The 72,089-nt window shown below is 36.0% G+C and overlaps 2 protein-coding genes across 9 annotated transcripts; one reads left to right on the forward strand and one right to left on the reverse strand.

Annotated features, from left to right (window-relative positions):
• Nucleotides 1-1,430: 1,430 nt before the first annotated feature.
• Nucleotides 1,431-42,515, reverse strand: LOC115228487 (SURP and G-patch domain-containing protein 1). 8 transcript variants are annotated; one of them, XM_029799090.2, is made up of 15 exons: nt 42,282-42,515; nt 32,611-32,894; nt 31,513-31,691; nt 27,119-27,514; nt 22,307-22,424; nt 19,524-19,624; nt 16,060-16,165; nt 15,681-15,802; nt 13,905-14,102; nt 13,558-13,646; nt 6,921-7,095; nt 5,673-5,770; nt 4,242-4,396; nt 2,653-2,782; nt 1,431-2,168 (listed from the first exon to the last, which is right to left on the reverse strand). In XM_029799090.2, exons 2-15 carry the CDS (start codon nt 32,877-32,879, stop codon nt 2,142-2,144), a joined length of 2,163 nt encoding a protein of 720 aa, XP_029654950.1. In that variant the 5' UTR covers nt 32,880-32,894; nt 42,282-42,515; the 3' UTR covers nt 1,431-2,141. The 8 variants fall into 8 exon arrangements, with proteins under 8 accessions (XP_029654950.1, XP_029654944.1, XP_029654937.1 ...); XM_029799084.2 differs by having other exon boundaries at nt 16,060-16,168; XM_029799077.2 differs by having other exon boundaries at nt 13,905-14,093; nt 16,060-16,186.
• Nucleotides 42,516-54,388: 11,873 nt separating this feature from the next.
• Nucleotides 54,389-58,919, forward strand: LOC115226618 (uncharacterized protein K02A2.6-like). Its single transcript, XM_029797634.1, has 2 exons — nt 54,389-54,820; nt 58,785-58,919. Exons 1-2 carry the CDS (start codon nt 54,389-54,391, stop codon nt 58,917-58,919), a joined length of 567 nt encoding a protein of 188 aa, XP_029653494.1.
• Nucleotides 58,920-72,089: the final 13,170 nt, after the last annotated feature.

A 72,089-nucleotide genomic window follows, 5' to 3' on the forward strand; every position in this document is an offset into this window, starting at 1 on the left:
TCTGGTTTGAATGTAAAGCAAAGAACAACTGCACTGGATATGGTAGCTGATTTTTAAATGCTATAGGGTTAATGAGAATATGGTAGAAATTAAATTTAGACTTTCCACTGTACTGGGAACACAGCATGAAAATTTAATGAGACAAGCTAAAACAAGTGTTTACTGATTTTCAAATTAACTGAACTCACAGAAATATGTAAATCAAATTATTAAGTTGAAACCTGTAAGATGAAACAAGTGACTTCAGACTTCTAGCTAGAACACAAACCAGTCTTGAAAAGGAGGATACTAGAAGCTCAAAGACCCATTGAGTTGAATTGCCAGTTGTTTACTTTGAAGGCTTATATGGGGGGGGGGGTAAAGGTTCAAAACAAGGTGCTCATGATCCACCCATCACTTAGCTGGAAGCATGATGCGTAAGCACAATTGTCCTCCCACTCACCTCATCCTTACTGCAGAATTCTCCTGTAAAAACATGAGACAGAACTACTTCCCTTTCTATGCTACCAATTATTCTTTCCTACTCCTGAAACCACTTATTGACTCCCCTTTGTATTTTTCACTATTCATCTCTTATGTTGCCAGCCATCGCTCTAATCCCTCATGTTACTTAAGTCTCATCTGCTATGAACTACCTCATCTCCACTCCTATCATTAGATTCTCTTTCCACCCACCCTTCCAACTTTTAATTAATTTCATTGCTTATCCCTTACCTAGCTATTGCATTATCCTGTTATTCACTATGCCTTCTCTCCTGAATCACTTCTGTTGACATTCCATTACCACATGCTCTTTCAGCTGTACCCCTATCCTTAACTATCTCTCTAATCTCCACTTTTAACCTTGATCTTCCTTCACACTCTTCTGTTCACCTTCATTTCTTTCCAGATTATCACTCTCTCCAACCTTTTACTCACTCAAGCCATTCCCACTCAGCTATGAGTGGCTATTTAGTGTTGCAAGTTATATGGTAATCTAACTTGTGCTAGTACTTTTACCCAGTGAAATGAAATAGTTGACATTAGAAAGGCCATCCAGCTGTAGAGATCTTGGCATAACTGGAGCATGATGTGGTCCTCTATTGGCCAATTGATTAGATCTTGTTGAACTATAGAAAATGTACATAAAATGATTGTACGTTGGAAATTAATCCAAGTTTCACACAGTAAGTAATCCATTTCTGTTAAGATACTTAGCATAAAATGGATAGATGAGCTCCTATAACTTTACATACATTTTTACTATTTTGGTAATGTATTTAAGCTTTATTATAAGTACAGATGTCTCATAGTAAAGAGATATTCCATAATGTTCTCTCTCCACTCTGTGTTTGGAGTAAATATATATAACTATCATACAGGTATGGAGAATTCTTAATCAAAACCAAATACTGTCTTGAAGAATTATGTATCAAACAATAACAAAAAACATTGCTTCAATAATGCTTTAATGATCACAGTAAACAGGGAATATCTTGGGATTTGGTTCTTCTTTCTTTCACCTGACATAATTTTGCAAGAGTTAGTCAACATTTGGAGAAGGAAGAAAGATAAAAAAAAAACAAAAAAACAAACCCCCTGACTAACACAAAATGGAATGTGACAGTTCAAGTTAGTACATGCACAATGAATTTGTGGCTTGTTCAATTTAAATTAATAGAAGCTACACCAGGCAAACTTTCCATGCTGCTTTTGTACTTTTAACTTGACATTCTGGAGATACATAAAAATTATAATTATAGAGCAGAACATCACAACCCAAGAGAAAAAAGTTGAACATCTCTTCAATTTTCACTAAGCTGACTATGACAAGCTGAAATGTTTCTTATTGACTGAAAGATTCAAAAAGATAGTGAAATTTGTCTTGCACTTATTTTACAAACAGCAGTCAATAACATGGAGTGGGAGGGGCTTTAATACCAGATAGCTCTTATTGAATACTTTTTTGCCAGAAAGACTAAAAAGAAATTAGGCTTTAGAAATCAGAATATAGAGCAGATATGATGATATATTGTGCATTTTCACAAGATAGCCAACAACAGATTGATAATATAATAGTTGTTAGATTTTGGACATGAAAATAACATTCTCTGATGAATATAAGTTTTTTTTTCAAATGAAGTTTTCTGTTTTAACTTTCGTCAGTAATATGGCCGGCGTGGATTGTTCTGTAAAATAATAAACTACTTGATTAGGTTAGGAAAAAGAAACATATGCAAATTTAATTTTTTTTTTTAATACACAAGAACAAACTTTACAATATAAAATGACCAGTAACATTTAATCCTTTAAATACATTGTCACTGTTCAGTATTAGTGTATAATGAGTGCTCAACATTGGTGGATAAACAAGGTAAACCAATGGTTTCATGTGAAGAGATCTCCCCGATTGTTCAAGAGTACCACATGGAAGTGTTGGTACTTGTCTCCATTTTGCATGAGATTATATATGCATACACACAATTTTTTTCACTCAATAAGCTACCCATGTTAGGTTACAGTCAAATTACAACATACAGAGGATATTTTGTCGAATACTACTTTCTATCATATATGCACATAACAAAATGTTGTAAGATACTAATCAACTATTTTCCCAGTGTCCTGTATTGCTGTAATGGAATAAAGACAGGAAGATACATATGAACTCACCAATGGATTAGGTCGAAATCTGTAGGCAAGCATCATTCGTTTTCTAAAGGCTTCATATTCATCATCATCTTTTGTAAGATTTGCAGGTCGCTCAACTCCAAATCCACCACCATCAACTGATTGAATACCTCTGCAATCAAAATAAATTATTTCTTTTCTCATATTTAAAATATAGACATATTACACTTTATATCTTATGAAGAAATTGCAAGTAGATATTTCAATTCTTGCTTGCAGAAGAAAAACTATAAACGATTCATTTGTCTTTTAGACACAAAAGACTTTTTTGTAATGGAAAGGGAATATCATTTATTGTAGGTCCATGCAAGCATGGGAAAATGAGTAAGAAAAGAATTACTCAATCTTTGAATAGTATCTCTGCTGTCAAAGTCAACATCTTTGCTAAATGCTTTTCAGTAGCTCCACTAACAATATAAACTAATCAGTGCTTGCTACATATAGCCCCTCCCCCCATCTGATTTTCAAGCAATGTACACCAAAAAATAAGTACAACCTTAAGCAAACCCTTGTATGTGTTGCTCTTCATTAGTATCTATTTGGAACTTCATGCCACAGCTAGCTATCCACTTCTACACTTTCAGTTCTAAACTGATGAAACAATCATGGCCAATTCTTTACTATAGCTTCAACAAGCAGAGAGAGTTGGCAAAAATTTGGCAACTAGGTTCAATGCCACACAATATTTAGTTTCTCCATAATTCTAAGTTCAAGCTTTGCAAATACCATGCCTTTTATCTATCCAAAGTTAGAAAAGGACCATGTGGGGGGGGGGGACAGTATTCATTCACATAACTAAACCCCTCGCCCAAAACATTAACAGTAATCAACTTTGCAACATGACAATAACTGCTGTATCAAGTCTCAGTTTAAACATTACAAACTGAATAAATGACATACAAGCTTCAAACTTATGTAGGAGTTTAACAAAGGATCACAAGCTTCTGCTTCAGTTAAATTACTGTTCTCACAATATAACATGAAGATAACAACCGTCCATTCTTGTGTACTCTTTAAATTAAATGTTTTGTTCCCTATTTAATGTGTCCCTTTTTCTGCCAATAACAACACCCATCATGTCATCAAATTAAAATCTATTTTACTATGACATATAAAACCAACAAATTGCCTCACTAAACATTTCTTATGAACAACACATGCTAAGCATCATATTGAAATTCAGTATCTGACAATTTCAGTAGCTCAAGCAACCTTTCAAGGAAATTCTAGATTATTAGCGATGCCAGAACCACATCTAACACATTTGCTTTTTCCTTCAGAGCTTTAGATAACTTGATTACTTTTGGCCTTACTATGCTCTCATTTGGCAGCAGAACACAGAAAGTTTAGACTGAATGATGGAGTATGAAAATAATTCAATGTCTACATTTGAGATTCAGTATCCTAGAATGTCAGTAACTCAAATGTATTTTTTATCAGCCAATTGATAGAAAGCTATTTGCTTTTTTTTTTTGCAGTGAAAATACATATTATGAATGTCATCGACATTGAACTAAAATCTGTGAAAATAATTATGGAACTAATGGAGAATTAAGATTGGAAACACATACTTATTAACTGGAGTTTTTATACCCTGGCTTTCAGATCCTAGGCCTTCTCCTTCTTGCCAACCTAGACGTTGCAACATCTGGTAACCAATATTTTCGCAGGTCAGCTTAAATTCTTTGTAGTCAGAAAGGTCAGGCTCTCGTCCTTCTTTTAGTGCCTATAAACAATAGTAAATGAATTTAAGTGCTAAGAAGTTAAGCAAAAACTTAATGACATATTAAAGAGGATGAAATCAGGTATTAACACTTCTCGTACATTTAGACTACCATTAATTATATTTCTGCTGTGTTGATGTTTTAATACAGTACTGGTGCCATGTAGAAAGTACCCAGTCTACTCTGCAAGGTGGTTGGCATTCGGAAGGGCATCCAGCCATAGAAACCATGCCAAAACAGACATTAAAGCCTGGTTTGCCAGCTCCTGTCAAACTATCCAACCCATGCTAACATAAAAAATGGACATTAAATGATGACGATTAGTAATATCTCAACTTATAAGCAAAGTGAGACTTAATTGAAAAGAAGTTCAATCATTTTGTTATTCATAACATGCTGCTACTACATTTTTTTATGTTGGGTTATGCAAGAATACATGGGACACATGCAAATACATATTGGCTGACTATTTTCAATCTATTGACTGAACAAACAGCAACAAAGTAAAACACTATTCTCTTCCAGCATAATATATATATATACTTATTCATGAGTATGGTAAACAGGAACTACATTTTTGAATCAGTTTTATTCAACCAGCTTTTTTGGCTGACTGCCAATATCAACAGTTGTAACTACTACAACCATATAGCAAGTCCTATGTTTTACTACTTGAGATATATATATATATATATAAGCACAGGTGTGGCTGTGTGGTAAAGAAGTTTGCATCCCAACCACATGGCTCCAACTCCAGGTTCGGCCCTACTAAGTGGCCACCTTGGGCAAGTGTCCTCTGTTGTAAGGCTTGGGCCAGCCAAAGACTTGAGTGGATTTGGTAGACAGAAACTGAAAGAAGCCGTGTGTGTGTGTTTGTCCTTCACCACTGCTTGATAACCAGTGTTGGTGTGTTTACATCCCTATAACTCAGCAGTTTGGCAAAGTGACCCATAAGAGAAGTACCAGCTTTAGAAAAAAATAAGTACTGGGATTGATTCATTCAACTAAAAATTCAAGGCAGTACCACTGCATGGCTGCAGTCTAATGACATGTAAAAGAGATAAAATATATACACTCCTATGTAAATCCATGTGGCTGGTACTGAAATGTTTACAAGTGTTAATGGAATAAGCTAAATTTCAGATCCAATCCTCTCCTTTATTTCTCTCTCCCTCACACACAAGCTTACAATATTATAGTTAATTAATCATCAAACTGAATACTGAATAATCATCTCTGACAATGAGTATATAAATTTCCAAAATATATATTACTTACATTGTATGTTTCCATAAATTTTTCTAATTCATCTGGAGGTAAAAAATCACCAATAAAATGTTTGCCTTTGTTCATTTCTGTCAACTGTTCGGCCCACTCTGAAAAGGAAAATATAATTGCACAATGAAAAGGAACATTCTTAATTCACTGAAGACAATTTTAAACTACATCTTTATATTTTAAGTGTTGATATTGACATCTTTTATCTTTTACTTGTTTCAGTCATTGGAGTGTGGCCATGCTACCTTAAAGGATTTAGTCAAGCAAATTGACTCGAGTACTTATCCATCTTTTTTGCTTAACCATTAAGTTATGGGAACATAAATAAACCAACACTGGTTGTCAAGTAGTGGTGGTGGAGGTAAACATAAAAATAAACACACACACATTTATCTGTTTCTGTCTACCAAATCAACTCACAGAGCTTTGGTTGCCTGAGGCAATAGTAGAAGACACTTGCCCAAGGTGCCACACAGTGGGACTGAACCTGTAAGCAAGTGGTTGGGAAACAAACTTCTTACCACACAGCCACACCACAGAGATGAAAATAAGACTTTCTAAAGTCCAAACCAATGCTCTTTAAGTGTAACAATCACAGGTACCAATCAATAAATTTATTTTTAACTCTAGAAGTAAAAATCTGAGAATTGTAAGTTATGTTGAGTAAAAGTTACTAAAAATCACTAAATTTTTTAACATCGTCAATTAAACCTGGAAAATGATACAAAAAACCATGAAGTAAAATGTGAGCAAAAATATAAATATAGAAGTGAAATCCAAAAATGTGAACAGGAAAAGAATATGATAAATACAAACATTCATTAACAACGGGCTAAAACATATTTAAGGATTTAATAAATTCTGTAAAATTTCTTTAATCTTTTACTTGTTTCAGTAATTAGACTGCAGCCATGCTAGGGCACTGCCTTGAAGTTTTAATTGAATAAATTGATTCTAGTCCTTTTTTTGTTAAGCCTGGTACTTATTCTATCAGAAGTGGCAGTTGGGGGCTAACATAGACAAAAACACACACACACACACAGATATATGTATATATACAATGGGTTTCTTTCAGTTTCTATCAACCAAATTCTTTCACAAGCCTGAGGCTATAGCAAAAGCCACTGGTCTAAGGTGCCACGCAGTGGGACCAAACTCAGAACCATGTAGTTAGTCATGCCTAAATCCTCAACAAAACCATATATTATTTCTCGGTTACACAAATATAATATAAAAGTCTGTTCTTACCTCTGGTAGCATTCATTTCAGCCATCCTTTTTTTATGCTCCCAGGTGCCACCTTCTACATCCTCGTCTGAATCATACTCGTATATAGGATTTAGAGCAATACCAGCTGCCTCTGCCATCACTGCTGCTTCCTTGGCTTTCTTCTGAGCTAGAATTAGCTCATACATCATGTTAAGCTATAGTTTGATAGAATGGGAATGATTTTATAATGTACAAAATAACTAATAATTCACTTTTTAGTGGGTGGGTCTCCATTTGAAGCATCAGTCTCATATATATAAATCCTCAAAGCAATCATCTGCTAAAAAGATGTGCTTTGGTGGGTCTTGAAAGATTGGAACATGTGAGTGACAAGAATTGTTGAAGTATTGTGGATAAACCTATGCTCTTCTATTCGTTCCTATAAGCAAAACATTTGGCCCTGATTCTGATGTGTTTATTAGTGTATATAAAAGGTCAATACTAAGTCCTTTGATCATCATCATTCTCATAAAAAGACACTGTCACCTTTGGATGCCTTTAAGAGCTAATCTATGCATAGAAGATCATATCCAACAACAAAATTATCCATGGTTAGCTTTCTAGTTTGTATCATTTTTTCTCATTAAAATGAATTCTGCAACCTAACTGAATATAGCTGAAATTAACTACATACAAATTAAACAGCACCAACAGTTATCTCATTTCCTTAGTCCTGAAATAACTTGTGTCATAATTTTGTCTGAGAACAAAGACTAAAAATCAATATTTTTATACCTTCCTAACTAAAGTAGATCCATAAACAATTGCAAAAAATGAACACTCAACTAGCTATAAATCTTATACAAAATTCTACAAATTTCTCTGCATAAAATTCAACAAAACATTTGGAATTTAAAATTTCCTTTAAATTTATGTGGAAAATTAAAATAAAACAATGTGGGGGATCAGCATGACAAAGAATAGAACCAACTTTTCCTTGTGTGTTGTAAATGGTGACTAAACGAGGTTGAGTCAGGATATGTACTCTGACCTTGTAAAACCAACACCAGCAATGACTACCCAAACAAACCCATGGGTTGTGGGGTGCAGTGGTGTCATTCACCAGAAGGAAATCACCAACAAATGGTGGATGCAGTGACATGGTGCTGCAGCATATTACCCCATACTACTACTCCTCCTCTTTGAATTAATATCTCAAATTATCCAAAACACAGTATTGTGGAGAACTTCAATTTCACTGATCCACCTGATTTATACTTTTGAAAAATCAATGCTAACTGAAAAATAATATCAGATTTAGTTACTATGTTCCACCCATTTGTTCAAGCTTGACTAAGCAATCAACTATGATGTAAGAGAGGAATTTGTTTTTTGTTAAATCAGGTAAAGCAGAAGAGAGTTAGATGCCTTGATTCAAACTAATGGCTAAATGGTCAATAGCTTAGCATCTAAAACTTGCTGCAATTGTGCTTCATCTTTAAAAACATCCATTCATTATTCAGTAATACCAAAAGTAAAGTTGGTAATAAATATACACCTTAACCAAAACTTTTCACATTAATCTCAATTCACTTCATGGATGTAAATTAAAAGTTATTGTTTTCTTTACATCAGTACACACAGAGTATAAAATCTAAAATGTGAAATATAATATTTGTAGGAAATAATGCTAAGAGTTTTTTTTTAACATTAATGAATAAAACTATGTACCTCTTTGTGAACAGAATTGTAAACGAAAATAAAATCAATAATACCAGGTATTGGCTCCTGTGGCTTCTAATTGGGCCCCACATGCAAGGTCATTCACTGTTTATCTTGATATGAAATCACCATGTTGTGCACATGGTTGTGATGCATATGCTTGGTGTACCCTTATTGGATGGGTAGTCATGATGGGTATACTGGGCTTTGTATATTTTACCCGTATCACTTTGATGGCATGTACTGCTCCCTCACTCAATAATAATCTTTTCTTTATTCACCACTGAGGATTTATATAGAAAAATTGGGGATGGCACAAGACAACATAACACAAGAGAGTGGGATTTAATTATGTAAAAAGGTAATAACAATTAAAATTATAAATAAATCCCCAAAAGAGGAAGACTTCCAAGGGCTGCTTGTGGAAACCCCACAAAAACCACAATCATCCTGACCTCAAGGGCAAGTGTCCTCTCCACCTCATCTACTCTTGGCTTAGAGTAGACCCATTCATTCAGGCCATTCGTACTATATTCACCTACCTTTTAACAAAATTGCTGGGAGGCAGCACTTCCTTCTCTACCCTCACTTTCACATAAATATAATTTCAGATTCAATTCTTATCTCATTTGAAATTCTCTCCACAAGAAAATATTGTACATCTATTCAATTTAATGATTATATTTCTTTAACTTTTATCTTTAGGTCCTAGGTTCTCAAATTTAAGAAAGCAAGCCTTTCTTATAATTCAGTTTCCACACAAACTTCCCATCATTATGCGAACAATCTTTCCCCACAATGGATATTTAATCCTTAATCCAAAGTAAGTATTTTTTATTTATTTATTTGCTAGTCTGGACAAAGGGGCATTGTAAATTATAATTCAGGAAATGGTTTCAATAAATAATTTTATTCATTTTATGCATGTGGTCTCTTTCAATAACCTTGTTTTTAATTCTATGAAACTTGCAAAGATCCTCACAAACCAAGGTAATGTTTCCCCATGGTCGCATGTGTTTTTCAAAGACTAGAATTGAATAACACTGGTCATATGATGGTGATGTTTGTTTGCAATCATCTTGTGATGTCATAGCAAGAGTGCACACACATTACATGTATTTCTTGTTTCAGTCATTTGACTGTGGCCACCACCTTGAAGGGCTTTAGTCAAACAAATCAACACCATGACAGTTTTTAAAGCCATGTACTTATTTTATTCTATTGCTTCTTTTGCCAAACTGCTAAGTTATAGGGATGTAAACACACCAACACTGGTTGTCAAGTGGTGGTGGAGAACAAAAACAACCAGACACACACTGAGCTTCTTTCGGTTTCCTTCGACCAAATCCACTCACAAGGCTTAGGTCAGCACACACACACAGCTATGGTCTGCTTAAAACTATAGTGCAAAGTACTTGCCTAAGGTGCAATACAGTAGAACCAAACAGGAAAATATACAGTTCGAAAGCAAGCTTCTTAGCCATACAATGGAAAGGCAGACACTGAGTTCAACGAAACACAACACTTAAGCTATTTATCAACTACTGTCAACAAAATTTATCAAGATCATTTTCCTTAACCTTATTTGAAGCAATCAAAACCAATGTATTTGTTTTGTCAAACTGTCCAACCTGTGCTAGCATAAAAATTAAAAAAAGTTGGAGGTTAACTAGTACTTATAACTATATAAGTCAATCTGGTGTGAACTATGCTAATAACGCAGAGGGTCAGTGTATCTTGAAGATCACTATTTTCCACTTGTAAACCCTTTAGTATTCAGATTACTCTGTCAAATGGAATGCTTATTTATTCATGCTGTTTTGAATTAATCTCATAGCTTCAAGATTTCAATGATGTGATTATTTTTAGAATGACATTGTAGGGTATGTGTGAGAGGCTGGATCTGGCCAGTTTGAACATAAGACAAGGTAGAATATTTGGGCCGGATATGGCCAGTTTAAATGCTAAAGGGTTAAATAGCAGACAGAGCAGATAGAATATAGGAAATAATGTACACTATGTAAATATGATACATAAATTAAGGGAAAAATCTATTCTGTGAACATTTAGTGAAGAACCTCTACAAATAGATAATAAAGAAACTGCGATTATAAGAAGCAAAATTTAATACTAATATCAGTCAACACAGGAACACTTATATAAATGTGCATGGAGCTACGGCTTTGGCAAAAGAAATCATGTTTGAGGAAAGCTTCTGATGTTATATACAAACGACTACATTATCTGCTAAACTAACTGCTTACCATAGGAAAGAATACAAAATGACTTCATGAACAGATTGCTCATTTTAGATAAGAAAAATAAGAGCTTAGGTGTGTGATGATGTAGAGGATATCTACATTCAATAGTAGAACAAATAGCTGGTCATTAAAAGATAATAAATATACTATAAAGTCATCAAAAAGTTGGAGGAAAAATTCATTTAGGTAGAGGATAATGAGGTAGTAAAGCAGCCAAATAAACCAAGAAAAAGATTTTAAAAAAAACAGCTGCTGAAAATAGAACATATCTCCTTTTAACTACAACTATTTAAAACAACAAACTCCTATACCACAGTGAGCTCTTCAAGCAACTCAGCAGTCGTTTCTGTAGAACCAGATCAACAAGGGAATGGTTTTCATCACCAACAGTTTCTTGTCCCTGAGATCATTAGTAAAAGCAAAGTTATTGCCCTTGACATGAACAAAATTTTTAACCGTACATACTACAAAACACTAACATTCCTTTCAGCATCCATAGGGTCTCTAGGTCCTATTCAGGGGTTCATCAGAGTTTATTTGACTCATGCACTCTTTTTTCAATATAATAGTGATCTTTATTTGCAGACGTGCACACACACCAATACAGACAGTACTGGCCTTCACTCATCCTTGACACATTCCACTGAGATAAATTTTTTGCCAGGGGTTCATAACAGAAGCCTTGAAAAAAATTTCATAAATCAACATGTCCTACAAACACTTACATAAAACATCAAAATGGTTAGCAGTAATCACTTGCTTCTGTGGATATACAGATAAAAGTAGTAAACATAGAAGGGAAAGTTAAAAGTTGGTGAAAAGAGTTACAACCAATCTAATATAGAATGAAGATAAGATGGATAAACGGTGGGGACTGCTGTAGTTGGTTAGCCTGGGTCAGCTTTGATCAATGGCTGTAAGTGTTCCAGCCATGACCATCTCATTTTGGTTACTTTGGAGACTTGATGCCTTACTCAGAAGGCTATCTGTATCAGGTATAAAAATATGAATATATTTATGGTGAGTGAGAGTTGGCAAGTTTATGGAAAAACAATAAGCACCTTAACACTGCATTTCTTAGGTTCCTAAGTATCTTACATTCTATAGTTCCAAGTGAAAGCTATTCAGGCAATACAAAGAGGGTAAAATTACAATCAAAAGTAGCAATAGAGCCAATGAAGATTTTAAAATTAAATAATTGTATTGTTTCCCTAATGTCCTGGAAACCATAATGAAGATATTCAGAATTAACAATCATAGAAGCTTGTATATTAATATTAATAAATACCCCATTTTTACCGAAAATTAAGAAAGCAACACAGCTAAAGGGTTGTAGAAAAGATTTTGGAGAGAGATCGAGATCTAGAGATGATCAAAATCAACACTAGGTTTGCAATAGGTACCAAAAGTCTAATACTAGTATAAAGAAGGAATTTACAGAAACCTAAGCCTTCAGTGTGGATTTGGTAGACAGAAACTGAAAGAATCCTGTGCAATGTGTATGTGAATGTTTGTGTCTCCTTGTATTGACATCACATGAGTGTCACTGTCATACATGTAGTGTCGTTCATCTCCAATATTCTGCGGAAACATGTCTGGCTATAAAGAAATATTACTTTACTTGGAAGCAGATGAGGATCAGAAACAGTAAGGCTATTTGGCTGTAGAAAATCTACCTCAATAAACTTCCATGCGAGCATGGAAAAGTGGACATTAAATTGATGATGATCAACATTTTTAAATAGTGCAATTGTTTATCTTTACAACTAAATTAGTAATTAATCATTAATAATATGATGGTACATCTTTTCTGGCCTGACATGTCGATATTTTAATTTCTTGAAAATTTATCTCACTAGAGTGTCACTTATGTGTATACATGTACTTTTGAATTAGGTTAATGCATATTAGCTATGAACAATATGATGCTACAGGAAGGTTATTTGTTTTTTCTAAAGTCCATTGTGTCACCTAAAAATCAGTAACAAATCACTTGACACATGTGTCATAGCTTGCCATCATTAACCTACTGTATAAAGTGATTGTAAGTTTAGAAAATTATTGATGACAAAGAGAGTTTCTCTGTAAAAGTTGATGCCTGGTACACATCTGCAGTCTATACATAGATCAGATGAGGAAATGACTAATTATGAAAAGTATTAGACTATGATAACAAGTACAACTGATGGATAGGCTTGATTTTGAGGCGAGTCAAAAGTTTTGCAATATTTGCATACAAGCTAGTTTGTGGAGTGCATATCATGTGACCAAGTAGATGAAGCCATGGAAGGTTGGCAGTGTAGTGGTAGTTGGAGTCTTGACACACTGTACATTGCTTCAGTATGTATGCGAGTTGAAATGCATTCAGATGAACATGCAATGTAGTCTAATTTGGGAACTTATGTTTTACAAGTTTGAACTATTACAAAAGTCTTGAAAGGTGTTTAGGTAATGAGGTTTAAATACTGGCAGTTTCACAAACTTGGTGAATATTCAATAAAATCATGGAAGTGCAATTTTTTCCTAATTGAGGCCAATTCAAACAGCAGAAATAAAACTATTTCAATAATTCCAGTTTTAAAAACATTTTGTTTTTAAAACTGGAATTTTAAAACAAGCAATGCATAAAAGAAACCTGATGCGCAAATAGTAATTACATTATCTACAATTTAAAGAGTATAAGAGAAAACTTACCTCTCTCTGTTCTTTAATCTGTTTTAACTGGTCATCAGAAAGCGAATCACTACCAACCATCTTGCGGGCAAAATCTTGAATTGTCACAACTAAAAGATAAAGAAGAAATATATAACATTCATGAGCTATCTCCACTGCTCTTTAAACTCCTCTACCCATCAATACTCTCCCATCCTGTGTATAGGTATCTCAGCCTACTGCTCTTTAAATTCTATGTCTTTAATGATTTTGTGTAAATTAAACCTCTCCAACCCCACATCCCAAAATGGGTCATACAGAAGGCAGAAGGACACTGTTATAGGTATATAGATAAATAGAAATTAGGTAGATTAACAAAGATTTCTTACCAGGTGGTCGAGACACAGTAGCTGCAGTTGATGTCATTGGTAATGGTTGTACAGCAACAGGGCAGGGAACTGCGTTTGTTCTAGAGCCAGCAGGAATACTACTAGGGTCTAAAAGGTCAGATGGAAGAGGACAGAATTCTTCATGGGGACCCCACCGACTTCGCCGTTTCCTGCGCCCACATTTACCTTCTGCTAAACCTAAAAATATAATTATATCAATACTGAGATTACTATTGTCACAAGAAGCAATAATTTCATTTTACACAGCCTTCCATCACTCAACACCTAACAAAAGGCACAAAGAAATGTATACAATCTTGTTCTGAGTGATATTTTCTTTCCTTTTTTTTTAATTGTATAAAGTGGAAAAGGAGTATTCAGAAGCAATCTTCAAATGGGTTGTAAACTACTTCCATTCACAGAACTTACAAAGTAAAAGTAATTGTTCAAAGGTGGTATTATTATGGCTTGTAAATTAATTTCTGTTCAAAGAATTAAGGTGAATGATGACTATATAAATGAGACAGTTGTGAAAATAAACTTAAAATTGTGGGTAATAAACCGATATTACATTGACAGAATTTAACATTTGGAAATTCTATAGATTATGATTGAGAGAATTGACTAACTTCCTTTACAAAAGAGGGACCTCGTGAGATATAGTGAAAAAGAATATGATAGAACATAATTCATCTCAATCCTGCACAATGGGATTGACCCTGGAACCACATGGTTGTGAAGCAAACCTCTTTTAAACACAGCCATGCTTAACTATTTTGTTACCAACCTGTCTGAAAGCGCCCCTGGTTCTACAACACAAACTTCTGGTTTTAAAGTAATCTAAATAAAAATCTACCAAAATTTCAGTGTAATAATGACAGTTATTTGAATAAGTTTTTCATTATTCTCTTAAAATTAATTGAAACAAAGAACATTTCAAAAGAAATATGGTAACAAAAGGGTCAAGGGAAATAACTGCATGTAACACAAACTCTATTTCTTATTTCAATATGACAATAGTGTTCAACAATAACAGCACATTCGATGGCACTGTTGGTCTGGGAGATTCCTTCCAAATGTTTCTTACAAGAAATATAAACAGATTTAAAACATTAACTTGGCACTTTAGGACTACTTTGTAAACTTAGGAATTTTTTAATGTCAGATGTTTTGTACAAGGAAATATGTTTATATTTAATGCTGGCAAGTAGATTTCAGACAGTTTTGAGAATGAGGGTTCAATTGTTCGAACAACTGAATTACCTGCTCCTGAATTCATGTGTTACGTGGCTAAGCATTCATTCCATTGACACATACAGCCTTAACTCTCAGGCAGAGACAGTATGTCAATGTGTGTGTGTGTGTGTGTGTGTGAGAGACAAGGCTGTACTTTTTAAAATATAGACACAATCCACCATGCAATGGAATTGAATCCAGTACCTCATGGTTGAGAAATCAACTTCACAACTTGGCGATACTTCACTTACTATATTTAAAATACGAGTAACATCAGAAACAAATTCTTAACTCTAAAATTTTTACACAATTATTTTGTAAGCTAAATACTTGCACATAGTTTCAACTGATATTTCAGATTAATATTCAATGATATACATTAATAAAAAAAAGACAAACTAATAAAAAAAGCTTCAAAGTACAGTATCTCTCCTTTAGTTTACTTCTTGATTCACAGCAGTTTTACTGTGAAAAGTAGACACAGTTATTTAAAATTATCATAAATCAAATTTTAAAAAAATTTCTCCAAACTTTGCTTACCATTATCACCAGTATTTACTGTAGAAGTCATCTGTATGTCTTCTGTGTTTTTTAAACTACGCAATTCTTCAATTTTCAGCCACATTTTTTTGTGCAGTGAACATTCAGTATCATACAAAAACCTTGAAGAATGGGAAAATAAAAAAATAAACCTAAATTTATAGCAATAGCAATTCTAAATGTAATTAAAGAAAATAAAATCAGTCAATTTTATTATATCTTTATCAATAATACTTCATTTTCATGAGGCATAGATTGAAGAGTTGTTGGCATAAATGCTTTATCTAGATGTTTTTGGGAGACTGTTAACGGTAAACATCCAAACACATATAAATGCTTAGTTGTTTTACAAAGTATCAGAACATACCAAATATCTTACCAATAAGAAGGATTTTCTTTATTTTCAGCCAAGATTTTTTTTTCCATTTCTGGGCCACACTGCGCAATGATTACAGCTAGTTGGTCCACAAGTCCTTGCGGGTCGTCTGCTGGAGAGACTACAATCACTATCAGTATCTTTTACCTCCTAGTGTCAGCCAAGTCTAGCCACTGTGACAGAAACGGCAAACCACTACATGGTACTTGTGGCCCTGTTATACCACTAACATACACTTCAACAAGCACACATAAACACAAACTTGCAAGCAACAAAGCAGGCCAGCTGACTTCCAGTTGAGACAAGACAGAAGGAATGGAATAGGATTTTTCAATGAATAAAAATTGCTACAAATAAGTTTTATTCATATTTAAACTCTAGACATGGAATTTAAACAGTGCTAAGAACTAAATTTTCTCCACCACATTAAAAAATGAAATTGAAGATGATTAACATTTCAGAATTATTTTAGTTTATCATTAGGTTGATTTATAGAATCACATATTCTAGTGATTAACTATATAATTCCTTTTTGTATTTCATAAATTACATTAATATGCTCAATAATGCATCATCCATAATAATATATAGTAGGAGCAAAAATTGTCAACAGTATGTGCATGTGAGAGTGTGTGGCTTAGTGATAAGGATGTTTTGCTTGTTGTCATTAAGTCCAAGAGTTTGATTCGTGAACTGGGTGGCACATTATGTCTTTGAGCAAGGCATTTCATTTAATATTGCTTGAGTTTACTCAGCTGAAAAGGAGTACCAATCTAGTGCTGGTGCAGCTCTTTTTCCCCCTTCAGCTACTATATCCTTTTTGTTCTGTTGGGTTATAATTAGAGGGCCTAAAAAGTGTTTGCCTGCTCTTATGATTACACAGGTACCTAAAACTACTAGTGAAATTCTGTTACGTGCTAGCAGATCATACTCACTTGTGAGTGATGGTTATGTATAGTATGAACATTGTACTAATGTTGAATGTTAAGGAATAGAAATGGGAAGTAACAAAAGCAGAAATATGAAAAAAATGGATGACTCAGGCAGAACAAAATGACTGACTAACTTTTTAAAACAAAATCAGAAGATCAGTATAACTTGAAAATGTGACTTTATATATAAATTTTACGTGTTAAGTAAAAGTAGATTTCCTTTAATAGGTTCTGTTCATTTCAATGAAATTGTACATAATAAGTAAAAGATAGTTTACTTATTAATGCAAAATAAAACTCTTAAGGAGAAAACAAATATCCTTCACATTATATATTCTTTTATTCAATAATAAGTTACTTATAGAAGAAAAAAGTTTCATGACTTTTACAATTCCTCAGACTTGTGAGACTGATGCAGCTGATGTTCAGTTTGACAACTGCAGTTCAATGTCTACAGGAAAAACATGGAAAGAGAACTAGAGGTCTTGTCTGAATGTTTACAACAGAGAACACTCTGCAAAAGATACTCAAAAACTAGATGATGGTGGTTAAACCAGATTAGGAATACCACAGAAAAGTCATAAATAAAATTTCAACCGCATCATTAAATAGTAATAAAACTAAAGATTCAGGACAATTTTTCTTCTGTCTGCAAAGTTTAGTTTGTATTGGGCCATCCCATAAATAATGCGTTTTTTTTTCAATTGCATGAACTAAAAGTCAGAGGGGGGATGGGATAAACTACTTGCATCAACTTGCTATAAAAGCAGGTAGTAATTTTACCCTGTCCTTATTCTTAGTGCAAGTTTTGAAGAGTGCAATTCGATTTTAACAGTTATTTTTTCACTGCTATAATGAAAGTGACAAAGGAGCATATTTTGTTTTATGAGTTCAATAAAGGCAACAACGCAACAGAAAGTGCAAGGAATATTAATGCAGTATATGGAGATCGGACAATAAGTGTAAGCCAGTGTCAATGGTGGTTCCAGAAATTCTGAGCCAGAAACTACATCCTAGAAGATCTATAGAGCTCAACGAGGATGCCCTGCAAACACTGGTGGAACAAAATCCCATTGTAACTGTTAAGGAACAGACAGAGAAGCTTGGATTTGGTCATTCAACCATTCATTAACATCTGTGTGCCATCGGAAAACTCAGCAAATTGGGTCAATGGGTTCCTCACAAATTTTCCAAGGCTAATTGCATGCAGAGAGTGAATGTGTGCTCTTTTTTGCTGTCACATCTCATGAATGAACCTTTTTTGGACTGAATAGTAACTGGTGACAAGAAACGGGTTCTCTATAAAAATGTCAAGCACCAAAGACAGTGAGTAGGGAAAGGAGAAACATTGGCAGCCCAGGCTACAGAAGGTCTTCACCCACATATGGTGTTATCTGTTTGGTGGGATATAAAAGGTTTAGTCCACTTTGAACTTTTAAACCCAAACCAAATGATAAGAAAGGAGATCTACTATGAGTAGCTTGAATGGCTTAAGTCAGTGCTAAAAAAAAATGACCATCTTTGCTTTCAAGATGAAAAGTGTTCTTCCATCATGATGCTTGGCCACATACAGCGAGGATGACATTCCAAAGGCTAGAGCAGTTTGAATGAGAAACAAAGCCCCACCAACCATATTTGCTGGACATTGCCCCATCTAATTATCATTTATTCCCTAGTCTTCAAAATCATTTGGAAATAAAAAATATGAATTTTGTAGACAAGGACAGAACAGTACTGGAGGAGTATTTTTTGTCACGGACAAGTGAATTTTGGAAGAAGGGCCTTGCGAGTCTACCAGATAGATGGAAGAGCATTGTAGAAAATGAAGGAGAGTATATTTCAGATTAAAAAAGAACTTTGTTTATCTTAATTTTGAAAAATAAAAGTATAAAAAAAACTGCATTATTTATGGAACGACCTAATATATATATATATATGTCTAAATTTGACCAAAATCAGTCATGGGCAGACTGCAGAACATTCTGAATGGTATGCCTAATGAAAAATTATTCGGAATTTTTTCTTAGTAGTGTGGCCCATGAGTTGTCTCATGTAACCTGTTTCTCAAAAAAGGCTGCCTGTGCTTCATCTAATCTTTAAAGCTTTTTATTTCCTAACATGTAAAAAAATTAAATCTCAAAGCAGCTATAGCAACAATAAAAAAAACAAAAACAGAGTAAGCATTTGTATACATGCACACAACAAATGACATTAACCAGGCATTCATATGGCAAACATACCCATCCATACTCCTTTCTACACATATAATGAAGGCAAATATATACATCATTAATGTCACAGAGGTTTACTGTTACTACATTTCCCAATTACAGAAAAATATTTCAACTACAACTAAATTTATTAGAAAAATCAAACAAAGATCAAATATCAAGTTACTTAAAATTTAGCTTAAGATTTGAAATTTAAACATCAATAGTTGAAATGAATAAACAAAACTCCTATTGAAAATTTATGAAGTTAAAAAAAAATAAGTAAATCTATTAAGGGATAAAACATTAAAGAATAGGGGAATACCTCTTTCTTCATTTTCTTCTTTCTTCAAATTTTTCAAAACTGCATCCTCGCTCTTTATTCTGTTGTTTGGAGTTTGTTTTGAGTCATTCTGGGAAGGTACACTAACATAGAAAATATAATGAAAATAAGAAAATCCATGATCAGATTGTTATTAGCAATAATAAAGTAAATTAACATCATTATAATTTGCTGTTAAAACTTACAAATTGGCATCCACTAATGTAAAATATCTTAAGTTGTCATACTGTATTATGCTTATGAATTCTATTATTTCCTTGTTACTGACACATACCTAAGTCAATCATTGCTTAATTTAAATATTGTTGGTAAATTGGTTTGCTGTTGCATTTTACCTGAAATAATCCTAATCCTTGTCAATATAGTATGGAAAAAATCTCAGAACCAAAGGTTTTTAAATTATTATTCCTTACAATATATGCAGAATTTAATGGGCTTTGAATTAACATCTAGCTAATAGTAAACTGCACATACAGAAAGTGTGTCTATATGTATATGTGTGTATACACACACACAAGTCTGTTACAGCGAAAGTCATTTACAAATGGATCTCAGTAAACTCATTATAAATGAATTTTTAATATCCACACAATGGTTTCAAGAGTTCAAAGAATTATAGGCAACAATAAACACTCAATCATTATCACATCCTAAAAATTGCTGTCACTCCACTCTCAAACAAAACTTTATCACCATCAGAGATAATAATCCTCTTCTGCTAAAGTGAAACTGTCTGCACTGAACACTTATCCTTTTGCCCTAACAGTCTCTGTTGTATCCATTTATGTCCTGTTCTATTCATTGCATTACAAATCTCATTTTTATTTAAAAGATTTTGTCACCATTTCAACAGAAATAGTTTCCCATGGCTCTTTCACCCATTGCACAACAATATCTTGGTCTAGGCTTTTCAAAGCACTCACTTTTGTTCTTTATTTCCAGATTCTTTCCATGTGTTCAATTATTTTTATAGGTGTTAAATAGTTTATTTACTAAGTACATTTAACCCCTGTGAATGGTTCCATACAAGGTAAGACATTGGCTTAAAAAGAAATCCAAGTCTTTTCATACACACTTCATCTAACCAAACAAATATCAATGTATCGTCCATCCATCCATCCTTTAACTCTTTAGCATTCAGATTATTGTCAAATGTATTATTTATTCACATTGTTTTGAATTAATTAAGTATTTAATAACTTCAAGATTTCAATGATGTCATTTCTTCTTAGAATGACATTGTAAGGTAGGTGTGAAAAGCCAGATCTAGCTGGATTGAACATCAAACAGAATATTTTGGCTGGATATGGCCAGCTTAAATGCTGAAGGGTTAAGGTGAACATTAACAATTACATTACTTAAAAATTTTTCCACTGGTATATTTTTCTTTTCAATATTATCATAAATTTAAGTTTTATGCTAAAATTATTGTAAAATGTTGCTTTCTATGTTTTTACACAGACTGCTGTTTCCAGAGAAATTCAGTGGTTTATCAGGCATGTCAAAAGACATGTTTCATCCATGTTCCTTGTCGTTGACAATTCATATCCTAAACATGGTTACAAAGATATAGAACTGTGCTTTATTGTTAACATGCTTTAGGAATTTTTGTGTAAAGTAGGTTTACAGACAGAATGCAAGCTCATTTCTGTTCATGAATCCCATTAGACCACATAACTGAAATGAGGAACTTTCAAGTCATATTTACTTTTAATTACAAATAGTTGTAATTCTAATAATCATATGGATGACAAGTTCATTCATCTCCAATTCATATACTGGAATTTATATATCTTTCTCTAGTTTCTCATACAGGGAGACAGAATATCATTTAGCAGGTTTTGTTTTTGGTTTTCCAGTGATTATACTTTTGCCAATCCCTTGCTAAATTTTCTGACAAATTCTCAGCACTAGAATTTACATATTCTTCAGTATTTTCAATAACACCTTAAAAGTGGCATCTCAACCTTTTACCTTTAGCATGCATGGTTCAGGTTTTTGTCATTTTTATTTTAGAAAATGAATTTTTTTTTAATACTCTGTCAACAAATTTACGTGGTAAGAAGTTTATACAATATAACATGAATACTGTGAAGGAAGATCTATTTTGAAGTAGAATCTAATTCTGTTTAAGTGGTCATGGTGTGACACCATTAATGTATACTTGTTTACCAGACTGTTGCACAGTTGTCTCTGATACATATATATATATATATATACTTTATTTAAAGCAGCAGAAAATTCAACAAAACCTGTTACTCTGAGTTTCACGTTCCCGTTCGTCGGACAGATTTTTCTAGCAAAAACTGTCCAACGAACGGGAACGTGAAACTCAGAGTAACAGGTTTTGTTGAATTTTCTGCTGCTTTAAATAAAGCATATTACTCTATCACTGGTATTTGAGTACTCTTTTTTCCACCTTGTTTCACATTTATGTGTTTACTCCGGTATATTTTATATATATATATATACATAGCTCTTCAACACATCCTGTGAGACAATACAATCTATCATTATAGTTACTTGTCAATGAAAAGTAGATACCATTGATCTTTAAATGTTTTACTATTGAAGATAATGTCTTGCCTCCATTTAATATTCCTCTTCAAACAATACAATGGCTTGTTTATCAAGTGTTCAATTATAAACACAATTAAAAACAAGTAGTTCTAAATATTTGCCTCATGCCAAAACACTTTAAATTCTTAATTAACCAGTAAAGGGTATAGATTATTATATAGAAATATTTAAGTGAATCAGCTTACTTTGATGTAATTTCAAAATTCTTTTGTTTCTCTGTTTCTGCTGCAACAGAGCAGTTTTCACTGTCATCAGTTTTGTGAGACAAGTTTTCTTTCCGTCCACTTGTGGGCTGAAGCTTTACTGCAAAATAAATTACAAATTCAGAATAAAGGAAATATGCAGACACATTTTAAATTTTCACGATTTTATCATTTTTAATATTATGAAATAAACAAATATATAAAGAAATAATTAATATAATAATTTATTAAACTAAGTTCAATAAATTTCATCAAATAACTGAAATGAAGCAGATTGGATGTTAAAATAGATTATCCTTTTATTTCATCATCATCATCGTTTAACGTCCGTTCTCCATGCTAGCATGGGTTGGACGGTTCGACCGGGGATCTGGGAAGCCAGAAGGCTGCACCAGGCTCTGGTCTTATCTGGCAATGTTTCTACAGCTGGATGCCCTTCCCAACGCCAACCACTGAGTGTAGTGGGTGCTTTTTACGTGCCACCTGCACTGGTGCCAGGCGAGGCTGGCATCGGCCACGGTCGGATTGGTGCATTTTACGTGCCACCTGCACGGAAGCCAGTTGAGGCGGCACTGGCTTCGGCCATGATTCGGATGGTGCTTTTTACATGCCACCGACACGGAAGCCAGTTGAGGTGGCGCTGGCATCGGCCACGATTCGGATAGTGCTTTTTACGTGTCTCCAGTCCAGGGGTCCTGGCATCTGCCAGGTGCCAGTCATAGGATTGGTTCAATTTCGATTCCGATCAGATAATTGTTTCTAACAAAAGGACCAAGATTTCCATAAAGAGAACATCATAAAGGTTGAATTTGTACTCTTCAGAAGGTGAGATTTAAAGGAAAATAAAAACTGAATTGATTCAATTAATTGTGAGTGGAAGAATGAATATACAAATACCTAAATAATAATGATAACTAAGAAAAAATTCTATGTATATTTTAAACATCTTTTTTTCTTCTTATTTTCCTTTAAATCTCACCTTCTGAAGAGTACAAATTCAACCTTTATGATGTTCTCTTTATGGAAATCTTGGTCCTTTTGTCAGAAACAATTGTCTGGGAATATGAAATAAAAGGATAATCCATTTTAACATCCAATCTGCTTCGTTTCATTTATTTAATAAAATTTACTGAACTCAGTTTAATAAATTATTATATTGATTATTTCTTTACATATGATTTAAAAATTCGTAAATAATGTATGAGGAAAAGATATTAGAAATCTATGGAAAAAATTCCTAGTAAAGGACAAAGATAAATTCATCCAGAAAAAAATATATATATATAGCACCCACTACACTCACGGAGTGGTTGGCGTTAGGAAGGGCATCCAGCTGTAGAAACATTGCCAGATAAGACCGGAGCCTGGTGCAGCCTTCTGGCTTCCCAGATCCCCGGTCGAACCGTCCAACCCATGCTAGCATGGAGAACGGACGTTAAACGATGATGATGATGATAATGATATATATATACATATATACATAGTGGAGGCGCAATGGCCTAGTGCTATTACCTCCGTTGCTATTTCTTCTAGAGTGAAACATGTCGGACAATACAAGGGGCGGTAACTTGTATCAGATATTACTAATGATACGAGGGGCCCGACAATAACGTTTTTCGCAGCATCGATAATCTCCTTCTTTTCCTTCAGCGTAAACTCAGTCCGCTTGTGTTTCTGAGCTGACATTGTGTGCTACTTTCTGAACTTTTCCACAAGATTACAAATACGAAATGTACAAAATGTAGGAGTACAAAATTTCGAAAAGTTGCGTGCGCTTCAGTTTACAAGTGGCATAGTAAAAATTTTTTGTTTATTATTTGGCCAGGACCGCGCAAAACTGGCATAGTAGCGAGAGTTGACTGTATAATGATACATTGTATTGTCTCACAGGATCGACACACTGACCAGAGGGGGGGGGGGGGGCGTTTTTTTTTTCAGAGTGGCAGGCAAAACTTTACAAAGAAAATGCTCCACAGATGGATCAGAAGTTCTCTTATATCTGTGCTGATCTTGTATGTAACTGTATAATTTGATATACATCAATAAAGATAAGTTTAACACATTAAATTAACGCATAACATCTTCATTAACGCCACAACTGAATTTAGGACATTTATATTATGAGGTTTCTATATTTTTCAGCTAGAGTATAGTTAGGTCTCAAAGGGGTGGTACAAACCTAGCAATATGTGTTTTCTAGTGAAAACAAAATTCCCACTCAAATAGTAATTACCAGACGATTTTCTGTTCGAGTCTAACCATTTTAAGTTGTAGTGGAAATGTGAATTATGTCACAAATAGGCAGACGAATATTATATAAATTTTATAATCGAAAGATTTACTATATTTTGTACATATAAATATATCAGACTGCAGGTGAAATAAAATGGGCTTGCAGGCACAATTGCACCCGTGGGCAGGAGTTCCTCACCCCTGGTATTGACCATGACAGAAAGTTGAGCAGAGAATCAGCATCAAATTTTGCTAAAAGCTTAGTGATACCTGCTCAGAAGCCTATGCAAATTTTTCAAAAAGTTTTCATCGTTTTGGACACAATGAAGGAGATCTTGTGTAACTGAAACTCAAGTTTTTGGTCAGACATGCGTCTCATACCCAAATCTTCATTAATAATGAACTGAACCATAACTGATCTGCACACCCTCTGATAACTCAAGCATGGTGACTTGATGGTTTCCCCTCACAGCTGCATGCACATCCGCTATAATTTTCTCAGTTCTCCCAGAACGTTTGTCAATATCAACATTTTATTGACCATCTTGGAAACGTCTGAACCACTTGTACACTTGTGTTTGGTTCATACACTTTCTATAAGCCTCTGAGCAGGAGTCACTATGACAATTTTCTCTGTCACGGTCAATGCAACAATTACATGCTACACACTTCCCTTCCAAGTACTGCTGTAAACAACTGAAGTGAACTAGGTTAAAACAGTGTACATGCACAGCAGAGTTCAAGGTCAATCTGTGCCAAGCAGCTCCACTCTGCATGCTTTAGCTTCATTACTATGGCAACAATCCGGATACTTATTGATCAGACCTCGTATATTTACAATCTTTAATACTACGAAATGTGTATATGTTGGATCGTTAGCCCCTACATGCAATTTTTTTCTCTCCTTGTTTCTTTTCTGTGTATCTTTCTGTCGAAGAGCGTAGGCTCGAAACATAAAAGACTTGTTTTATTTCTATTCCTGAGCGCCATACTAATACATTATTTGTTTGTACTCCACCTGCCTTTGTCTTTTGTTTATTTTCGTAAACCTTCCGTTATATATATATAGGCGCAGGAGTGGCTGTGTGGTAAGTAGCTTGTTTACCAACCACATGGTTACGGGTTCAGTCCCACTGCGTGGCACCTTGGGCAAGTGTCTTCTATAGCCTCGGGCCAACTAAAGCCTTGAGTGGATTTGGTAGATGGAAACTGAAAGAAGCCCGTCGTATATATGTATATATATATATATATGTATGTGTGTGTGTTTGTCCCCCTAGCATTGCTTGACAGCCGATGCTGGTGTGTTTATGTCCCCGTTACTTAGCGGTTCGGCAAAAGAGACCGATAGAATAAGTACTGGGCTTACAAAAGAATAAGTCCCGGGGTCGAGTTGCTCGATTAAAGGCGGTGCTCCAGCATGGCCGCAGTCAAATGACTGAAACAAGTAAAAGAGTAAGAATATATATACATACATACATATATACAATCTTTAATACTATGAAATGAATATATATATGCTACGATGTTTCATACTACGAAATGGATGTATATATACATATATGAGAGGGAATCCACTAAAAGTGAACTCCTTTACACTAGCCACTAAAAGTTTTTCTCAAGAAAAAATTTAGCACACCATGAACATAAGCGGGCAGGACAAATGAAAAATAACAAAAATATAGATTAACCCTATACAATTGTTTCACTGTTAATAAATTATGCAATTTTACTTACACAATTAATTTGCAGATCGTGATGGTGTGCTAATTTTTTTCTTGAGAACAACTTTTAGTGGCTAGTGTAAAGGAGTTCACTTTTAGTGGATTACCTCTCATATATGTATTAATAATATTTACTGAATCTCAGTTTTTTATGCACTAAACCATTGGTGTTAAACTGATATTATTAAATTAATATACAATTTTTCACCCTCATTTTGATTTTAATTCTTAATTAATATTGTTCTCAAACCGGCGTTAACTACTGCAGTGAATTGTTTATGCGGTATTTATTTCTGGAAATTTGGCGCTGTGGACAAGGGCATTTGAATATAACTATGAATGTAATAGGCTGTACTGCTTGCATTTTTGGCCTCGTGTTAATATATAGCGTGCAGTTCGACAAATTATATTCTTGACAGACTCTACTGACGATCTGCAAATTAATTGTGTAAGTAAAATTGCATAATTTATTAACAGTGAAACAATTGTATAGGGTTAATCTATATTTTTGTTATTTTTCATTTGGTTCGCCCAAGGCTATATTAGAAGACACTTGCCCAAGGTGCCATGCAGTGGGACTAAACCCAGAACCATGTAGTTAGGAAGCAAGCTTCTTACCACACAGCCAAGTAAAATCAGTCATGGCAGATACTGGTGTCATGCAATAGGAAGAGCATCAAGCTGCAGAAACCATGCCAAATCAGACCGGAGTCTGGTGCAGCCTTCTAGTCCTAGTCAAACTGTCCAGTCCATGCCAGTATGGACAACAGGCATTGATGATGATAATATATATACACACACTAATATAAATTATGAAGTTATATCAAGAGTGATATCTCACCTGGACTGAGATCTTCAGTTGGTGAAGTTGGATCATATTTATCATCTTCATCTTCCACTGAAGAGATCGATGATGTATTGAGAGTTAAAGCATTTGAATTAGAAAGCTTATAAGATTTACAGCTGGAACCAGATGGAGGAGAAGGAATGGTAGAAGAATGAGAATTAGATGATGAAGATAATCCAATAACTGGTGTAACTGAAGAATTTGATATTTTTACAGCAGATAATGTAGGAGTTGGTAGAAGTGGCGTTGGATGGGATGCAATTGTTGAGGTGACAGATTTGGTTACTGAACACTGAGATTGTAGTGAAGATGAGCAAGGCACTTGAGTCACACTTTGAGGTTTTTCTTCTTGTGGTCCAGTTTTTGATACAGAATCACTTTGCTGAGAAGCTAGAGGAAAAGAAAATACATATTTAAAACTGAGTATGACATATTGTTAAAATATATTGAAATATTGTTCTATGTCCTTTAAGATGATAATAGTGTAAAACTAATCATGTAGATAGCATATCTGGAATCTTTTAAAAAAAAAACAATATGAATTCTGTAGCATATGCACCAACCTAAACACAAACAATTTTACCAGCTATATACAAATACACACTTTTCAACTCCTCAGAGTTAACTTTCTTATATTACATTTGAGGTAACTTATCATTCTTTACAACACTCACAGTAGAAGAATGTGTTCATTGACCACCTACATTTTACTCAATAACAATGATATCTTTGCTGTGACATGGCTTACCTAGCCAGGCCTGACTTTCCATAAGCCCAAAACAAACAATTTTTCTTTATTTCAATTATCTATAGCATTCTACTTGCCATTCAGGATGATCAACAATAACAACTAGTAGCAAGTAGATATATTCACATTCAGCATTTTTAAGAAAATAAAATTTTTTATTAATAGCTTAGAAGAGGACTTATGTAATCTTCAGACAGGAGAGGTGGCCTGAATGCTTATAACAGAGTGGACTCTCCTAAAGGTATCCAAGGAGTAGGCAATGGTATTAAACTGAAAAATGGAGTAAGTCTACCATTCAAAATGTTAATTCATCTGTATTTTCTATGAAGCACAAATTTCCATTCTTTTGATTGTTGACCAATCTGATTCAAACACACATTCTTCTGACGTGATAGCTTTATGCAATATTTCAACAACTTTTCATAGATTTTTTCCATTGGTCAAAAATACTCAAGACTTCTTTTGATGCTACACCAACACTGCCATTAGCATATCTTCAACAAACAGCAATACGAACAGTAATATTAAATGATACTGCTGATGACATTAAATTAAATAAATACAATCTCATTTTCATTTTTAATGCGACATATGTGTATCAAATTTTGCTACTTGAGGGATTCCTTAGAAATTGCAGTTTACATTTTTATTACCAACAATCTAGATAGGAGGTATCTCATTAAGGTGAAACCTGAATGTTTTATTGTTGGTATTATACATATTTCATTTCATTTCAAACTAAGTTACAGATTTAGATCAAGATTTAGAGGGATCCAATTCACTGAACACATGAAATGGGTTTTAATTAGCATTTCTTTATTACATTTAACATTCTAACATTCTTGATCAAAAGAATGGAATTCACTTCTCTGACTTCAAATTGAAAGCATATAAACAGCTGAATTATCACAACATATATACAGACACACATTCAAACATCCCTATTCCACACATCATTCCCAAGTTACCTCTATCCACATCATTTAGTGGATGGAGGCACTCAGACCATTTACCAAACACTTACACATTATACAATGTTCTACTCTATGAAGATAAAAATCCTTTCTTTGCTTCACATCTGAGCTAACAGATAATTCATTACAACCTGTTTAGCAGAACATCAACACTTAGAAGTTACTCAAGGACACTGAACTATCCTTTGGGTTACAAGGCTTGCTTAGCCAGAACTAACATTTTTTTAGACCAAATTTTAAGTCTTAAAATGTTGGCATTCGCTATTTTCTACAAAATAAAATCTGTTTCAATTCATCTCAATTCTATGTTATCCATATTGCAAAGAATATTTTCTACACATTAATGCACATTTTCAGAGTGAATAATCTGTATTACACACACCATTCGGTCCATTTGTCTTTTTTCCATACTAGCAGAGGTTTAATGAAGCATTACTTTATACCTAGCACCCTTCCTGTCACTATCCTTTACATCTTAATTCCCCTTTTCTTTAAAAGCACGAAGCTAGGGAATGTTAACATGTCATCATTTGTTCAAAGGGTTTCATGCACAATGCAGAATTTAAGCAGACATACACGCACACGTATATACATATGATGGAAGCCCATCATATATATGTATACAAGTAAACATCTACCAATTCCACTAACAAGGCAGTGGTTAGTCCAAGGCCACATAAAAAATATTCGCCTAAGGTACCACACAGTAAGATAGTACTTGAAACCATGTGTTTTACAAAGCAAACTCCATACAACCATGTTTGCATAGGTATGTAAATTACATCCACATCCTGTACAAAGAATTTGGAAGTGTGTTACATTGTATAGGACAACAGCATTTCATTGCTTGCTTCAATCTATTAACTGTACATTAAATGATAGACTCAACTGTACTCTATGATAGAATAAAAAATGCTTAAAAGATATTCATGAAAAAAAAAAAAAAATCAAATACAAAACCAGCTCTTACATAATATAATGAACACATGAGAAAACAGCCACAAGGATCACACTTCTAAGTCATGTCTATTCATTTACTATTACTAGAACATATTCGTATCTTGAGCATATTATGGAAAACAAATCTAGAGTATTTAATCTCTGAAAATTAAATAGTTGTTTCTTTTACAAGGTCACCAAGAGTTAATTATAGCTGAATAGTTATTTTCTAACTCTGCACCAAAATTTTAAGTGCTCATAATTCCTAGTTGGCAACTTTTTTCTTTTGTGCTCTCCCACCACTCTCCTGACTCAGTGAGGGTGTGCAACTGTGCAGTGGCGCAATTGTAGCTCAGTTGTCGTAGGAGGCAGACTTTGCTTTGTCTTCAACCAATGGTGAATCAGTGAATGGTAATGGCTACATAATAAGCTCACATTGATTTTTCCTCCCATTTCAATTCATGGAAATATTTTTTTGATGAATAAAACTTTTCTCTATTGCTTTTCTCTATACTGCTGAGGATATGCATAAGCTTGCAAGAAATGAAGCTAGTATGCTCCGATAGATGTGTAATGTCAGTATTCATACTTGACAGAGTGTAAGTACCTTGAGAGAAAAGTTGGACCTAAGAAGCATCAGTTGTGGTGTGCAAGAGAGACGTTTGCACTGGTATGGTCATGTAGCGAGAATGGATGAAGATAGTTGTGTGAAAAAGTGCCACACCCTAGCAGTTGAGGGAACCTGTGGAAGAGGTAGACCCAGGAAAACCTGGGATGAGGTGGTGAAGCACGACCTTCGAACTTTAGGTCTCACCGAGGAAATGACCAGAGACCAAGACCATTGGAAGCATGCTGTGCGTGGGAAGACCCGGCAGGACAAGTGAGACCATAACCCGTGGCCTCTACCTGGGACGTAGCCAGCCCACTTATGCATACCTTTCCTTCTTGTGACACAAACCCTACTTGTGAAGACCTGTTGAGGCAAGCGAAAATCGAAATCGATCAACATCAATGGAAATTGTAGCTGTGATACCAGTGCCAGTGGCACGTAAAAAGCACCATCTGATCGTAGCTGTTTGCCAGCCTTGTCTGGCACCTGTGCAGGTGGTACGTAAAAAGCACCCACTACACTCACGGAGTGGTTGGCGTTAGGAAGGGTATCCAGCTGTAGAAACACTGCCAGATCAGACTGGGCCTAGCACAGCCTTCTGGCTTCCCAGACCCCAGTTGAACCGTCCAACCCATGCTAGCATGGAAAACGGATGTTAAATGATGATGAAAACTTTTCTCTATTATTGGTTTGCTGTGTTTCACCAACAATTTACAACATATATTTTATGCAAAAAATTTATTATAGTTTTCATTCAATGAATAAATATATCTTCAGTTCAAGTTTTGATTTAATGTATATTGTGACAGAGATTGCCTGTTATGTTACTTTTTTCAGCAGTATGACAATATTTTACATAATTGTAATGCTTTAAGCATTTTTGTATTGGGATGTGTTTAGGCTCCAGGGGACTATCCATTTTTGGAAATCTGAAGTGACTAACGCAGGGTTAACAATTTGCAAACTTGTAACTATATCAGCAATCTTATACAAATACTATTGGCTAATCATTTATCATTTCAACCATAGCCATTACTCTCCTGATATTTGTCAGTCTCAAAAATTATTGGCCTCAATATTTAGCTACCAGCAAGAAAGAAAAATATACAGCACTTACGCACAAGTCCCTGAAGTTTCTTGAACCTTTCCAGAAAGCTGCCATCATTGACAAACATATCCTGACTGGCTGTGGTAACTACAGGGTTAAGTGGAGACACAGTTGGTAAACCCTCGATTTCAACTTTGGGCTTTTTCAAGTCTGTGTACTTTTTCAGTAAAGATGGTCTTTTACCAAATCTTATGAAAAGAAAAGTAAAATACACACATTCATATACATGCAGCACAGTACATACAAATATACAAAGTATATGTGTTCACACAAGCATAGATACAGGCACAGAAAGAATTGGCAGTGGGGGAGTGTCAATTATTCTTAAGACTACTCTATCATGAATGATTGTAAACACTTGATTATAAAAACATTTATCAAAACAGTGAATTTATAAGCACCAAATCATAAATCATGTCAAGCAAAATACATTACTACTTTCAAACTATATAGCATTCTGAAACTCAAGATAATTCATCTACAGAGTGGTTCTCCCCAAGATGGAAATATCAAAAGCAGATTATCACAGCCAATATCCTGAAATAAACAAATCCTAGAACAAGGCATTGAAGAGTTGGTTTCCTTCATGATATAAACACAAATGATTGGTTGATTAAGAGCCAAGGCAAGCAAAGTAGGTGGCATTTCAATTTACATTTGTTGTAAAAGATCCAATTCAAACAGTAAACATTTGAAATGGCAGAACCAAGCCACGGTACTCTTTTACTGTTTCTAATCATTAGCAAAGAAAAGAATACAAATATAAACATTTTTGAAATTCCTTTTGTATGTTTTCAGAGGAACTGCAATCAATTCCTTCAAAACAGTAACAACTCAACAAAGTTGGCTTTACACAGTCACTCATCCCACTAAATGTAGAAGCCAAATTCTCCTCTATTTACCTTATAAAGAAAAAAAACACACTGTTCTAGCCAACAAAAGAAAATTGCCATCATGGTCAATGGTTCTGATCACAAAACTAAAATTTGTGCCAAACAAATATTAATTTTAAAAACACAGTTGAATTTATAAAAAAAAGTTGAGTGTTATTGATAAATTGAAATAAAAAGGAAAATTGGTCATACAGCTCCTAAAATGTCAACTTACAGTTTTGATTTAAATTTATTAGCAAGGTTAGTTCCAGGAGCAGAACCACTAGAATCTGATATCTTCTCAGAAGACAGATTTTTCATTTCATCTTCTAGCTTTTGTTGTATTTTGCGCTTCTTTTCTTCAATGATTTGCTCCTGTCTGGACATTTGTTTCATCTTCTCACGGAGGCTTGTGCCATAGTAATTTGATGTGTTACCAGAGCCTGGAGCAGAATTACCACAACTAGTGGCAGGACTAAGGTTGTTGCCACCAAGTCGAGACATTATTCAATGAAAAATCTGGAAATATTCCAAGGAAAAATAATGTTAAACAATTCTCTATCCTTAAAATTGCTGAAAATAGCATAGACAGAAGTCATTGTGTATGCAAGTGTGATGTATGGAAGATAAGCAAATAACAAATTTAGTTGAAATATCAACAATAATATTTTATGATAAGCATGATTACACATGAATAAATATATTTCTACACAAAATCAGAAATAATAATTTTCATAGTTCTGTATAATAAATTCCAAGTTGAAATAGATTTTGAATCCATTAAGAGATCAGAACAGTTTATATAAAACTTAGTGTGATGCTTCCAATACATCTACTTGGCCTTATCTCCCTTAACCCTTTTGATACCAACCTGCTTGAGATCGTCTAGAGTTCTATGACAGAAACTTTTAAAGTTGTTTAAATTATAATATTCCATTAAAATTCTGTTAATTTGCTCCAGACTCCAACTTAATAATGAGAAAGTTGTTTTACTAAATTCTTCATTATCTTCAAAATTAAGTAATTGAAACAAAAGCAGCATATGTCAACATAAACATGGTAACAAAAGGGTTAAAGTTTGTTGTATCATCATTTGTTTGACTCTTCTAATTAGAGGGTATAAACAAATATATCACTCATTAGAAGATTTGCTAATTCCTGACAGAACTGTTGCTTCTCAAATTAGTCTAAATTGCATTTTTTTCAAGCCTACCTTATATGACAAATTTTCAATATTCGAATTTACATACCATTCACATTGCTAATATAATTGCTATACAAATTTTGATAATACCTTACTAATTACAATAGGAACCAATCATAAATTGGTGACCATTACACAGTTTAAAAGGGACAATGTTGCAATATAATAGGTGTTATTTAAAAAGAACGAGAAAAAGAGATTCAAACCATAATTTTCTTATAGTCTATCATACAGCACCATTATTTCACAACTTATCTCCCTCTTATAAACTTTATATACTAATGCTCTTAAGAGCCATATCTGGTCAAAATATTCTATTTTATGTTCAAACATCAGATTTAGTCACTCACACCAACCCTAGAATGTAATACCAAAAATAAACAATCACATCACAGAAATTTTGAAAACTGAATAAATAAGCATAACTTTTGACAGAGTAATCTGAATGCTAAAGGGTTAAAAAGATTTCTCTCCATCAAAACAGTTTCTCTAAAACTAATCACTCAACTACATGGTTCTGGGTTCCGTCCCACTGAGTAGTACCTACTGGCCAACCAAAGCCTTGTGAGTGGATTTGGTAGACAGAAACTGAAAGAAGTCCCTTGTATGTGTGTATGTGTCTGTACCTATGTTCATCCCCCACCACTGGTTAACAACCTGTGTTGGTTTGTTTACATCCTTGTAACTTAGCAGTTTGATAGACTAAGTACTAGGCTTTAAAAAAAAACAGGTTCTGGGGTCGAATCATTTGATTAAAAGTTCTTCAATGTGGTGTCCCAGCATGACCGTAGTCTCATGACCAAAACAGTTAAAAGATAAATTTTTTTAAAACTTAACACCAATATCCTAAAGACTGGTATTTATGAAAACCAACACTCCACTTCTTCTAATAAGTGAAGACCTTTCCAGTCTTTTGGCACACTAAACTTAAAAAAAAAAAAATCAATCGTGTTTCAGCTGACAGTACACAACATTTAATGTCCATTTTCCATGCTGGCATGGGTAAGCTGGACAGCTGCCACAGGCTCCAGTTGTCTGTTTTGGCTTGGTTACTATGACTGGATGCCCTTCCTAATGCCAACAACTTTACAGAGTGTACTGAGTGTCTTTTATGTGTCACTGTCACTGGCCATGAACACGATTTCACTTAGCTTGACGAATTCTCTCAAGTACAGCAAATCACCAGGTGTCTTGCTTGCTTGTCATCACCTCTGCAAGACTCAACAACTGAAGATCATATTTCGCCAACTCATCCCATGTCTTCCTGAACAATTTCAGTTGTATCCACAAATGCTAAGAACATTGTATTTTAGTCGCACTTTAATGTAAAGGTCATTTATAGTTCTGACCCCTAATACTTACACCTCTGGTTCCTCTCTCTTGCCAGTGCAGTATGAAAGTTAGCCAGAAGATATCAAACCAATAAAGATATTTGTACATAGCTTCCATGAAAATAATAGTAAATTTGTCTGCCCTAAAATTGAATACTTGTAAAATACAGGAGATTTATTTCAATTTTCATTAACCCTTTTTAAGCAGATTTTACATGAAATACATTGCCGATGAGTTTCACTAATTTTGAAAATAATCAAGAGTTGAAAAGATTTAGTAAGGTAACTACCTATTCCAATATTCAGCCGAGGTTTACAATATGAATCAACAAAAATGTTTTTACATGAAATCGTGAATGTAGATTTTAATTTATAGATAAATTTTTTAAAACAGTAAGGTTTTATATCATAGAACTAAGTTAACTCCAGAGATTAAAATTTTTATTTTCAAAAGTTAGACAAAGGCATGGCTGTGTGGAAAGATGTTTGCCTCCCAACCATGTTTCCAAGTTCAGTCACACTATGTGGCACCCTGGTCAAGTGTTTCCTACTATAGCTTCAGCCCAACCAAAGCTTTGTGAGTGGATTTGTAGACAAAAACTGAAATAAGCCTGTCGCGTGTGTGTGTTTGTCGCTCATCATTGCTTGACTATTGGTGTTGGTTAATTTACTTCTCCATAATTTAGCAGTTTGGCAAAAAAGAGCGATAGAAAAAGTACCAGGTTTTTTTTAAAAAAAATACTGCAGTTGATTTGTTCAAATAAATTTCTTCAAAGCAGTGCCTCAGCATGGCCACAGTTTAATGACTGACACAAGAAATAAAGAAATTAGTTTTTATATAAAAAAATTATGAACATTTTGTAATTCATCCAACATACACTAGAACTTAGATCAGTCTGTCTGCTCTGACATATGAGACAGTTACTGCTGTTTACAAAAACATTCTGGACAACATCCCAAACAATGCCATTCGGCTGATTATTAATAATTCACTAACCAACCACTTGCCTTCTCATTGTCTTCTCTCTCTGCCAATGTTCCTCTAAAACTAAATAACTGCAGATTCTCTCCAACTATTACCATGCATCTTCACATCCCAGATTCTTCACAAAACATTCTGTAGAGAAAGTGTTACTACCCAGAATTAATACTCTCTGGAATGCATCCAGCCAACTTCTCAATCATCTCATACTGATAGATATTGACCTACAAATGTTTAACAGATTACTCACATGACTTTAGTAGGCCCATGTCCTTGCTCTATATCCTTTCACTAACTTATAAAGAGAAAAATTAGTTAAGAATAGAATTGACAATATAATAGCACCCAGCACACTCTGTGGGGTAGTTGTCATTAGGAAGAGCATCCAGCAGTAGAAACCAAGCCAAAACAAACTGGAGCCTGCTGCAGCTCTCCAGTTTACTATCTCCAGTCAACCTGTCTGCATTCCAGCATGGAAAATGGACACTAAATGATGATGATGATGTATATTTATACATCCAAGTAGGCCCAGGAGAATGACTTATACCACTAACAGAATATGATGCATGAGTGGAGATTTCAAAATTCAGTTATCCTTCTAATGTCAACTAATTGTTGTGAAAAGTATTACAATCTCAATTCTTTATCCAGAAATCATAAGTAGGTAGACATTTCTACAGAACACTTATTTCTACAATTTCAACACGTTAAAAAACTTAGAAATAAATCAATGTTAGAGAAAAAATATTTTTGTATAGAATTTATCTTAATATAAACAGCTGTTTTCTTTCCACTACACTAATTTATACCAATCTCCAAGAGATTTGAGTTTCTTATTAACTGAATGCAGTAAATGAGAAATATAGACAGCCATTTAAATCATGGTAATAAAAAAAAAAACTCATTTGCTACAGAATTTATCTTAATATAAACAGCTATTTTCTTTCAACTACATTAATTTATACCAATTACCAAGAGATTTGAGTTTCTTATTAACTGAATGCAGTAAATGAGAAATATAGACAGCCATTTAAATCATGGTAGTCAGTCTCATTTTTTTAGAAAGCGTTAAGACTATGAATCTCTGCAATCCACAATATGTCATTTCAACTGTAAGACCTAAATTTTCGTAGTTGGATCAAATGACAATGTCCCAAGCATTTCTTGAGAACTTTCTTAATAATCTTCAACATCATTGTAAAAAAACAAAAACAAACATCTGATAATGATATGAATCATATATTTACTCACATTCAACATCTATATTTCCAAATTTCAACAAATCAATGGACGACTTGTTACAGGATCCTACACATAATAAGTCTAGTTGGATAATGTAGTTACTCCAAAGTATGAAATGCCTGAGAAATAAGTTCATCATGGTCTGAATATATTTTGACCATACACATATTTAGGTAGCACTAATCTAGGACTAAGAAACAATAATCACTATTCCATCATTTATATGTTAATATACAACATTATACTGAACATATATCACTGTCCAGCCACAAGTTCCTAAACCTCTTCCATCCATTGACACTAATCATGTGGTGTTTCTCTCCACATTTAATTAGATCAGCTTTGTAGCATAGCTTAAATACTACTAACAAGGGAAGTACCAAGGTTGTCTTCAGACTTTAGGTCTGAGTTATTGATATAAACAAAAGATCTTATCGAAAGAGGAAATCAATGAATATACATCCAACAATATTAAATATAAAATTTAGTATGACATTTAAACACAAACTTTTACTAAGTCATCAAAAACATTGGTACAATATTAACATCAATATTTCAAGATATTCAGAAACCAAGAAAATTGTTTTACGTCATCATCATCATCGTTTAACGTCCACTTTCCATGCTAGCATGGGTTGGACGATTTGACTGAGGACTGGTGAGCCAGATGGCTGCACCAGGCTCCAATCTGATCTGGCAGAGTTTCTACAGCTGGATGCCCTTCCTAATGCCAACCACTCTGTGAGTGTAGTGGTTGCTTTTACATGCCAGTCAGGCGGTACTGGCAACAGCCACGCTCAAATGATGTTTTTTACGTGCCACCTGCATAGGAGCCAGCCAGCCCAGCGGCACTGGCAATGACCTCGCTTGAATGTTTTTTCACGTGCCATCAGCACAAGTGTCAGTAAGGCAACGCTTTGCCATCACATATTGTTAACTCCCGGGTTGGCCTATCTTTTATTGGTTTCAGTCATTAGACAGCAGCCATGTTGGGGCACTGCCTTGGAGAATTTTAGTCAACTGAATTGACTTCAGTACGTATTTTTTTAAAGTTTAATACTTATTCTATTGCCTCTTTTGCCAAACCGTTACAGGGACATAAACACACCAACACCAGTTGTCAAGTGGTGATGGGAGACAAACACAGACACACACATGCACAAATGATGAGCTTCTTTCAGTTTGTCTACCAAATCTGCTCACAAAGCCTTGGTTGGGCTGAAGCTCGAGAAGACACTTATCCAAGGTGCCATGGAGAGGGACTGGACTCAGAACAGTGTGGTTGAGAAGCAAACTTCTTACCACATAGCCACGTCTGTGCTTATGAGCAGATTTGTGATCGAAGGCATTCCAACAATAACTATCCAGTGTTTTTTTTGTATATTTACAACTATTATACAATGTATGCTTTCTTTTTCAAGAGAGTAGCATGTCATTTAAGATCCGTCCATTAGTTGTAGCAGGTCAAGCAATTATATCGATGCTTCCTCTTTGGCCATTGGTAGTAGGGCAGTGAGTTGAGCATCAAATAAAGATATATAAAAATACTGCAATTTTTTTCCTCAGGTCTCTACATTTTGAGTTCAAATCCTGTCAAAGTCATTTTGGCCTTTCATCCCTTCAGGGTTGATCAAAATAAGTTAAAATTCTGTTGGGGGTTGACTGATTTCAACCTTGCTGAGTTGATAAATAACAATCAAGTATTGGATAAAGTGGAACTAATCTAGGATCTTTTCGGTTTGAATGGCAGTTTTTAACATAATTTCTAGGTAACTAAGAAATTTTAAACTTCGTATACTGGCAGAATGTGTTTATAAAACATCTTTTTCTCTTGGCTTTATTGAGAAAATTCTATAGTTTGTAAGATATTTGTTGTTTTTTCTTCAATTTCTGCAATTTCAACCAATCAATAACATCTATTGAGGTAAAAAACATTCTGTGCTTTATGAATATGTCCCTCATTTAAGAAACAGATTGGGTTTATTTACATTTGTGAAGAAAAAAAGATACCCTTCCCCCTAACCCTAAAACAGATTGAAATGCAATAGATCGATACTAGGGTCATAATTATGGGTGACAATTTCATATGACAGCGCTAGAAAAACTGCCGTTCAAACCTAATCTACCCTTCTCTTCCCAAACTTTTGTAGCCTTGTAAGCTCTACCACATCACTGAAGACTGAATCTTTGAATTCTGGAAAATAAAATTTACAAATTTCTTTCCAGACTTCCATTTGTTTTTTTGTTTTTTTTTCAAAAAAGGAAAAGAGTAAAGACAAATTTTTGTTTGTGTGTGTGTGAGCACATGTCTGCACGTATGGATGTCTTTGTGCCGGTTTGCCTCCCACCACCATCGCTTGACGACTGGTGTCAATGTGAACATCCCCTCACTTAGTGATTTGGCTCAAAAGAAAAAAAAGTATTGGGATTGATTCGTTCTACTAAAATTCATGGCGGTGGCCCAGCAAGGCCACAGTTTAATTACTGAAACAAGTAAAATATAAACAGAGATACTACAAAGTAAGGGGCCCACTGTCTCAACCTACCAGCATATATACTGACTTTAAATTTTGACACATGGCCAGCAATTCGGGGGAGGGGGCAGGTCGATTACGTCGACTCCAGTGCATAAATGGTACTTATTTTATCGAGCCCGAAAGCATGAAAGGCAACTTGGACCTCGGCGGAATTTGAACTCAGAACGTACAGACGGACGAAATACTGCTTAGCATTTTGTCCGGCAGGGTAACGATTTGGCCAGCTGGCCGCTTTCTCATGATGTATATAATATTTATATATAGTAATTGCGAAAACAAATTAACGCTTTACAACACACATTCACACGTGTCTTTGTGTGATGGGCGGCAGTTTTGTGCCGTATGGAAGCTTAATCTATCACATTCTGAGAAATATATTGAATAAATTGTAAATAGAAAGATAGTATAACTTTGAATATATGGTGAGTCACCGGGTGTCCTATACAGTTAAATTATGCATTAGAAAGAGTCCTAAATTTGTTTCCTAACCCTATGCCAGAATCGATCATATTTGTCGTTTAGCGATCTTGACCAACGAGGGAGCCGCTACGCGATCCTGCCAGAAATGGCAGCTAAATCACCATTTAATTATATCTTTTTTTAAATCTGGTTTGTAAGATTCTTCATGTGAATTCGCGTGTTGAAACAAGTTTTTGTATCTAGGGAGAATCATCATGGAACACACACACTGGATCAATTCCACCCATTATTAAATGTCCGATTTTTCTTGTTTTTGTCAAAGCTCTTTCGTTGACTTTTTGCAAGTCACTGAGAAGGTTGCAAGAAAGAGCTTGCACAAAAACAAGACAAATCGGATATTTAGTGAGTAGAATTGAGCCAGTGTGTGAGTTAATTATACTGGCATGATGACTCTTCCTAGACACAACAAAATTATATATCTTACTGTTTTAGAGTAAAAGAAGGACAATCTGGTTAATGTTGTTCCAGATATACAATATTTAAAAAGGTGGTTCGCTTTTGATTATAGGCCAGGTAGATCAGGCGCTCTTTGTTTAAACAATCAATACAAAAAGTTAGGTTATTTAAATCAACTTCAGACCATCAAAAATTGTTTTTAAAAACGCGTGGCATTTAATAGAAAACCTCATAGAGATATTTTCTTTACTGACTGTACCATAATATAAAACACCAGCAACATATTTTTTCGAGATTAAGCAAGTAAAAAAGTTCATCCATATTTTGTAAAGTTATTAATTTCTAAAACCAGATGTTTGCAATCTAAAAAGTACATCACCTTGCTGATAGACATAAGCGTAAAGTGGAAAACAGAGAAATTTACTTTTAAGCTCCAAGCCAAATCCTGACCGAGCAGAGTATGGAGGTCCAACGTGTCCTTTTGTTATGCAAAACGATAGTATGTTACTGAGGGAAATCTGGTTGCTATTGTAAGCAGGCTGAGCAACTATATAGATAGAAGCTCCTTTTGGTTTTTTTGTTCCAGAAGTGTAGGGTTTTGTTTTTAAATAATTTCTACCCGAAACAAATCTATAAATTTCTTTGGGGGAGGGGTTTGTCCGTTAAATCGACATGTAACCTACAGAATGAATGGTAAAAATCGACCTCGGCAAAATATTGGTGGATGTCTGGAATAGGTCGCCCACCTAAGTTGAATCTTCTCAACAAAGGTGGTGCAAAATGATATCAGTGAATAGAGAATTTGCTTATTACAGAACTGAAAATAGCAGCAGATGGTAAGTAGTGTGAATAAAAAGAAAAATAGAATCCGAGAAAAAAAGTAAGAGTCTGCGTCGGATAAAAAAGGATAAACATTTATAATTTCGTATTATGTCGTGAGGCGAGTTTTGGTTTCTAACAGCTCTTTCTTCGAAGACACCGATAATACGTGTGTATGCGCTCAGAAATACGTGAACATTTCCAACGGTAAAATAATTTATCAGATAGCAAGAAGCATAACGGAATTGAGAATAAATTACCTAAGTTCCAGATTGAAAGAGAGGGAGAGGAGGTAGGTTAGGGTATTCATGCTTTTGCTAATGCTATTGCCGATAATGATTTTATATCTTTATATATATATCAGACAGAACAATGATTCTTAATTTTATAACTAAAATGCCAACCATACAATATGCAGACCTAGATGTACAAAAAGTAGGGATGATTATGGTTGGAACGCCTTCGTAATCAAGATTGATCTGAGCTCAACAACTACTATTATTATAAAATATCACAAAATTAGAAAAAGAATTAGAGAAAACACTGCCTTTGCTAATAAAATATACATCGAAGTGAATGAATTAATGTAGCTCAATATACTTTATTTTTAATTTTCCTGTCACCACGATAGTTCAGTTTTTTTTTGTTTGTCATTTTGTACCGCGGTAATTTATATTAAAAAAATCTGGAATATGAATTTATATTTAACAAACAAAATAAAATAATTAAAACATTGGCAGAAAGAGAAGGAAGAAAACATTTTTAGAACAGCAACAGGGAAAATACATTTTAAAAATAGAATTAAAACAAATTAAAGCATACACACACATATATATATATATATATATATATATATATATGCACATACACACACGTGTGTGTGTGTGTTTATGTAGATGTGTATTTTGTACTCACGTTAACATATCCTAAGAGGTAAACAGGAAAGGAAGATACGAGCAACGAAGAAACTGGACAGTTTGTTTTATATGTATTTCAAAAGAGTTGAAGTTCTATATGATATGAATCAACTCCACCAACCCAACAATAATATTTATTATAGTAGTAGATATAATAATAATAATGAAATGGTCAACCTGGCAGTAAGATCAGCGTACTAACCATGTCGCTGATGAGCATTAATACAACTTCCGGTGACATAGATCGGTAATGTTCGGTAGTTTACGTCATTGTCCAACAACCACGTTTTTGGAATGTGTTCAGTTCGTTATGTCTCGTTCGTTTCGTGTGAGCTATTTTATTTTATCACCGCCTGGAAAGATAAAACGCAGGAACAAACTCGGTTGAAATGAAAAACCGTGTATTAAATCGATGCCACAAGATATTTAGTCCTTCTATTTGGTTTGACTTTGAAATAATATCCAAAGATGCACATTCCGGCATAAACACGTAATTGTAGACCCCCTGCTACTTTGTTTCCTCATAACTTCCAGAAAAATGGATATTTTTCAAAGAAATTTTCCACTAATTCGTTTCAGATGTTGTAGATTTCGCCTAAATCGGAATTCGTTGTGAAAAATTTCTTTGCGGGTTGCGGGGAGTGAGACAGGTTTCAGATACTTCACAGACGCTTGCTTTGTTTCCTGTTTGTAGATTACAATTATGTTTTAAAAAAAGAACTTTTTCCCTTGTGGAAATTGCTAAATGAATAATGAAATTTTCCGGCCAAATTCATATTTTATATATATATATATAAACTTTATATATATATATATAACTTTATATATATATATATATATATATATGTAGATATAAACTTATGCCGTATCTCTGGAAAATTTCTGTTTATTAAAGGATATTCACTTAAATTCTAAAAAGGAAAGGGATGGAATAGTTCCCAGAGGTATTTTTTCGACATAACTAATCTACATACATCATCAAAATATATGAGGAAATAAAGTCGAGATGCGTAAAATATTTTCTTTTCCACATTAAATTCCGTTATAATCGTAATCTACGCCATCCGAAAAGTATCTGTAGAAAATTTCATTAAAAAAATACTGAACTTTCCGAAAATATGAGGAAATTATGTCGAAGCATGTGAATTATGTGAAACTCCTCTCACACCTACCTCTGAAAAAATTTCACAACAAATTCCGATGTAATCGAAATTTACCCCTGATGAAATGTATTTGTGGAAAATTTCATTTCAAAATATAATTTTTCAGAAAGTTATGAAGAAACAAAGCTGATGGGTGGTCACTTGTGTAGTTATGCCTATATTCCCACACGTCTTGAAGGTGGGCACAGGTGATTAGATTGTACCAATATCTGTATTTTATTGATCCCTGGAATGATGGAAGATAAAATTGCTCTCAACAGGATCTAACTCGGAACATAAAGAAGCCTAACTACGTAACTATTAATTTGCCTGTTACACAGATTTTGACAACCACTGACCTACCTTTTGTTTTGAAATAAAAAAAAAGTAAATTAGAGATCATCACAAACAAAGCTACGTATCTTCAAGAGGGTAGTCTTGTTTGCACCGTTTGGCATTTCTTGTAACTTTTCACAAGTTATCATAATAGAATGAAAACTCAGTTGTGCACTTGTTCATTTTGTTACAAAAATAATTAAAAGTACTTAATTTACTTTCTCTTAAACAATTTTTTCTAGTTTCAACAGATAATCATTATCACCAATAATTCAGTGAAAAGAATATGGTTTACAAAAGTAAACTAAGAAAATGGAGAAAAAAGAAATCAGTAAATAAACTATCAAAATGGAGGCATGCACATACTCATTCAATCATACATTGTTTCAGGAAAAAAAACTTGTGTTTTTCAGTTTTACAGCAGGCATGCCGAAGTGCTGTAACTGTATCCAGGCACACTCAGGCATTATCTGATATTTCAATGAGGCAGGTCACTTACAAAGTCAAACATTTCTATATCAACCTCCAGCATCTAGCAATGTCTCAAAAGCCACTTATTGAAATATTTCAGTGACTTATCTTATTCAGCCATGGATGCAGTAACCCCTTCCTCTACTGCAGTATTAAGGATGTATGATGGAGCAAACGAGTTGCTAACTGGATGTCCCACACAAGACATCTGCTTAAAATGGTGGTAGTGATGAAAGCAAGGATGTATGATATATTTATATTTGGGGCCCTCACCCATTATATTTTATTAAGTGTCCATCCACTGATCCCTGCATCTTTGATGCTTCTCATCTGTTTATCACTCAACTCCTCTTCACCTTTCTTCTTGTTCATTGTAAAATGCTGCCTATCTAATGCAGGATGTCTTTGGATCTATCCATATTCAATTCCACTATTACCATCCTTATCACTCCAACTCTCACTCCTGTCAGGAATGCTTGCATAATGAGGGATCTATTTATAGCCTATACATCCTAACATTACCATCAACTGTCTCTATTCTTATCTTTTGCTCTCGTTTTTTTTTTTCAAGCAAACGTGTCTGTTATCACTCTCTATCTCTCTTCCATTATTACCTTTCTTCCATTACTCTCTCCTCTCCCATCTTCTCATCCCAACTACTCTTCTTTCTTCCGTTGTACTCACCCTGGTCCATTGCCTTCTCTTCTAGTCACTATTTCAGGCATTGTTGTCTTGAACTATCATAAATAATGAAGAGAACTTCTTAGTCTTGTAATATACAAAGCAGCCTCATTAGGATTGGTGCCACAATAAAATGCACCCAGTACACTTTTTAATGTGATTGGCAAATGAGCGGATCTGGTCCAAAAGATATTTTAGTCTTGTCAAGGACATGATAACCTATCAAACAAATATTGATATGATAAAATATACCCAATATGCTCTGTAAAGTGGCTGGTGTTAGAAAGAACATTCAACTACAGTAACTATGCCAGAAATGAAATTATGAACGAGACATGGTCTTATGAACTATCTAGGAGTACAACAACTCCAAATAGTTCTTATTTGGTGTCAGATTGTGACAGTCCATTCAACCAATTCCAGCATGGAAAGTGGATGTAAATGTAAAATGATGATATGTATGTGTGTGTAATAATAGCTGATTAATTTATTTCTTCAGTTGTACTTTACATCATATAGAAAGAGTAAGAGAGCAACAGGGAGAGTTAAGTTAAAATTGATAGAGGAACATTGAAATTGATAAACGATGGTAGGAAGATGGTAAAGATGATAAAAATTATGTGGTCAATGGATGCCTATTACATGATGCACACTTACACTCATTCCTGCACAGAGGTGATTTTCTGTCCATGTCACATATACAGACATAACTACAGTTTAAATGGAAGAATAAACTTGACAAGCTATAACCTGGATATGACTTTAAACTACATCCAGTATTGGTGTTCTGGGATTTTAAGGAGTATGGAACCACCTTTTAGCCACTGTTATTCCTAAGTCTACTCTGACGTGGAGTAATAGCACCTGTTAAGGTCCCTGCGATAGGTTAATTACCATGTGGATTACTGGGAGTAAAGGACCCCTAGTTTTCATTAGAACTTCCTTCTGGAAGAAGGTAAAGGGTAAAGACCCCCTTCAGTATTGACTGATCATGGGATTGCACCAAGAAAGTTACCCTCTGAGGCACAAGTCTGGGCAAGGACCAGCAGTCGCCCATGCATACCAGCTTCCTCTTTCCACATCACTGGTATTATCCAAAGGAAAAGCAAAGGCCAATACAGCTTGGCACCAGTGACATCACAAACTCATTTCTACAGCTGAGTGAACTGGAGAATGTGAAATAAAGTGTCTTGCTCAAGAACACAATGGACAGCCCTGTCCAGGAATCAAACTCACTACCTCATGATTGTGAGCCTGATTTCTAACCACTGAACTATGTGCCTTCACAGGGGAGAAAGTAAGCTGGTATAAAAAAACCCTGGTTATAGTTGGTTTATTGTGCTACTGGCCTTTTAGCTGACTGCACTGAAAAGTGTGTTCAATGCCATGCAACACTTTATCCACTCAAAACAAATGCATGGATGGAAACTTGTTAGACTCTCAGAATGTTTGTATTGACTCACTGAGTTGAAGAAGTTGTCTTACTCAGTCACCAGTTGACTTCCACCTTATATCTTTTATCTTTTACTTTGTTTCAGTCATTACACTGCAACCATTTTAGCTGAATGAATTAACCCCAGTGCTTTTTTTTAAAGCCTGGTGCTTATTTTCTCGGTCTCTTTCGCCATATCACTAAGTGACGGGGATGTAAACAGTCCAACAATGGTTGTCAAGCAATGGTGGGTGATAAACATACACATATACAATGGGCTTCTTTCAGTTTCTGTATACCAAATCTACTCACAAGGCTTTGGTCGGCCCAAGGCTATAGTAGATGATACTTGCCCAAGGTCCACACAGCAGGACTGAACTCAGAACTATGTGGTTAGGAAGCAAGCTTTTCATACAGCCACACCCACACCTATATATGCAATGTTTAAATATCACTATTTGATAATACCTGATATTATAAGTGTTGGTAGATTTGTTATTTGAGTTCTCCTGGAAATACCAGAAAGGTCATCATGTGGTTTAAAACCAATACTAGCAGATATAGAACAAGGTTTATCCAATTCGCTGTAGTGGACTTTTACCTGTCTATATTGAAGGATTTATTATACAAGGTGCTGGATTTCCCCAGGGCCTAGGATGAGAACTTGAGCATTATCATGCATACCAAATATTCCTGCTCTTCAACAAGGGATTTTTCTAGGTTAATCAAACCTACCCCAAAGGCTCGTCTGTGAGAAAACCAACACTATGACGCAATTCACTCAGCCACAAATTTGGAAACGACATGCTGTACCGTTTGGCATTCGCGCTGGAAGCTCTAGTACGAACATTTCATATTGCTTGGGTGTCAATCTGAGGACAGTGCAGGGGATTTGGAAAGAGCTGGATGAGTCTAATGGCGATTACGAAAGTGGGGCAGCTCAGAAAACTCAATCTGATCGTTCTCATAAGAAAAGAACACCTGAATTTGTTGGTGAGATCCAGACCATGATTGACAACGATTCCTCCAAGTCAATCAGGTCCAACGCCATGGACATGGGAGTGTCTGAGTCTCTTATCAGGTAGGTAGTGCATGAAGACATTCAATATTCCTCATACAAGATGAGAAAGGGCTAATTTTTATCCATAGCCATCAAGAGTAAAGTCTGCGCTACGAAACTTTTGAACAAACTCAAGCATCCCCTCCAACCGTTTTTTTTTTTTGTTTTGTTTTTTCAGACGAGTAAAATTTCTGCCAGGATCAGATGGTGAATACGCAGCACAACCATTGGCTTGCAGTGTCCCCAAAACATGTACTGAGAGTGATAAAAATCAAACATCTATTCGACATTATGGTGTTCAGAGTGATCACTAGTGATGGCGACGTTATACCTCCATTCATCCTCCCACACGGCCTGAGACACGGTGGCCTACATCAAGTGCCTGGAGGAGGTAGTGCTGCTCTGGATCAAGAGTGTGACTGTTGGAAGATCCTATGTCTGCTCTATGCCACACAAGTAAGAGAACCCAGTCATGGCTGTCAGACAATTTCTGCGACCACATCACCCATAACATTCGGCCATCTAATTCTCCAGACTGCAAACCCCTTGATTATTATGTGTGGGGCACAGTTGAGCGAGAAACCATCAAAACTCCTTGTAACACTACCGATGAACTGAAGGCAAGGATTATGTCAGCATTCACGAACTTAAACAAGGAGACCGTCCAGATGATTTGCAGGAGATTCCGAAGTCGTCTGGAGGCTGTGGTTGAAGCCAGTGCCGATTTTATTGAATAAATTTACCCTTTAGTATTTCAAGATATTTTTATGTAATTTTGGTAAATATATCTGTTAAAACGAGATGTCAGTGTTATTTTCATTTTCGCGTAATTTCGACAACAATTTATTTACCGCACCCTATATATTCATACATGATGGCTGCCCCCTCGTTATCGAGTATGGCCATTGCACGAGGCTTAACCGTTAACGGTGCTGTGATTGAATGTGACTTTTTAGCCTAGCTAAAGATCTACAATGTTTTGTACAGAATTGGAAGCTAAAACCTTTACTGGCAATAGCCGGCTGTAATGGTAATTGGGCTTTATATACCTTCGCATGTCGTTTAAGTCCTTCCACTGAATCACACACCTTTCCAAATGCCCGACAGATATGATTAGTATGGTGTGTAGCAACACCACCAGCGGCCTGGTAGTCAATCATCGGTCTCACTTTATGACTACGAAGATGATTCATGAGCCCAGCTTTACTGAAGCAGGGTCTTGCACAGACACTGCATGTCAGCGTCATAGGAAGACTCTTATCGTCTGGAAGTTCAACAGCGATGCTCTTCCTGACATCCCTCTTTACTTTCTCATGCGCAACTTGAGATTTCTCAAAAGTAGCTGTCCCCTCAAGCACAATCCTTCTCCACATGCTACGGTCAATAGCTGTGCCCTCCCATGTGTCAGGAGAGATGCTAGTATCTTTCAAGGAAGCCTTCAGCAAGTCTTTATACCTCTTTTTTGGTTTATGTGGCGGTTGTTCTCCTTTAGCTAACTCTCCATAAAAGAGTTGTTTTGGCATCCTTGAATCTTTCATCGTGACCGGATGACCATTCCATCTGATCTTTTGCTTCAACACAAGAGCTTCTATACTTTTACACCGAGAGCCTTCTAATATCTGAAGATCACTGATGCGGTCCTCCCAATTAATACCATGGATCCGTCTGAAACACATCTGATGGAAACGTTCCAGCTTTTTAAGGTGGTATCGATATGTGACCCAGGTCTCGCAGGCATAAAGACGAGAAGAGAGCACACACGCCTTGTACACCATTATCTTTGTCTTCCTGCATATGTCTCGCCGACTCCAGAGGCGCCTTTTTAGCCTTCCGAAAGCATCACTTGCTTTCCTAATTCTGTATGGAATTTCACTATCCAAATTACTATATCTATTAACAGTGCTTCCCAGGTAGACAAACTCATCAACTACACCAAGTCGTTTACCATATACATAGATATTTGATTCACTATACTGTTTACCAGGGGCAGATTGGTACATGACAACAGTTTTCTTGAGACTGACCGTCAATCCTAAGGCAGTACAAGCATCGGAGAATGCATTCAAAATGTGTTGAATATCAGTCTGTGTGTGTGCTACTAGATCACAGTCATCTGCATACAAAAAGTCTCTTATGATAGAGGTAAGTACTTTTGTTTTTGTAGCAAAGCGCCTGATATTAAATATGCTGCCAGAAGTTCGATAATAGATGTAAACACCATATCTGCAATTTCTGAACGCAATACAGAAAACCATCGCGAAATATATGGCAAATAGGGTCGGTGCCAGAATATCCCCCTGTTTCACTCTATTTTTTATTGAGATGGGCTCTGACATTTTACCTCTGACATTAGCCCTACCCTTCACGCCTTCATGAAAAGATCTAACCAAAGCTAGGAAATTTTCAGGACAACCAAGTTTCTGGAGGACTTTCCACATTGCATTTCTATTAACAGTATCGAAGGCTTTTGTCAGATCGACAAAAATCTGATATAAATCCAGACCCTGTTCCATACACTTCTCCTGAAGCTGTGTAGCTGAGAAGATCACATCAGCAGTGTCGGGTCCCACACGAAAGCCAGATTGACTTTCTGGAAGAACACAATCTGCAACGTGTTTCAGTAGACGATCCAGAAGTACCCTGCATAAAATCTTTCCTACGACAGAAAGCAATGATATCCCCCTATAGTTACTGCAATCATTCCTGTTGCCCTTTGCTTTATATAAGACCACGATTACTGTACCTCTCCAGTCCTCAGGTACAGATTCACTTGCCCATATTTTGCCAAACAAGGAGTGAAGTTGCTGCAGAAGTTTCTCACCGCCATGCTGTAACAACTCTGCCTGTATGCCATCCATACCCAGAGAGACCTCCCATTATCCATCCCTGATACAGCCACCGCAACTTCTTCCAACATTGGTGGTTCCGCAAGAGCCGCCTTCACAAGTAATTCAGGGATGAGATTGAGAATATCCTCAATAACTACAGACTGCTGATTCAAAAGTTCATCAAAGTGTTCTGGCCACCTTCGTAGAATTCCTTATGAATCACGAAATTCTTTACCATCCCTGCTTCGAAGTGGTGTCATCAGAGAAGTCGGTCCATAAACTTCTCGCAAGAGACCATACAGCAGCTTTATGTTATTGGAATCCGACGCTACCTATATCCCATCAGCCTTCTTACTCCACCACATATCTCTCATCTGAGAGAGCTTCCGCCTCACACATGATTTCACATCCTTGAGATCCCTATGCAACACATCTCTCTCCTATGGCTTTGCTGACAAATAGCGTGACAAAGTATGTCTTTTATCAGCCAATAAATCATCTACATGTTCATAATTTTCTTTAAACTAATCTTGATGCTTTCTTTGCATCAATCCCAGAATTTTCCTGCCTATATCATAAACTGGCTTTTTAAGGATCGGCCAATTCTCGCCAATATCTGCAACAGTCATTTCCTCTCGTAAAGTTCCCTTCACACTATTACACCTAAAATTAGCAACATTCAGTCTTTTAAGCAGGGTAATACCTGCAGCCCGGATTTTACATTTTGTGATTAATTTCACTTTTGCACGTACCAGGCGGTGGTCAGTCCAACACTCAACCCCACGAAGAACACGAACACTGCACATCTCGTCTATCACGCACCCAAACAAGGATGTAATCCAGAATATGCCATTCTTTAGATGCAGGGTGCATCCATGTGTCTTAAACTTATTCTTTTGTTGAAACATGGTATTGGTAACACACAGACGCAGCACCTCGCATATCTGCAGCAGAAGTATACCATTACTATTACACTTTCCCACCCCATGCTTTCCAGTTATAGTCCACGTGTTAAAATCCCTACCCACTCTAGCATTAAAGTCACCCAGTACGATGACTTTGTCTGTCCGAGGGATGTTTCTTATAATGCCCTTCAAAGCATGGTAGAAAGAAACTTTTCCGTCATCAGTAGAGCACATAGTTGGAGCATACACACTCACCAAGGTCACATAATTTCCTTTAACCAAAGGAATTCTCATGGACATAAGACGCTCGTTAATCCCGACTGAGAATTCTTCCAACTTGTCCACAAGAGTAGTCTTAACAGCAACTGCCACTCCAGCCTCTCCTCTAAACTCTTCATCTCTTCCTTTCCATAAGAATGCATATTTTCCACAAGATTCTGTAAGATGACCATCTCCAGCTAATCTCGTTTCAGATAAAGCAACGATATCAAGATCATAGCGTCGAAGCTCCTTCGCAACAAGAGCAGTCCTTCGTTCAGGACATTCTGAAGACTCGCGGTCAAGCAGTGTCCATACATTCCAACAGCCAATATTCAATATTTTGTTTGGTTCTATCACAGTAGCATAATGACAGCCGGGTTCAGGCTATGAAGCTCTGGAGCCCCTGCCGGGCTGATGTCGTTCCAGAGTCCTTACAGTCATTTATTTTTATACTGTTTTTGGTACATCTTTGATTGTTTGCGTTTTAAGGCTACAACCAACCATTCAGTTGAGACTCATAGCACTATCAACAATCATCAATTAGCTAATTAATTAATCAATCAATGTTGTTATCGTGCAATGCTTGTGCAAGAAGAGGAAAGGCTGTGCATCGAGTCAATCCCACTCACTAAGCAACAGCGGCTATAACTCGAAAAGAAGAACAAGTCAATCATCGGTAACCACTGAACCGCATGTTTAATGTCGGAGTTATCCCAGTTACCTGAGTTGCCTTCGCCTAGAAGGATGCCCTAACAAAGGCTAGGGGTTCTTCACCCCCAATGGTTTAACCGCGCGATCGGGTAATCAGTCCGATTGTTTCTATGTCCCGCGCAAGACACAGCCATAGGCTGGATAAAATAGATATATAAAATAAATAAAACAATTTTAAATAGATAAAAAAATGTACAATATATAAAAATATTGATACACAATATATACATAAAATATACGGTATGGAATACATAAGATTGACTGTTACACATTCATATCTATGCGTTTACGTATGCCAAACTACACATAACATGGTGGCAGCGGTAAATAATTAATCGGGAACTGTGCCTTTACAACGAAACAGAAACACAACGAACGAGGAATTAACAAACAAAACATCGCTTCGTCTTAGGACAATAAACACGACGATCCAAGATGGCGACCCCCGTCGCCGTACAGATGAATCTACATCCTATTATGAACTGGGATTCTAGTGATGTCGTAGAAGAATTTAAAAAATTCAAACAAAAAGCTCAACTAGGTTTCAAAAGTTTCCTGAAAGGCACAACTGACGATGAAAAGGTAAGCTATATCCTTTTATGGTCAGGTAATAAAGGAATAGACCTATACAATAGCTGGGATATGTCAGAGTCCGACTGCAATAACCCAGACACACTTCTTGAGAAATTTGAAAGGCACCTAGAGCCCAGGTCGAACCATAGAATTCACAGATACGAATTCCAGGGCCTGAAACAAGACCCACAAGAAACAATTGACAATTTCCTGTCAAGATTGAAAAATGTTGCAGAGAAATGCAAATTCAAAGACAGGGAGGAGAGAATTGTAGACCAATTAATATGGGGGGGGGGGGGTGCCCACAAAGAAGTACAAAAATCACTAATAGGTAAGGATGCTCTCCAGTTGGTAGAAGCAGTAGACACTGCAAGAGCATTCGAAGCCACTACCAAACAGATAGCCTCACTTAGCTTACAAACAAGCTCACTTGGTAGCAGTGTAGATACTGTATCTAGGCACAGGACACATACCCACAAACAAAGAACATGCCAGTACTGTGGTACAGAGCATGAATTTAATAACCGAAAAAAATGTCCTGCATTCGGTACACACTGCAAAGGATGTGGAAAACTTAACCACTGGAAAAAAAATGTGTAGGGTAACAAAATCCCAGAGATACAAGCCCCAATTTTCAAAGAGGAGCAGAAATAGAAGGGATATACATGCACAACAACAGGGACAAAACACCTCAGAGGAGGAATTCTTGGCAATCGGCATAATAAATGTGCATGAGATGGGAAAGGACGACCGGAAGAAAGAAGATGAGGCATACACGACAATAAGAATTGAAAAGAAGGCCGGAAGGAAAAGAACAAACATAGACTTAAGGCTGAAGATAGACACTGGGGCCCAGAGTGATATCTTGCCTGTCAGCTTATACTAAAAGATGTTCCCAGAACACATAACAAAAGAGGATAAAGTCAAACAAGGAATCCTCACATCAAGTGATGTAATCCTCACTGCGTATGGAGGAACCAGGATTCCACAACTGGGTAAAACAACTATCGCAGGGACACACAAAGGAAAAATAATTAAGTGTTCTTTTTATGTCACAAGAACAGAAGGCCCAGCAATTCTTGGACTTGATACCTGAAGGAGGTTAAATATTGTGTCGGTCAATGCTGAAGTGAAAGCAGCTCCAAGCAGGATTGACAGTGATATGCCTATCAAAGACCGACCACCAATCACAAACAAACAGGAGATGGAAGGACTAAGCAGAAAGGTCCACCACATTGTAAATGTGACAACCAATAAGCTAGCGGAAATCAAAGAGGAGACCAGCAAAGATGAAGAACTTCAGCTCCTTACTCAGATGGTGATTCAGGGGTGGCCAGAAAAGAGACATCAGGTGCAACCCCTGATTCGTGAATATTGGGCCATCCATGATGATATATCAGTGGAGAATGGGATCCTGATGGCTGGATCCCGAATAAATATACCCAAGTCAATGCAAGAAGAGATTCTTGACAAGATCCACCAAGGGCATCTAGGAATGGAAAAATGCAAGCTCCGAGCCAAGTCAGCAGTATATTGGGTAGGCATGTACAAAGACATAGAAAAGACAGTTTCTACATGCCACATCTGTCAAAAGTACAGAAACTCACAACAAAAGGAGGAAATGATATCTAGTGACATCCCAAGAAGGCCATGGCAAACAATTGGAGTAGATCTATTCACAGAGGGCCAAGAATGGTATTTAATAATGGCCTGCTACTACTCCAAATTTCCATTTGTGAGAAAAGTGAAAGACCTGACAGCCAAAACAATCACTACAGTGGCTCGAGGACTCCTAGCAGAGCAAGGAATACCAGAGCAGATCATATGTGACAATGGAACCCAGTTCACATCACAAGAATTCAAAAAGCTAGCCGATGAGTATGGGTTCAATATTACAACTTCATCTCCACACTACCCCAAAGGTCATGGGTTTATAGAAAGACAGGTGCAGACAGTGAAGAGAACACTAGTCAAATGCCGTGAGACTAAGGAAGACCCACACCTGGCACTTCTGTCTCTACGAGCGACACCACTGAGAGCTGATATGAAATCCCCAGCAGAATTGTTGAATGGCAGGAGGTATAAAACTACCCTGCCAACTAAGATCCAACCTCCTATTGACCAGGAAGAAACAAGGGTAAAGCTAGCAGCCACTCAAGAACAATCACAGAGGTATTACAACAAACATGCACAATATTTACCTGAGATACTTGGAGGACAACATGTGCATACTCAAGATCCCATAACTAAAACATGGATTCCAGCAAAGGTTGTCAGTAGAGCTGAAACTCCAAGATCATATATAATAGAAACAGAATCTGGTAGGCAGCTGAGACGCAACAGGGCCCACATCCGCCCAACACCAGAGCTGTCGAGGAAAACGTGTACAACACCTGCTGCATTGGTGACAACACCCACAGAATCATCACCCCAACGGGCACCAACCACAAATCAGCAGCCCAACAACACACATCAGACACCGGTGCGAAGCACAAGATCCACCAGATGGAGAAAGAACATTCTGCCACCGGTTCGATACCGTTGAAGAAAAAAAAAAAAAGAAAATGAAAAGAGAAGTATCTAATTCAGCCAAACTACAAAGCAGAGGCAGAATAATCTCACGACTTCTGCTGTAGGATTGCCACCTCAGGCTGACAATCCATAGAGCAAGGGAGACTACTCATGTTGTCTTCACTGCCAAAAGACCCCTTTATTTTTTTTCAAGAAGAAGGGATGTTACACATTCATATCTATGTGTTTACGTATACCAAACTACATCTCCACTCTTGGCACTATTTTGTTAATGAACAGTACAACTGTGTGTAAAGTATACAATGTATTACTACGCTGAATGTCGTCGTCCGTGTATCATGAATAGTCAATAAACACGTAATAATAACAATGATTTTCATTTGGTTGTCTATCCCATTAGAACCCAAACTACACATAACATTGACATACAATATATACAATTTAAAAACACAATATACAGTATGCAGACACACGTGCTGAATACAATATATACAATACACACACACACAAACACTCCACAAACATACTTAGTTGAAAGGCCGTTGACTGCGTTGTGGCTTCTCCGCCCTTTGACAGGTCTTATATTTTTGTCCCGCAGTGTGTTCAACAAGCAAGCCTGGTGGGGTTGCCAGTTTAGTCGCCGACGAGCCGATCATGAAACGGGTTGTCCTGGACTACATAGTACCAGCAGCACTCAAGAGTGACCTGACATATACATAATACATACATACATACATACATACATACATACATACATACATACATACACACACATATATATATATAAACGATAATACAAATAATATATGTATTACAAATAGTATATATACATACATACATATATATATATATATATATATATATATATATATACATATATATATATATATAATACAAATAGTATATATATATGCATATATATATATATATATATATACATATACATACATACATACATACATACACATATATATATATAATATATATTATTATATATATATATATATATATTATATATATATATGTGTATGTATGTATGTATGTATATATATATATGCATATATATATATATATATATATTATATATATATATATAATATATATATATATATATATATATATAAACAAATACTAAAAAATAAACACTCAATTTGATTTATACCAAATAATTTAGAAATATCAATGGTTATTTCCCTTGGCTATTAATATGAAATATATTAGATATATATAAGGATCCATTCCAGGGGCCCTATTATCGATTTTTTCAACAATCTGAGTATACTGTGAGGTTTCCAGACATGAGTTCAACTCATATGTCAAGTTTCATCAAAATCGATAAAAAGATGTAGGACGAGTTAGTTAACAACTCCACAAACACACCTACAGACAGAAGTTCCCACATATTTAGTAGATTATCATTTTACTTGTAACTAGACATTTTCTGTTTTAAAACCCATGAAAAATTATTTTTGGGTGGTTTTGTGAGGCTGGAACGAATCAATTATATTTTAGTTAATTTCAAAGGGGAAAATTGATTTGTAAAACGAGCTCGGTCGTGGAACGAATTAAACTCGTACAGTGAAGTATCAGTGATACTCCGTATATACGGAAAAAAGTCAAGGTAGAAAATGCTAAAGTTATTTCATAAAAAAACATTTCAGTACCGGTTTTAGTCATTGAGACTTTTTCAACTGTAAGTATCAAAAACAATTAAATTTTAGAAAAGTTAAAAGAAAGTTTTTTAAAGAATATTTGCATAGTATTCAAATACAAGAGGCATTTTACGTGTTTCTGCTGTCTCTGTCTCTCTTGTTTACTCTTGTGGATTCGATATCGTTGTGAATTCTTGGCAGAGAAGAGGAAGAAGAAAAAGAAGAAGAAGAAGAAGAAAAGAAGAAGAAGAAGAAGAAGAAGAAGAAGAAGGAGGAGGAGGAAGAGAATGTGGAAGTACCATGATAGTAGTAGGATGTTAAATGATCAAGTGACCTAAAAGTGAGTTGTGGATTACAGCAGTGATTGGGACTTTTTTTAATGAATTCTTGGGTATCTCTTGAATGTATCATTTTTAATATGTGCGTGTGTGTGTGTTATTCTAAGGCCGTGGTGGATATGTCACTTGTTGCAGATGCGTTCAAAAGTGGTCTGCATTTTGTAATAAAGAAAGTCTCTTTACTAATTCGTTGGCTACAGGAGGCATCGTACCTGAATTGGTAGAAGGGGAAAATTCTGAAGCTTGGATTTTTGTTATTGGCGCAAATATCGATGTGTTGGCTGAATGTAATTTTTCTATTTTTGGGAATTTTGATCGGGGATCTGTGCAGAGCCATCCTTTGACGGAGACTGTTTTTTGTCTGGCCTATGTATTGCTCTTGAATGTACACAATCTGAGTGAGTGTACAGGCTTGTGCGTGTGCGCCCACGGACAGATGTGCACACTCGCATCAATGTACACATGCACGTAAAATTATATGAGCGCATCTACACACCCATATATAGAACTATATACTTGCACATGTCGACTCTTCCTACTTCTAATCACCACATGCCGCTCCTTCCGGCTTCTAATCACCACGTGGGTCATTTGCTGTCCTCCACGTGGTCAATTTCCTGTTCAACATGCGGCATTTTCCAATTAATTGTTACCCACATACCCACATCAAACCACGACACTGTGTGACCTTCTTCGACCAATCGCAGCCCACCTTACGGTAATAACAATCAGCTTCTGGCATTCAAATTCAAAATGGCTGACGACTAGCATCACGCTTGAAACTCAAGAGTAACAACGAATTTCATTCAAACTGTTTTGATGCATACATGTGACTCCCAATAAATTGGTTGAGTGGCCGTCTTTCGTTTTTTCACTTACTCGTGTACACACACACACACGCACACACACACACACGCACACACACACACACACACACACTCACACACTCACACTCATATAAAAACACAAACACACACACACACTCACACACTCACACTCATAAAAAAACACACACACACGCACATGGTGGTTGTCTACTCCTTATGCAGAGTTTGACCACCTTAGATCCATCATGGTATCTGATGTGGCTTTTTAAACCAGACAATGTATTGAAAAGACACCCACATAGAATGCATATCCGATTTGGACCACTAAGAGCTGCAGTTAAGTTCTGATCTTTGTAGATCTTAAAATGTCTTTTGAGGCCTCCGTTACAATTGCAGACATTATGGCATACACGGCATTGGAAGGTGTGCACAGTTATATAAGTAGAATAGATGATAGAGGTTCGTTTTCATGGGTCCGCAAATGAGATTTAAGCCCAGCAAAAGAAAAGTATGGTCTATCACTAACTGTGCATACAAAAAGGTCATTTAGATTCACCTTCCCGATTGCAACATTCTTCTTTAAATCTCTCTTGGGTCTTGCATATCTTATCCTGGCCTCCTCAAACGCTTTCACTCCACTCCAACTATTGATTACCATCCAGCTCCACCCGAAGCAAGGGTTTCTATGACCTTTAGATCCATTCCTAGTAGTCCTTATGCCATCCTTAAACCTTTTTTTGTTGTTGTTATAGGTCTACACCGGTTGCGTTACTCCTCTGCAAGCTCGTCATAAGACAGCTATTTGGGTGTGCGTTCATCCGCTATTCGAACAATATGACCAGACCATCTCATTTGGTTTTTCAGAATTATTGATTTCATTGAAGTGATGCCTACAGACGCAAAGACATTGTGTCTGGAGTAAAGAAGCCCCATTTAATGTTTAAAATGCGGCGGAGGCATTTTTGGTGGAATCGTTCAAACAATTTGAAATGTCTTTCATAATACGTCCATGTTCCGGAAGAATACAACAGAGTTAGTAAGACAAACGATTTGTAAAGAACCAATTTTGTGTTGTTATTTATATGTCGTTGGCGACACACGCGTGACTCCAAACCGCCAAATATTTGTGCTGCCCTTTGAATTCGCAGATATATTTCTGTGTCCAGATTTCTATTATTATGTACAGAGCTTCCAAGGTAAATAAAGGAGTCCAATAATTTACCTATTTCTTTATTACCCACAAGGGGCTAAAGACAGAGGGGACAAACAAGGACAGACATAGGTATTAAGTCGATTACATCGACCCCAGTGCATTACTGGTACTTAATTTATCGACCCCGAAAGGATGAAAGGCAAAGCCGACCTCGGCGGAATTTGAACTCAGAACGTAACGACAGACGAAATACGGCTACGCATTTCGCCCGACGTGCTAACGTTTCTGCCAGCTCGCCGCCTTAATTTACCTCCAATAATTTACCGATAACGAAAATTTTAGGCGCGTTGCAAGAGTACCACGTGCAGGTTGAAACATTACAACTGTTCTTTTTTTTTCAAGTTGATGGTTAAGCCAAAATCATCACAAGCTGTGTCAGATGCAGATACAAGAGATTGCAGGCCCATTTCAGAGTGATTGACTAGATTGCAATCGTCAGCGTATAAGAGTTCCCTAATGAGTGAATTAAAACCTTTGGTTTTGAATTTCAGTTTGGTCAGATTAAAAACATTCCCTGCTGTTGGATATTTTATGTAAATACCCTCTTCGGAGTTTTGAAAAGCGCGTGACAGCACAGCAGCAAAGTATATTGCAAAGAGGGTGGGTGCATCAAGGTCTCCTTGCTTTACTCCATTTTCCACGGCAAAAGATTCAGAGAGCCGACCACCAAAATTAACTCTAGCCTTCATATCTGGACGCAAAGCCCTGATCATGTTTACAAATTTTTCTGAGCAACCTGAAATCCTTAGAATTAGCCACAGAGCATTTCGATTAATAGTATCGAATGTGTCGCTGAAATCAACAAAGTATAGGGCAAGATTCTGTCCAATGCACTTTTCCTGAAATTGTCTGATAACTAAAGATACAATTAACTGTGCTCCTAGATGAGCAAAAGCCACATTAAGACTCAAACACTATATTTGTAACTATGAAGGTATTTAAACATTCGAACAGAATGCAGACAGAAGCGAAATCCCACAAAAATTACCACACAGATCCTTTGTCCCCGATTTATACAAGGAGACTAAACTGGCATCAATCCAGTCTTGAGGCACTTCCTCAGTTCTCCAATAGTGACGAAAGCATTTTGTCACTCCCATGTTTCAAAAGCTCTACACAGATTCCACCAGACTCTGCACTTACTCTTTCAGCTTTCTCTATGCTTCGTTTGAGTCAGTGTTCAAGGATTCAGAATGAACTGTATTGCCTAAGTTTTGTTTTTCAAAAACTAGATCGTGAATTTCTGGTGATTTGTCTGAAAACCAGTCACTGGATTTAAATCCCACTGAAGAAAACGCAGCCTGAAATACTTTTGTTTTGAAATCTTCCTTCCCATAGATTGTTTCGATCAAAACTGATATTTTCTTTACCGCCGTGGAATCTTTGCAAGTTGCTTGGTAATTTGTAGTTTGCAATATTTAACTTTTTCAGTACCTAAGGACCAGACTGTCGACTTTTAGGCATTATCGAAAGATTCATTTTTCTACGCACTAGACAATGGTCAGTCCAGCTCTCCTCTCATGCCCTGAACACAGGAAACATCTTTCATATCACGCTTTGTAAGCAAAATATAATCTATGGGGTGCCAATCCTTAGATCTTGGGTGCATCCAGGTGGTTTTATATTTATTTTCCTACTTAAACAGAGTGTTGGTAACAACCAGATTATTCTCAGCACAAAACGTCAAAAGAGCTACTCCATTTTTATTACAGTTTCCAATCCCATGTCGGCCTAAAATAGGCCATAAAATGTAGTCCTTTCCAACTCTTGCGTTGAAATTTTCTAATATGATTATCTTGTCGGAAATGGGTATTTTCCTCGCTAATTGTAAGTGCATTTTTAGGTTTCTGCCAACCAATTCAATGATTCTACTAAGATTTGGTGCACGAGCAGTACCTGTGCAGATGAATAATTTTCAGTGGGTGTATCTTGCACTGTACTACCCCCATCTGTTGGCCCAAGAAGACTTTCGCTGGTGCGACATGAGAATTGAGAAAACCAGGAACTTAACAAGGCCTCAGATTTTATCTTGGAGATTTCCTTCTACCAACCAAGGTTAAAGAGCTTCTACTTACACATGAGGTTGGCTTTCTCGTGCCAGACACCAAACCGATACCCAAACGCTCCATAGAGTGATTAAATATAATTCCGGTGTCCGACGCGGAGCAGCTCTTATGTATATACATACATAAAAAGATACATATTTAACCATTTTGTTGGATGGCCGTTGACTATTCATGAGTTTCTCCGGCCTTTGTGTGTGTGTTTGAGTGTACACACACAAACACACACACACACATGCACACACACACACACATGCGCGCACACACGCGCACACACACACACACATTGGGTCATCCCAAAAATAATGCGCTTTTTTTTAAAGTTGCATGAACTAAAAGTCGAAGAGGGACGGGATAAACTACCTACATCAACTTGCTATAAAAGTAGGTAGTAATTTTACCTTGTCCTTATTCTTAATGCAAGTTTTGAAGAGTGCAGTTCGATTTTAACAGTTATTTTTTCAAAGCTATAATGGAAGTGACAAAGGAGCACATTCAGCATATTTTGCTTTATGAGTTCAATAAAGGAAAGAACGCAACGGAAAGTGCGAGGAATATTAATAAGCAGAAGTCAGGGTCACCGGTGGTTCCAGAAATTCGGAGCCGGAAACTACAGCCTGAAAGACGAGCCCTGTCCTGGAAGATCTGTAGGGCTCGACGAGGACGTCCTGCAAACCCTGGTGGGAAAAATCCCATCGTAACTGTTGAGGAACTAGCAGAGATGCTTGGATTTGGTCATTCAAGTCAGTGCTAGAAGAAAAACGACTAACTTTGGTTTCAAGGCGAAAGGTGTTCTTCCATCAGGATAATACTCGGCCTCATAGAGCGAGGGTGATATTTCAAAGGCTTGATCAGTTTGGATGGAAAACGATGCCCCACTCACCATATTCACCAGACATTGCCCCATTTGATTATCATTTATTCCGCAGTCTTCAAAATCATTTCGACGGAAAATATATGAATTCTATAGACGAGATCAGAACAGTACTAGAAGAGTATTTTTCGTCACGGGCAAGTGAATTTTGGAAGAGGGGCCTTGCAAGTGTACCAGATAGATGGAAGAGTATTGTAGAAAATGAAGGAGAGTCTAATTTAGATTAAAACAGAACTTTGTCTTAATTTTGTAAAATAAAAGTATTAAAAAACCGCATTATTTATGGGATGGCCCAGTATATATATAATATATATATATATATATATATATATATATATATATATATATATATATATATATATACATATATGTACGTACCTACCTCTACATGTATATATACACGCATATATGGGTACAGGACACCAAAAAAACGTCGAATACAATGAGAATCGAAAACATACACACAAAACCAAGGAACTGGACATTTTTCTTAAACTACAAAAAAATAGAGTACAGGACAAATAACACAAGGAAAATTCCCCTTCTTCAGTCGCCATGGTTTCATCTACTCTGCGTTTCGAAGGTGAAGGCGATACGCAACTTCGATAGAAACTTTCCTTCCTGCGAAAAGCAAATCAAATAAAATTTGAGATCTTTTTGCGGAGAGGTAAAAATGGTAACAAAAACAGGACAGTAACGACAGTACAAAATATAAACAGTAAAAGAAAGGACAAGGAGAATAACAAGACAAAAAAGGGCTGTTAAGCCGAACGAAAAAAAGTATTGCGAACGCTATTTTTGAGGACGGCGAAGGAGCTAAGAAAAATGCCGTCCACACTTCAAGGAAGTCAGGTCAGAAAGACAGTGGCAAAGCTCTCGTCGCAGGTTAACGGCGGGAGGGAGGAGGAGGAGTAAGAGAAAGGGAGAGAAAAAAGGGGAATGGTTGTGAGGAAACCAGAAAGAATGAAGAATGAGAGAGAGGGAGAGAGGGAGAGAGAGAGAGAGTGAAGAATGAGAGAGAGAGGGAGAGACACGCATCCATTTCTAAGTAAGATTGTTCTTGATATTAATAATGATGCGTACTCTTGACCTTTCTGTCCCCTCCCTTTCTCAGCCTTCATTTATTCTGGTTTCCTTTTCTTCTACTTAACTGTCTCTGTCAAGACTATTTAAGCATTTTATCTGATCAAATTCATCCTATGGTTGTGGAACTGTTTCCGGAGGGAAACGCAGTCTATCAGGATGATAATGCACCAATTCACACAGCTAAACTTGTTACTGAATGGCACAAGGAACATTCTATTGAAGTTGAATATCTTATCTGGTCATCACAGTCTCCAGATCTCAGTATTATTGAACATTTATAGTGCATTTTAGAAAAACACGTAAGGAGTCGATAACCTCCAACATCATCACTACAAGAACTGGAGACTGTTTTAGCTGAAGAATGGACAAAAAGTCATTTGGAAACAATTCAAACTTTGTATGAGTCCATACCTCGTAGAATTCAAGCTGTAGTTACTGCCAAAGGCAGTCCTACTCCATATTAAAATAAATTTGTTTGAAATTTTAAGGTGTTTCCATAATTTTGCCAAACCCCTGGATACAAACACACATGCGAGGGCAATCAACACATGAAAAATGAATAAAATGAAATATACAATGAAATTGCAACGGTCACCCCGGCCCCGCTCCGGGATGATTACGTGATTTCAATTATTTCAAACAAAGAGCCTTTAATAGTTCTTTAAAACAATCTCAACTTACCATTTTATGTCACTTTTAATGTCATCATAATGCCCCACTGGGGCGCTGGGTTCAATACTCACCTCGGACCCCAGTGGATTTACCTCTGAATGAAAAGCTTCTTTCAGAGTTCTATATTTTCCTTCTTCCATCAGAATACATCTTGGTATTCAGTAAATGGCACAAAAGGCTTGATAACGTCAGGGCAACAGGTCTAAAACTTTCGTTATCGGTAAGTTACTTGAGGTTATTGACTCCTTTATTTACCCTGGAAGCTCTGTACATAATAATAGAAATCTGGACACAGAAATACATCTGCGAATTCAAAGGGCAGCATAAATATTTGGCGGTTTGGAGTCACGCGTGTGTCGCCAACGACATATAAATAACAACATAAAATTGGCTCTTTACAAATCGTTTGTCTTACTATCTCTGTTGTATTCTTCTGGAACATGGACGTATTATGAAAGACATTTCAAATTGTTTGAACGATTCCACCAAAAATGCCTCCGCCGCATTTTAAACATTAAATGAGGCTTCTTTACTCCAGACACAATGTCTTTGCGTCTGCAGGCATCACTTCAATGAAATCAATAATTCTGAAAAACCAAATGAGATGGTCTGGTCATATTGTTCGAATAGCGGATGAACGCACACCCAAATACGAGGGACGTTCAATAAGTAATGCCTCTGACCTACTTGCAATTGTTTGATCTAGCTGAAATTTTGCATGTGCAATTGCTTATATCTCTATAGATTAAGTGGCAAATTACAGCTCTGAACTAATTATGGTTTCGGATTTACCGGTGTTTGAACTGAGTCAAGTGTGAAATGGAGCCTGTTGAGTGTCGAGCAGTGATCCGGTTTTTATATTTGAAAGGACGCACACCACGGGAGACTTTTGATGAAATGAAAGTAACTTATGGTGATGATGCCCCATCATATGACCTTGTAAAACGCTGGCATCGTGAATTCAAACATGGTCGGAACTCTGTGGAAACAGCTCCCAGATCTGGTCGCCCCCCTTCTTCCATTGATGAGGCATCGAGGCTGCCATTTTGGAAGATCGACGCATAACTATTCGCCAAATAGCCCATGAGGTCAAGATTAGTACCGGGTCTGTGGAAACTATCATTCATGACAATTTGCATATGCAAAAGGTGTCTGCCAGATGGATTCCCAGGCTGCTCACATCTTTCCAGAAGCAAGAATGCGTCGAGTGCTCGAGGATGAATTTGGAGATATGCCAAGAAGATGAGTCAATTTTTTTCAAAAGACTGATTACACAGGATGAAACCTGGGTCCATCACTATGATCCAGAGACAAAAGCCCAGTCAATGCAGTGGAAGCACCGTGACTCACCTCCTCCAAAGAAGGCAAGGGTGCAGCGCTCCGCTGGCAAGGCCATGCTCACAGTCTTCTGGAACCAGGACGGAGTAGTGATGACAGATTTCCTGGCAAAGGGTACCACAATTATAGGAGCCTATTATGCTTCACTTTTGAGGAAATTAAGAGAAGCTATCAAAATCAAGAGGCGGGACAAGGTCAGCAAAGGCATCCTCCTCCTGCAGGACAACGCTCCGGTCCACAACTCGCTGTCGCCAGATCAGAAGCACAGGCGTGCGGCTATGAACTCCTCCGCCATGCCCCTACTCTCCTGACCTTGCACCCTCAGATTTTCACCTCTTCCCAGCCATGAAGTTGTTTTTGAAAGGAAAGTGTTTTCCAAATGATGCAGCCTTGATTTCTGAAGTCACGTCGTGGTTGGAGGACCAAGCTGGGGTCTTCTACAAAAACGGTCTCCAGAGCTGCATCACACGATGAGAGAAATGCGTTACTCTGGGTGGTTCCTAGGTAGAAAAAGACTAATAACTGTGCCAAGTTTCGTTGCTCTACTGCTATGGGAAGTTGGTCAGGGGCATTACTTATTGAACGCCCCTCGTAGCTGTCTTATGACGAGCTTGAAGAGGAGTAACGCAACCAGTGTAGACCTAAAACAACAACAAATAAATAGGTTTAAGGATGGTATAAGGACTACTTGGAATAGATCTAAAGGCCATAGAAACCCTTGCTTCGGGTGGAGCTGGATGGTGATCAATAGTTGGAGTGGAGTGAAAGCGTTTGAGGAGGCCAGGATAAGATATGCAAGACCCAAGAGAGATTTAAAGAAGAATGTTGCAATCGGCAAGGTGAATCTAAATGACCTTTTTGTGTGCACAGTTAGTGACAGACCATACTTTTCTTTTGCTGGGCTTAAATCTCATTTGCGGACCCATGAAAACGAACCTCTATCATCTATTCTACTTATATATCTGTGCACACCTTCCAATGCCGTGTATGCCATAATGTCTGCAATTGTAACGGAGGCCTCAAAAGACATTTTAAGATCTACAAAGATCAGAACTTAACTGCAACTCTTAGTGGTCCAAATCGGATATGCATTCTATGTGGGTGTCTTTTCAATACATTGTCTGGTTTAAAAAGCCACATCAGATTCCATGATGGATCTTAGGTGGTCAAACTCTGCATAAGGAGTAGACAACCACCATGTGTGTGTGTATGTGTGTGTTTTTATATGAGTGTGTTTGTGTTTTTATATGAGTGCGAGTGTGTGCGTGTGTGAGTGTGTGTGTGTGTGTGTGTGTGTACACGAGTGAACAAACGAAAGACCGCCATGTATGGATCAAAACAGTTTGATTGAAATTCGTTGGTTCTCCAGAGAGGGAGAGAGAGACAGAGAAGAGATAGTAGAGATAGAAGAGTGCGCATCGTAATTATTAAGATAAAACTTACTTGGAAAAGGATGCGGGGCGTTCGATCATATAATATTATAAATAATATATAAATATATGCATATATACATACATATGTGTACAAACCTACATATATGTGTATACGTACATGCATATATGGGTACAGGACATTAAAAAAAAACAACCTTGGACACAATGAAAAACGAAAACATAAAAACAAAATACATAGAAACGAACTTTTTTTAGATCAACGAAAAAAACAAACAGAGAAACGAGACATGCAACATAAAGAATATTCCCCTTCTTGAGTTGTCCCTGTTTCATAATAATTTTTCTATTGTCTTGGCTTAACAACCCTCAACGTTTGCTTTTATTGTTTTGTTCTCACTGTCCTGTTCTTGTTACCACTTTCACCCTCTGCAAAAAATCCCAAATTTTATTTAATTTGCTTTGCGGGAAGGACTGTTTCAATGAAGTTGCGTATTGTCCTTGCCTTCAAAACACTGAGTAGATGAAACAGGGACAACTGAAGAAGGGAATATTCTTTATGTTGCACCTCTTTGTTTCTCTGTTTGTTTTTTTCCGTTGTTCCCCAAAAAGTTCATTTCTATGTTTTTGTTTTTATGTTTTCGTTTCTCATTGTGTTCAACGTATTTTTGATGTCCTGCACCCATATATGCATGTATATATACATATATATGTAGGTTTGTACATATATGTATATATGCATATATCTATATATTATTTATATTATTATATGATCGAAGGCCACGCATTCTTTTCCAAGTAAGTTTGATATATATATATATATATATATAGTTCCATACACACATGTTTCTGTACATATATATATATATATATATATATATATATATATATATATACATTCACATATATTATATGTTTGTATATGTGTGTATATAATTCTCACATGACTACCAACCTCAATGGTTAAGCCCTCAACTCTACCTTTGTCTCCTTAGCCTTCATTACATCTCTGGACACAATGTTCATATGTCTTTTATTTGTTAACTTTATTTGCTGCACATCTGCTATACTAAAGTTGATGTGTATGCTTCTTTTGTATACCTGTCAAAACATGTTTATATTTGTCTTGTCTTCAACAGAGACACTTTCTACTGTATTCACATCAACCGATTTCTATGCATTGAAAACCAGAAAAAAAGTACATATATTTCAACAAAATGATTGTTTTGCAATTTTAATTACCAATTTCTGCTTCTTCATATTCACTTTTAATTGTTTCAAGAGAAATATTTCTCATTTTTTATTTATTGTCATTCATGTGACACCTTTTTATTCTGTATAGCAGCATAGTTAACATTTTACATTTTTTTTTCTTAGATAAGGAGTAACTTTTTATTGTTCAATGTGAAGTATAGGGTGAAGGTTTGCAGTCACTTAAAGTTTAGTACTATCCATTGTATTTATGACAAGGATTGTTCTTCTTCCTTCATATGTATTCATCTTTGTATATATCAATCTTCAATGAAGTAAAGATTTATATATATATATGAATGAATGAATATGTTCACTTTCTTCTTTATGACCGAGGGTTGGGAACCTCAGATACACTCACTCCTTCTCACTACACACAATGGTCACGTTCACTCTGCTAAAGTTCTCACCATCCTTGATGCCATTGCTCTATCTGCATATCTGTGGTCCATTAACCCTTTTTCTCTTTGCCCAGCCTCTGAACATACATGTGCATAAACATACCCCCACCACACACATGTATGTGTGCAAGCATGTTTGTGTGTTTGAGCAATTTGTATTTCTATCATCTTAATGTATGTTTACTGCTTGTATACAATGCCCTCACTGATGGTATCATTTGCTTGCAGTTCACCATGAAAGCATGTCTGGGCCTCTTAACATATCGTGACACATTGTGTGATCTTTGTAAGCAAAAGGTGCATTGAAATGTTGCCATTTATTTGCAGTTCTCCTCAGAATCATGTCTAGGCTGTTTGTTGTTTGATAAACTGGGAAATAAGTAAGAGTTGATGATGAGAAGAGTATCCAACTATAGAAAACTCTGCCCCACTGTGACTCATGCAAGCATAGGAAAAGGACATGTTAAAACAAGGATACATACAGAAAGAGAGGTGGGGGGTTAAATCTAGCTAAAGTTATGTATTCTATATTGTTCTTTCTTTTACAATCATCTGTAGCCACACATTCAGATATGGCTATATCTCATTGCCACATCTCAGTTATCTTAATCCAATATCTATAGAGCTGAAATGCGAAAAAGTTGTTTGATTTCTTGGTTATTTGCCTCATTTTGGGATGGGAACAGTTTAAGGGGTGGCAGATGGGGTTGGACTGGCACCAAATTTTACACTGGGAGTAAAACGGGGTGAGCAATGGTGTGAGGAGGGTTGCAAGTCGCTCGGAGCTACCGTTTGGTTGCCATCACCACCAAAACCCGAATGAAGCAAGGGTCAAAATAGCTAGTCTTCTTACTACATGTCAATTTAAGACAAAGTAAAGTGTTTCAGAGTTAAGAATAAACCATGGGTGCCTAGGAGAAATGAAGGAAAATAGTATCAATCAGAGATACCATTTAGACATATCCCACCAAGCTAGACATGTTCAGTAACATTAAATGTTTTTCATCAGGTAAGTTAATTCAAATGAATGAGCTTTTGCTTACTAAAATTAAAACCAACATCTGGTTTGCAATGGAATTATTTTACTGCAAATTTAGATTCTATCTTGTGAGAAGTAGAAATATTGGTTTCAAATTTTGGCACAAGGCCAACAAGTTTGGGGGAGGAGATAAGTCAATTACATGAATCCCAGTGCTCAACTGATACTTATTTTATCAGCCCCGAAAGGATGAAAGGCAAAGTTGACCTTGGTGGAATTTGAACTCAGAACATAAGTATGAATGACATGCCACAAAGCTTTAAAGCTGGTGTTCAACTGATACTTATTTTATTGGCTCCAAAAGAATGAAAGGAATTTGAACTCAGAACATAAATATGGACAAAAAAACTGCTTAGCATTTTGCCAGCTCACTGTCTTTCTAAAGACAAAATGTGCTTATACTGTCTCCTCTCATAAGTTGCATTGTCAAAGTCTCAGTTGAAAGAATTTAAATATTTGTATGTTTTCAATGAATGATTTTTCTTCAATATTAAGGGTAATATTTGTTCATTTATTTGATTTCTTAACTGACACATATGTCATTTTATACTTGAAAACAAGTATTTAACTGTAATGGTAAAAACAAGCTTAAGAGAGAGTTGTAGTATCTCATGTAACTTTGAAATGATTGGTAGTCACTGAAAGCAGTTCTGTGCTTTTCTATGATGCCACTATTACACAGAATGTCTCTCAGTGTTGGGCTATGTGTATAAGAATTTGTGGTGAAGGATCCTTCTATAATTAAGAGTGTAAATACCTTCTCTCCTAGTAATGTATTATTTGAACCACAAAGAAAGAAATAATTTTCACTGCAAAATATATCGATTAATGGATGTGTCTGTTGCCACTTATAACACACTGCAGCTGGTTTGAGAATAATAGCAATCTGAAAAACCTTAACTTAATCATACATACTATATTTGATGACATATTAGGAACATGGGCAAGAAAATGCACCCATTTCAGCAGGGAATGTGTAGGAAAAAGTTTTTAGAGTATTAAAGCATTTTAATACTTATTGAAATGTGTATAGTAGAAAAAGATTGAAAAAAAAAAAAAAATGAAAAAAAAAAAAAAACGAAAACAAAAAACAAAAAAACAAAAACAGGTGACTAGGACAGCAGGAAAAACTATTTTCATGATAATGATACTGTTATTTGAAAGAGAAAACAGAAGCTGCTAAGCTATAGCAGAAAACATTAATGTACCTAAAAGGCAAGCTACCAGTACATTTGAACATAAAGCAGGAAATTACAGCAGTTGAGCAGGTCATTTGCAATTAAAATATCCTGTATGAGAAGCCTACAGTAATAATGTAACATTGCAAGAGAAAGCAAAAACACCTTAGCTATAACTGAAAGCATTACTGTATGTAAAAAGTAAGCTAACACTACGGTTGAACATAAGCAAAGAATCACAACAGATGAACAGGTCACTTGCAATTAAAATATACACGAACAGCCTACAGTAACATAATATTACCAGAGAAAACAAAGTACAAAACATTTTATAAAAAGCAAGCTACCACTAATGTTGGACATAAACAAAAAGACAGTGGAGAGAAATGGAGACAAACTTTAATAATCTTCAAAACCAAAAGATTCTTTATCATCAAAGATTGAAAAATTGACATCACTATCTTCAAATCATGCATCCTCTTTGATACCTTGAAGAGTGTCACTACTTTGACACTTCTTAAAAAACTTTATTATTTCCCTTCTTAGATTTCCCAAGATTTCTTCATCCACTCTTACACCTGTACATTAGTGGATCACATCATTCCTTTTGTGGGCATAAGGTCTTGGTTTGGATTTCTTATCCATTTGTTCTTGTACGTTTTGCTTAAAAGACTCATTCTCAGAAAGTGGGCAACAAGGGGCCTCAACTTTGCATATAAAATGCAGGACACTTTATTCAGCTGTTATTTTTTTCTTAAAAACACAAAGGGGCATGTTATATGCCATCAAATACAGTACTTTAGTTTATGTAACAAATTATATAAGAAGCTTAGTTTTAAATCACAAAAACATGAATAAATGATAACTTTGATGCCAGTCATCGTTGTCCTCATCTTCCTCCTACTCACCGCCACCATCATCATCATCATCATCATCGCAATTGTCATTGTTTTTATTGTTGTTGCTGTCCTTGTTGTTATCATCATCATTGTCATCATTTTTACAACTGGTTACTCTCTTGCTGCTCATCAGTTAATCTGGCCAGGAAAACAGATAAGTAGAATTATGCATCTTGTCTGGCAGCACAATACTATGGTGCTTTCATTTCATGGTCTTTAACTTCACAAACTTTAAACATATATAATATTTTCAGTCATAATTTAAACTACACAACCACATGCTACACTAAAGTTCTCAATGAATTTGTGACATATTTGTTTCAGCTTCTGGCTCTAGCTATTGCATTTCACTTGTTAATACCATTAAAAAGGTATTGAAATCCCAACTTCCATTTCTCCTTTTTTCTGGCAACTACAAAAGAAAGCAAAGCATTTGATGTGTGAGTTTATTTTTATCACTTGAGTGTGAAGTAAGTAGTTTATCAGCTTTTCAACTATATCAGAAGTATTTCCTATGTGGCTCAGCTATCTCACTATAAAATAGGTTATAGTGTTTTCTCTCTCTCTTTATAATACATTAATATGTTGCTAATTCAGAAGAGTTGATAATCCTCTATCATATATCCTGACATCTTAAAACTACAACATATTC

This window comes from Octopus sinensis, linkage group LG2 (assembly GCF_006345805.1).
Source record: "Octopus sinensis linkage group LG2, ASM634580v1, whole genome shotgun sequence".
Classification (NCBI taxonomy): Eukaryota; Metazoa; Mollusca; class Cephalopoda; order Octopoda; family Octopodidae; genus Octopus; species Octopus sinensis.

What these genes read in the sequence shown, in the direction of transcription:
- LOC115228487 (XM_029799059.2), bottom strand. Translation starts at nt 32,879, where the DNA reads ATGTCTCGACTTGGTGGCAACAACCTTAGTCCTGCCACTAGTTGTGGT. An exon ending in AATTTATGGAAACATACAAT is followed by an intron (nt 4,397 to 5,672) that starts GTAAGTAATATA and finishes TATTGTTTATAG; the next exon opens with GCACTAAAAGAAGGACGAGA. An exon ending in ATAAAAACTCCAGTTAATAA is followed by an intron (nt 2,783 to 4,241) that starts GTATGTGTTTCC and finishes TTTTGATTGCAG; the next exon opens with AGGTATTCAATCAGTTGATG.
- LOC115226618 (XM_029797634.1), top strand. Translation starts at nt 54,389, where the DNA reads ATGGCCTGCTACTACTCCAAATTTCCATTTGTGAGAAAAGTGAAAGAC. An exon ending in TTGACCAGGAAGAAACAAGG is followed by an intron (nt 54,821 to 58,784) that starts GTAAAGCTAGCA and finishes TTGTTGTTATAG; the next exon opens with GTCTACACCGGTTGCGTTAC.